Source organism: Oncorhynchus clarkii, chromosome 16, assembly GCF_045791955.1.
Source record: "Oncorhynchus clarkii lewisi isolate Uvic-CL-2024 chromosome 16, UVic_Ocla_1.0, whole genome shotgun sequence".
NCBI lineage: Eukaryota > Metazoa > Chordata > Actinopteri > Salmoniformes > Salmonidae > Oncorhynchus > Oncorhynchus clarkii.
This window is the reverse complement of record NC_092162.1, coordinates 16,549,505-16,621,593: the sequence shown is the minus strand read 5'-3', so window position 1 is coordinate 16,621,593 and position 72,089 is coordinate 16,549,505. Positions and strand designations below refer to the sequence as shown.

The following is a 72,089-nucleotide window of genomic DNA, read 5'->3' as shown; positions in this document are numbered from 1 at the left end:
TGCAAATCAAAAGTTCTGAAATATTTTGTAAAATAGGCTGCAAAATCTATAGTGCCTCTCTGGTGAGAAAGACTTGTGTCAAATCAGTCCAACAAACAGCTTTACAAATCCTTTTATTTGTTGAAAAGGCTCTTCTTCTCCCTCTTCCAGTGAAGGAGCCGTGTTGGGTGTGTGTAACATGTGCGTGTGTACTGCTTTGGTCTCTGTCCGTGTACGAAGGAAGGAAGAGCATCCTCAGTATGAATTGCTGACCAGTGTCGGTGTGTTGCTTTTGTTCCGACTCCCAGGCAGCCGGGTGCGTTTCTTGTCGCGTCTGGGATTGGCCTCTGAGGAGCTCTCCTTGGCCTCTGACTGGTTGTGGTGGCGGCTGTAGCGTTTGCACTTGCAGGAGGTGACCACACGGATTTTGTAAGCCCGGTAGTTGCCGTTGGGGCACTGCAGCTGCACCCGCTGTGTTCGGGAGTGGGCCGGGATGCAGCGGTAGTCAGAGGCGCTGCTCCGCCACCATTTGCCGCGCACGATGGAGTTGGGTAGGAGGTGGGCGGGCATGCATTGACCCGAGCACACCAGCTCCTTGACGGGCTTGGCACTGCGGCAGGAGCCGTCAGTGATGTAACGGGTGGAGCGCAGCTCCCTGCAGCTCAGCTCCGAGGCACCTGGGGTGAAGAGGAGGAAAGGAGGTTTACACACTCTGTGGCATCGCTCCAAATCAAACACTTTGAAGACGATACGACTCGAGGGAAATCTTCCATTTAACTATTCAAGAGCAGAGAGCTATACAGTTGTGTCTCCGTTTTCTGAATATGTCAAACATGTGCCTGTGTCAAAAACGCATGGTTCGATTGTTCATATACTGTTATTCGTTTATTCTAATAACTTGGTTAGTTTGCGTGCGTGGAGCTGGGCTGGGAAATGGAATATGAGGCAGATTTTAAATCTTCTAAAATGTTCATAAACTCTTCCTTCTGTTTTACCATTCAGCTATTTTTAATCTCAACAGTGCCCTTTTTTTTAAATTGAACATGTACAAATCCAATTCAAAATCAATACTGTCACATTTGTTTGGTGGAAGGGCTCAGTATGAGGTGGGAAATGAGTTAAACTCAACACTAACGTTGATGCATGATCTGATGATGACTGTTGCCTGAAAATAAGGTTGGATGTGGAATTACAGCTGGCAGCAATCAGCTGATAGCAAATCCAGAACAGAGTGCTATTAAACAGCTCAATCAAACATAATGGAGATTTAAGTCGGAACCAAAGCTGCCATACACAATGCAGGCCCTCCGTAAAGGATGTGAAGATTGGAAACAGTCTAAATGCTTGCTGTACAAGTATTTTAATTCCAAAACGAACAATTTGACAATTGGAAAAAAGCTAAACTAAGAGAGTATATTCAGTGCATGACTGGTAAATTCAATATTTTGGCCATGGCCTCTTCTCAACAGCCTTACACATTAGTTATTGTTCTCTTTCTTTACAAGTGGCGTGCAGAATAGCAGAGGACGTGTCGGTAAGGAAACTATACACTGAGAGGGATCTGTTTTTCTTTTGTAGTTTTTCTTTTGCGAAAAGGAGAACAAAGGATTTATGGAAGGATGACTTCCTTTTTTTCATTCAGAGAACCTGATCTGGTGTTTTTGTGTCTCGGCTGCTCGGGAGGCGACAGCACAAGGGCTCTGCTCTGGTCTCAGGTCTCTCTCAGAGTACCGACTGCTGAGCACGGGGACCAGGGAGTGACTGGAGGGGCAGCCAGACAGACCCTCTCTGCCTCCATGACCCCACTGGGACCATGGAAAGAGTCATGGGAAGATATGGTCCTCCCAGAGGGAGGCAGATATGAGGAAGACCCTTATCACATATGATATGACTCATTAGATCAGGGGTGCTCAAACTTTTGGGCTTAGTGGGCCAAAATATAATCTGAGTGGTGGGCAGCGGACTGAACAAATAGACATGATCTATTTAGAAATACAAAAGGTAAACAATAACTTTTTACTAAGCAATCATACAATCACACTTCAAACATTCATCAAGTTGTAGCCATTTAACAACACATTCTGATAACCAGTTTTAAATATGTGATTGTTTTTTTAGCATTGTGGCACAGAAATTGCAAACAAGTTTCCATCTTCATAAGGCGAATCACTTGAATATGTTTCAAATGACTACTGAATAGATGATTGTTTCACTCTCTCTCTCTCTCTCGATGGATATTGCTCAGTATAAGAAGAGATTTAGAAATGTGCATTTTCTTCCAAACCCACTCTGAAGCTGTCTGTTGTTTAAGAGGTTTTCAAGTATTATGTCAAATGTATCTCATTGTTCATTACAGCAATTTAGATCCCCGGGGGGGCAAGGTTTGTCGTTTATACTCTACGTACAGTCTCTATTAGATTTGAAATGATGAGACTGGGAGAAACTGGGAAAGAATAACATTGTGCATCTTGAATCCATGAGAGGCTATTCAGAGATATTTCCTCTGTACAAATCAGCATGACTACAGCATATCCTTTACTGGCTACAGGTGGGAGTCATTCTCCAGCACCGTGTTGAATTTAACCAGCAATTTCTAAATACCCTGAAGAAATCCCATAAGAACAGAAACCCTGGCGTTTTCTTTTTTAACACATGTTGTTGCGATTAAATAGCTATGGCATAGGCAGACCTTGACTAATTGTATGAAAGAGAGGAAAATAGCATGGAGGATAGAGTGAAAACCATGATCTTTTGTAATTCGACCTCTTCCGATTGTGTGAGGAGAAAACCACAGGCATATAAATGAACATGTTGCTCTCTCAGCCTTTGCGTAGCATTCATTTAACCGCAACCCTGCTTCCTCCATTCAACAGTACAGCTGTTCCAGTCTAAACACCATTGTCAAGCATCAACAGGGAAAGCTGCAATTAAAAATGGCCACTGGAGTTCCTTAAGCTTTATCCATGATTTGATATTGACTAATCTATATAGAAAAGTAGCACTTTTCGGCACTTTTAGGAATTAAATGAAAAATGATTGGATGTTCTGGGTGGTCTTTGGAGGGTTTCTTTGACATAATGATCCACATAAACCACACAGGTGAGGTATCATTCCCCGGGTTATAGAGTGACCATACATTGAGAATTTAATCGATACCTTGCATGTTTTAAGATTAAAAGGACGTGTGTGGTCTTACAAATGGACGGAAACGAATTAACTCGTGCGTAAAGGACGACAAGCTATGCTGGGAAATGACATGTGTGGTGAGTGTGCGTTTTTTGAACAGTTCAGACTGTACAAAAGCTATGTGCTTGAGAACATAACGTCAATCTAACATGACACATTAATAGATACTGTAAAAACGCCTCGGTTAACCTTAAATTGAAAGCGCTCTTTTTTCACCAAGTGATTGCTCATATTTCGCACGAGTACAGTACAGCTGTTCATAGATCTCCATGAGATATTAGCACCATCCCGAGCTGTTTATTTTAAACGTTTAGATTTTATACAAGTACCACTTATTCAAACAAAGTGTTACAGTAAAATTCAAATGAAATTTTATTAGATTGATTAAACAATACGAAATTATTCAATGAAATTGATTAAAGATTATCCATACAGTTTCATCCTTTCTGAAGACCAACCTCACATTGTACGGATGGTTTACATTTTTTTTTTTTTTTACAAGTAATGCGAGTTATGATTACAAGTAGGCCTAATCATAATGCGCCCCGAATATGGACATGTAATCCTCTAGTCCTAATAGCTATGCAGGCTACCAGATAACGTTCAAAAATAAATACTCACTATAAGAGGCTCTGTTTGCTGATGATCTTCTTCCCCCGTGTTTTGGTCGATTCATTGTATTACTGTTATTATTAGAAGCCTGTAGTATTGGTTGCTCGGGAGGCTGTGCGTTCTCAGTATATTCTGGTATTATTTCTGTAGCATCGTTTTTTAGTACCTTCCATCCCTGCACGACCGTACAACATCCCTGTAGCAGCAGCAGCCCCGTGCTGGAGACGAGGAGCGCGAGAGACACCTGCATGCTTATCGATCCGCGGTAGAGCAGGTGAAAAACGTCGGGTAAGATGCGCTCTGTAACAACTTCACCAATTCCACCCATACAAGAGACGTTGACGCTATTTAAATACCCAAGCTTTCGTCAAAACTGACAATTAAGAGCATACACAAAGTGGGAGGGGTCCAGCCCCAGCCAAATTCATTTATTTAAAAAATGGTGGGGAGGTGCATGGGCGCTCGCAAGGAGAGGTGCGCACGGGTTTGGGTACGTTGGTTTTAGGGAGATAGCGCATCCACCTCCGTCTCTGGTCTCTTTGAGTTCCTGTAACGCAGCTTTTTTCCTTCGTGATTAACGCACTATGTGTCTCAAAAGTATTTAAGTTGTTTTTAAGTGTTCTGTTTGGAAAGTGATCCAGGGCGCAGTCGGGAAGACGATGGAGTGACGTTTCATGGCTAGGCTGCTTCCCTCTCCATCATAGACAACTTTTGATAGCTCGCGCAATTTTGTTTAAACAATTATAAGTAAAACATAATAATTAAAAAAACATGAATAATAGGGTAAGAAATAATAGCAAAATTGTGAAATGCGTACATTTTGACAGGTCGCAGCAGTCTATTTGTAATATTACTCCTTTGTTTTATTACATGTATTTTGTTGTTTATTGTAGGCTCGTGTATCTGCTTTGGAATTAGTGTACACTATTGACCAAACATTTATTGCACAGTCATAGACCTCTTGAAAAAGGATCTAGAAATGTAACGCCATTCTTCTTCAGACAACTCATAACACATTATCACCATTTTCTTCCTGATTCTTTGATCCACTGAAAATGACAGGTCCCATCCTGTATCTAGTGTCTGGTGCTCTGGTTTTAATAAAATGATTTGGACGGAAAAGAGGGTTCCAGCAAACTCTTGGCATCCTTGAAATCACAGTCTTTCGATTGGAAGTGCTGAAAGATGGAGGCTCCATTGTACAAATGCTGCCCTCTTGAGGGATAATAAACAAATAAACGGTTCAGTGGAAATAGATAGGATTTTGACGGGGCTCTGATCAACATGACATGTTCTCCTATTGGAGTTATTTTGAGGAGGATGCAGCGGACGTGCCCAGTGCGCTGCATGAACACACTCACATTCTGGAAAAATAGTACTGTTCATGACACATTGTTACCTGTCATTCATTTTAGGAACTGAGCAGTGGTCGTAATGAGATGTTTGATGGTTTCCTTCTACCTTTAGGTGTATTCCCACTGGGCACAGACATCAATTCAATGTCTATTCCAAGTTAGTTAGTTCGACATGATTTAATTGAAGTGACTTGGAAACAACGTTGATTCAACCAGTGTGTGCCCAGTCAGTTGAAACCTAACATCAGAGTTGAAATTTATGGAGCAAGCCAACAGGCTTCAAAACCATGCCAATAATAATCAAGGATAAGGATGATTTAATTATGTTGCAATGTTCCTTTCTCTATTTCAGCCACCACAGGAGCCACAATAAACAACCAGCCTAGAACCTGTCACAAAGAGAGATCAACCTGCTTTGCTTGTGGGCTCCTGGCTTTGACACAGTGGGTTAGTGGACTGGACACAGCTCTCCCTATAAGACTCCGTCCGTGTTTCTCCATGTCTGTGCTCCTGTCATCCCCCTGGTAGAGAATGGTCCCGTGTCCACCACAGCGCCAGCTCTGATTACTACCTTCCCTCCCTGTCGCTCACAGTCCTCCTGTTTTTGGTTTTCTGAATAGAGCACCCGGGCTCCAGCACTTTTTTTACTGCTTCATCATAATAACAGTCAAGGCCCTGAATAACAATCAGATGCTCTCCAGATTGTGTAAGGGCCGCCAGCAGCGTAAAGGGATGGTTGGACATTTCATTTTATAGGAGATGAACAAACACAGCGTCTGAGCCACATAAACAAAGCATTTAGCTCCTCGGGATTGGACGACTGAGAGTTGGGAAACAGTGATTCATCTGACGAGGATGCTAACTACTTGAACACACAGGTTTGAAATAGATGTTGATTTCAGATGGGGTATACTGTTGGGTGAAAATGATGGTAAATAGTATGTGAAATGGTAAAATGGTCTGTTTTGCAATTATGCTTGCCCAAATTCTGAATTGTTGACACATTTCGTTATTGTTTAATAAGTCAGTCAAAAATGTGTTGTCTGTAGTTATGCAGAGTATCAACAGAATGCTTCAGATGTCTGGTATCTTCCCCTAAATACACAGTGTCAACACTCTGTATACCCCCTGCTTACATAGTATGAGTTTTATTTGTAGACAGGGTCATATAGAGTGTAACCTGGAAAAGATACAATTCATGCCTGGCTATGAAAGATTATAAACAGGGTGGTTTGAGCCCTGGATGCTGATTGGCTGACAGCCGTGGTATATCAAACCGTATACCACGGGTATGACAAAACATTTATTTTTACTGCTCTAATTACACTGATAACCAGTTTATACTAACAATAAGGCACCTCGGGGGTTTGTGGTATAGGGCTGTACCCAGGAATCCGCGTTGTCGTGCATAAGAACAGCCCTTAGCCGTGGTATATTGGCCATATACCACACCCCATCGTGCCTTATTGCTTAATTATATACTGTGTCACCATTTGTTCATGTCCCTCTCTTCACACATGACAACTGCACAGTACTGTGTTGAGTTTCCAAGCAACTCAAGAGACAAGAAGAATGCACTAAATCTAACATTAGCTCAATTAAATATAGGGATCCTGATAACCACAAATTATAAGAGATATCGTAGGAATCTGCCTACAGTTGCTATGGGATTTGGAGAGGAGGTATTGGATACATGGAAACATGGAACAATGTGCATGAGCGAAGCTACTTGGGAAAGATGACGTTATCAATCCATGGAAGTACACCCTGGACATGTTTAAAAGCACTGCATTATTGGCAGGGGTTCTGCATTGTATCAGTGTATATCTTGCAGGGCAGGAGTGCACTGCTTCGCTTTCCAACAATCCAGGCAAATGATTTATCATCCGTGCATATACACACAATTCATTCTAAACCGTATCTGCACATTGTCACACAATGAGAAGATTTATCAACATACGGTATAATGTTGCCTGGTCCGGGCCATAAAGTAACACTCTCCACAGAACAGAAGATGTTTCCATTTCAGGAAAGGCTTTCAGGTTATTGACTTTCACTGTGCCTCAACTCTATAGCTGAAGCCAAACTAACTGCGTGAAAATCCTCAGCAATATGAAAAGTGAAGCCTGAATTTCCAACATTTGTCTTTGACAGGACTGGAATTGTTGAGCTTTACACCACCCACCTCTCTGTATGGTTTGTGTGAACGAATCGGAAATATGAAGAAACACCTGAGGTTAGCATGCAGTTTATCTCCCAGCTCCATCCTCTGTTCTAAAACATAGGTCTCAAACCTAATGCTCTCAATAGAAAGGATGGCTAACAATGTCAGGGAAATGATGTGCACGCATCGATGTGGCCTCAAGCCGTGCTTTGTTATGATTATGAATGGTCAGATAGCTGGCATCAATGATAAGAATCTAACATGTGGGGAATCGTAAGTGGATCGTTTCAGTAAGTCTTGTCTTGTTCTTGATACCATGTCTTGTTTTGAGATGTTTTGACAGATTTCATGTCAATGCTAATTACGGCAAAAATTCACTAGCTAGCTAACCAACTGTAACGATTTTTGAGAGACAAATAGTGCTCATTGTACAACAACCAACCCGTCTATTCATGTAGGTAGACGCTAGTCTCATTTCAAGCCCTGGCGAACCAGGCTAAGTAGACACCAGCAGGAGAACATAGCTTCCTTCATCTGTTGTAACCAGTGCGTTCCAAACAGAGCCTTCATCATCTAAATCCGCTCCGTACACATGAGCCTTGTGGTGGGAACTGTGGGAACCTTGGCTGCACTTGACTGGGGAGCCTGGACAGGCCTCACAGGCCACCATAAGCCATGTGCTAACCAGCCGCGCTACCCAGCATGCTGCTCACCACGCCGCATGCCGCAGGTGCTATTCTTAGCTGCCCATGTTATTACCCTGGAAATGATCCCCTCCTAATCTGAAGGTTTTGCCGTCTCATTTTACGAGCTCTCACATAGCAGTAGATTGTCCTCTATGCAAAGGAACACACTGTAATTGTAGGTAGTTTTTTGCTCTCCTTGAATGACCTGTCACCAAATACACACAGCTCACTCCAGTAAGAGAGATCTCTGATGGGATATTTTGGAGGAGAGCTGGGGTTTATTTTTTTTAAATCGTCCAATATCAACTTCTACCCCCACCCCCTTTCTTTCTGTTCAGGCCGGTATGTTTCTCCTCATTGTCGTTGGTCGCTGCTCCGCTTTGTTATAATCCAGATTGCTACTTTTGAAACGCTTTTATCAAATGGAAGCCAGGATTGCCAACAGAGATTCAACAGACAAACAACTCTGTTGTTTCCCATGCCTTGAAATTCCCACTTAATTGGTTTGGCATTGTCAGTCTTCTCCGTGACCTATGTTTGCCATTTGATGTTCACTGTCGATGTTATTCATTAGATGAAAAACCTTGTAGGTTTACAAGACTGTATTATACATCGGCAATAAATTATGTGCACAATGTTTATTTAACCTCTTAGAATGGGAAGCTCCAACGGGGCTGACTGGATCGCTGCATGTGAAGCCCTGCTGGGCCAGGCGGAGAGGAGGTCTGCTTGTGGGATTGTGGCCATATGGTTTGTTAATGGAGCCCTCTCTCGCTGTGTGTGTGTGTGCCAACATAAAAAAAATACTATAGTATACTATGGTATATAGTGCATTCAGAAAGTATTCAGACCCCTTGACTTCTTCAACATTTTGTTACGTTACAGCCATATTGTAAAATTGATTAAAGATATATATTTTTCTCATCAATCTTCACCTAATACCCCATAACGACAAAGCAAAAACAGGATTTCAGAAATGTTCGCAAATGTATAAAACAATTAAAACTGAAATAATACATTAGCATAAGTATTTGTGACCCATTACTCAGTACTTTGTTGAAGCACCTTTGGCAGCGATTACAGCCTTGAGTCTTCTTGGGTATGATGCTACAAGCTTGGCACACCTGTATATGGGGGGCTTGTCGGGAAGTGGTACTGCACAGCTATATTCAGGTCTCTCCAGGGATGGCGCCAGTTTTCCTCCAGCCGTGACACTTTGCATTCAGGCCAGTTCAATCTTGGTTTCATCAGACCAGATAATCTTGTTTCTGTTGTATCACAACTGGCTGTGATTGGGAGTCCCATAGGGCGGAGCACAATTGGTCAGGCATCATCCGGGTTTGGCCATTGTAGGCCGTCATTGCAAATAAGAATTTGTTCTTAACTGCCTTGCCTAGTTAAAGGAAAACTCTAAGCGGGATGTCATGTGCCTTTTACTGAAGAGTGGATTCCGTCTGGCCACTCTACCATAAAGGCCTCATTGGTTGAGTGCTGCACAGATGGTTGTCCTTCTGGAAGGTTCTCCCATTTCCACAGAGGAACTCTGGAGCTCTCTCAGAGTGACCATTGGGTTCTGGGTCACCTCCCTGACCAAGGCCCTTCTCCCCCGATTGCTCAGTTTGGCCGGGCGGCCAGCTCTAGAAAGAGTCTTGGTGCTTCCAAACTTCTTCCATTTAAGAATTGTTATTTTTATTAGATTTTGTTGAACTTTTTTTTAACTAGGCAAGTCATTTAAGAACAAATTATTTTTTTTTACAATTGACGGCCTACCAAAAGGCAAGCATGGTACAAACATTATTGAGCACAGACAACAGCACAAAGGGCAAGAAGGTAGAGACAACAATATATGATGCAAAGCAGCCACAACTGTCAGTATGACTGTCCATAATTGAGTCTTTGAACGAAGAGATGGAGATAAAACTGTCTAGTTTGAGTGTGTTTCAGCTCGTTCCAGTCGTTAGCTGCAGCGAAATGTAAAAACGAGCGACCAAGGGATGTGTGTGCTTTGGGGACTTTAACAGAATGTGACTGGCAGAACGGGTGTTGTATGTGGAGGATGAGGGCTGCAGTAGATATCTCAGATAGGGGGGAGTGAGGCCTAAAAGGTTTTTATAAATAAGCATCAACCAGTGGGTCTTGCGACGGGTGTACAGTGATGACCAGTTTACAGAGTATAGAGTATAGAGTGCAGTGATGTGTCCTATAAGGTGGCAAATCTGATTGCCGAATGGTAAAGAACATTTAGCCGCTCGAGAGCACCCTTACCTGTCAATCTATAAATGATGTCTCCGTAATCTAGCATGGGTAGGATGGTCATCTGAATCAGGGTTAGTTTGGCAGCTGGGGTGAAAGAGGAGTGATTACAATAGAGGAAACCAAGTCTAGATTTAACCTTCTAGCCATACTCCCAAGTACTTGTACGAGGTGACTACCTCAAGCTCTAAACCCTCAGAGGTAGTAATAGCACCTGTGGGAGGAGGGGCATTCTTCTTACCAAAACACATTTTTTTGGAGGTGTTCAGAACAAGGTTAAGGATAGAGAAAGCTTCTTGGACACTAAAAATGCTTTGTGGTAGAGCATTTAAAACAAAATTCGGGGAGGGGCCAGCTGAGTATAAGACTGTATCATCTGCATATAAATGGATGAGAGAGCTTCCTACTGCCTGAGCTATGTGGTTGATGTAAATTGAGAAGAGCGTAGGGCCTAGAATTGAGCCTTTTGGTACTCCCTTGGTAACAGGCAGTGGCTGAGAAAGCAGATTTTCTGACTTTATACACTGCACTCTTTGAGAGAGGTAGTTCGCAAACCAGGCCAAAGACCCCTCAGAGATACCAATACTCCTTAGCCGGCCCACAAGAATGGAATGGTCTACCGTGTCAAAAGCTTAGGCCAAGTCAATAAAAATAGCAGCACAACGTTGCTTAGAATCAAGGGCAATGGTGACATCATTGAGGACCTTTAAGATTGCAGTGACACATCCATAAACTGAGCAGAAACCAGAGAGAATACTATAGACATCAAGAAAGCCAGTCAGTTGATTATTGACAAGTTTTAATTAATTAATTTTTTACCTTTATTTATACAGGTTTTTCTCATTGAGATAACATCTCTTTTCCAAGAGAGATCTGGTCCAATAGCAGCAGGGGGAACAACGTTTCAGACAAAACAACTTACACAACATTAAACAGTCCACTCACCTTCTCCCTGAGATTGGGTGACATTGTACCAAACAAGAGGGTCAGCTCCTCACAGAACCAACATTTTGTGAACATCTTAAAGACCGAATTACTTTTTTTTGATACCAACGACAACACAGAGACTTCCTCAGCATTATTGTGGGAAACACTGAAGGCTTATCTGAGAGGCTGTATCATCTCCTTTCACACTGCCAGGAGTAGGCAAAACAGAGGAAAACTGGAAGAACTGGAGGGACAAATTCACTTACTGGATAGGGAGAATGCTAGCTATCCATCTATGAAGAAACATTAAAAAAAATTACCTCTTTAAAATGTTAATATAATCAGTTTCTTTTAGCTAAAATTGCTCAATCTTTTCTCTATGCCAAGCAAAAATATTTTGAGTTTGGTGACAAACCACACAAATTACTCGCCAGACAACTTCGAAAAAATGACCGAATGATTCACAAAGTTAAATCTGCATCTGGGGAATTACTCTCTTCTCCCAAAGACATCAATGACAGATTCCGTCAGTTTTATGAGACTCTATATACATTTAAAGCGGATCCTAACCCCTTAATTATGCAAAACTTTTTGGAGGACTGTAATCTTCCTGCCCTGAACCAGGAAGATTCTAACTTCCTGAATAAGGAAATATCTCTTGAAGAAATTCGAGAAACAATTAAATCTCTACAGAGTGGCAATGAGTGGTAAAGAGTGGTAAAGAGTGGTACCCAGATGGATACCCTGGTGAATTCTATAAAATATTCAGCAACATGCTCTCTCCCTACCTGCACAAAATGTTGGTTCAGGCCAATGAGGATGGAGCTCTCCCATCTACTTTGGATGAAGCGTTCATTACAGTTATACATAAGAAGGGTAAAGATCCGGAAGAGGTAAGGTCATACAGACCAATATCTCTCCTTAATACAGACCAAAAGATTTGAGCAAAAACTCTGACTAACAGGCTTAGCACTTTAATTGGCAAATTGGTCCATTCGGACCAGACCGGCTTTATCCCTAACAGAAACTCATTCTTCAATCTCAGGCGCCTCTTCAACATTATGTATTCTCAGAGGTTACCCAACGTGGACCTTGCCGTTATATCTCTTGACGCCGAAAAGGCCTTTAACCAAGTTGAGTGGCCCTATCTATTCAAGGTCCTACAGAAATGTAATATTGGAGATGGGTTCATAAATTGGAACCAGCTTTTATATAGGAACCCCTGTGCGAGAATACTCACTAACCAATCATTGTCGCCCCGATTTAACCTTTACAGAGGGACAAGGCAATGGTTGTGCACTGTCGCCTATGCTCTTCGCCCTAATTATCGAACCTCTCGCTCAGGCGATTAGATCTCATGCAGCAATACACGGCTATAATACTAAAGATACTCTAAATAAGATTTCCCTATACGCAGATGACATCCTCCTCTATGTAACAGAAGCCCAGGCTAGTATTCCAGCTATTCTTGATGTGATCAATTTGTTTGGTACCTTCTCGGGATACAGAATAAATTGGAACAAGAGTGAATTAATGCCCATACGGTTGCAAAACACCTGCTGGCTATCTTCAGAAAAATGTACCTACCTAGGAATTGTAGTTACCAAACAATACTCCTTACTATTTAAAGAGAATTTACCCTCTCTGATGCAAAAACTCAAGGCAAACATACAATTTTGGAGAACTCTCCCAATTTCTCTGCTCGGAAGAATTAATGCCATTAAAATGGTCTTCCTCCCACAACTGCTCTACCTATACCAGAACATCCCAGTATTCATACCTAAATCCTTTCATAAACAACTGGACTCAATTATCAATCCTTTCATCTGGGATTATAAAACACACAGGATAGGTAAAAAGAACACCTCTGTAAATCCAAGATGGAAGGAGGACTGTCTCTCCCAAATTGTATATTTTATTACTGGGCCGCTAACCTCCGTGCTGTTACGTTTCTGCTGGATGACACACTTCCATCATGCAGCTGGCTTAGTATAGAGCGTGAGGAGTCTCACCCCTTCTCTATTGGGGCTGTCAATCTGGAGATGTCACTTTATTGTAACAATCCTATTATACATAGCACAGTCCTAATCTTGAAGCAAATTAAAGTCCACTTTGAGCTTAGACCAATGTCATTCATGTTCCCTGTCTCCAGGAATCCCTCCTTTGCCCCCTCTAACCTTGATAACACCTTTGAACGATGGGGAGAGTTGGGGATAAGTACCATAGGGGATTTATATATAGAAGGGACCTTTGCTTCCTTTGAGTTGCTGAGGGAAACTTATAATCTTCCCAGAAGTACTTTTTTCAGATACCTACAAATTAGAGACTATGTTAGAAAACACCTCCCAACATTTGGGAATGCTAAACCTTCCATGTCTGACGGACGCATAAAAATATGCCCCACCTCAGACAAACTGATATCGCTTCTATATGATGCTTTTCAATCTGTTAGCACACCTTCTACAGATGCCATTAAGGCAAAATGGGAGGAAGAACTAGGGACTGACATCTCGGTGGCAGACTGGGAAGAGAGCTTGGAGTATATCCACACATGCTCCATTAATTCCAGACATCGTCTCATACAATTCAAGGTATTACACAGATTACACTATTCCAAAACTAAACTGCATAGGATATTTCCTGACACATCCCCTATGTGTAATAAATGTCAGGCTGCGCAGGGTACACTACTCCACTGCTTTGCCCTATGCTCTAGCTTGCATGGTTATTGGTGTGGAATTTTTGGGATCCTCTCTGAAGTTTTGGAGACTTCAATAGATCCAGACGCGCTTCTGATAATCCTGGGAGTATCTGAGTCCCTAAACGGATTAACCAACCCCCAAAAACAACTCATCTCTTACAGTCTCATTTCGGAAAAAAAACGAATCTTGTTGTTTTGGAAAAGGAGGGAAGCGCCCTCTACCAAATTAAGTCTCAGTGAATTGGCAAACACTGTACACTTAGAAAGAATTAGATATATTCTGAACAATAAATTATCAACATTTGATCAAATCTGGCAGCCTCTCCTCTCCTACCTGGACGAGTCGGCGCTGTGAATTTGTACTTATTAACCCACTCTCAATTGTAATATTTGAATCCCTTAGGGCAGCGTGTGCTGGCCCTTCCACCTGAGCAGTTGGGGGGGGGGGGGGGGGGGGGGGGGGGGGTGACATCTACCCTCTTTCTTTCTACATGTTATTGGTCTGTATGTCTTGGTTTGTAATATTTGTTTTGTACCCAGAACTCTGGGTCTTGTTGTTCCTGTCTGCTCTTTTATGTTTAGATAAGAATTGTATACCTGCCTTTTATACATATACACCATTCTTGTGTGTGTTCAATAAAAATATTTGAAACAAAGACAGATACTCAAATTGCTTAGGTTTAGTAACAGGAGTCAGAGCGACCACCGATAACTTGTCTTTTACGTATACAGCAACACCTTCACCGTTAGATTTACGATCTGTAGGAAAAACATTGTAACCATTTAAGCCTATATTTTTGTCTGTAAAAGATGTTTTAAGCCAGGTTTCAGAAAGCATAAATACATCAGCGTTGGCAGTTTTTATCCATATATTCACACTTTCATATTTCAAACACTTTTGATAAACAGGGCAAAATAGAAAGGCCTATAACAGTTAGGATCAGCTTGATCTCTCCTTTAAATAAAGGTTGAACCATGGCTGCCTTCCAAGCAATGGGAACCTCCCCCTTAAGGAGAGACAGGTTAAAAAGGTAGGTGATAGGCTTGGCGATGATAGGGGCAGCATCCTTAAAGAAGAAAGGGTCTAAACCATCTGAGTATCAGGAGCTCCTTTAGCACCTCGGACTCAGTTACTGCCTGCAGGGAGAAACTTTGTAGAGGGGCAGGGGAAAAAGAGGGAGAAGCATCGGGGATAGTCGAATTAGAAGGGGTGGGAGATAAGGAAATGTTGGATGGGCAAAGAGGCATGGCTGAGTTAAATAGGAATCCTGACTTAATGAAGTGGTGATTAAAGAGCTCAGCCATGTGCTTCTTGTCAGTAACAACCACATCATCAACATTAAGGGACATGGGCAGCTGTGAAGAGGAGGGTTTATTCTCCAGGTCTTTAACCGTTTTCCAGAACTTCTTGGGGTTAGAGCCACAGAGAGAGTGGTCCTTGAAGTAACTAACTTTGGCCTTCCGGATAGCCTGAGTGCACTTATTTCTCATTTGCCTGAACGAGAGCCAGTCAGCCTGAGTATGCTTGTGCCGAGCCTTTCGCCAAATGCAATTCTTGAGTTGGAGTAACTCTGCAAGATCAAGGTCAAACCTGGGGATTAACCTGTTTTTAATTCTCATTTTCTATATGGGGGCGTGTTTGTTTACAATACCTTTGAAAATATCAAAAAAGAAGTTCTAACTGTCTTCGACAGAGGGATCATGCTGATTCCATACCATTTTACAGAATGATGGAGGTCACTGTGTTCTTGGGGACCTTCAATGTTGCAGAAGGTTTTTGGTAGCCTTCTCCAGATCTGTGCCATGACACAATCCTGTCTCGGAGCTCTACGGACAATTCTTTCGACCTCATGGCTTGGTTTTTTTATTTGACATGCACTGTCAACTGTGGGATGTTATATAGACAGGTGTGTGTCTTTCCAAATCATGTCCAATCAATTGAATTTACCACAGCTGAACTCCAATCAAGTTGTAGAAACATCTCAAGGGTGATCAATGGAAATAGGATGCACCTGAGCTCAATTTTTCATAGCAAAGAGTCTGAATACTTATGTAAATAAGATATTCATGTTTTTTATTTGTAATAAATTTGCTAACATTTCTAAATACTTGTTTTCGCTTTGTCATTATGGGCTATTGTGTGTAGATTAATGAGTAACAAAAACTATTCTATCAATTTTAGAATAAGGCTGTAACTTAACAAAATGTGGATAAATTCAAGAGGTCGGAATACTTTCCGAATGCACTATATGCACTGTGGCATTCACGTTAGTGTTTTTGCTCACTTTACTGAAGTATTTACAGTTAACTATAGTATAATACAGTAGTAAAATACAATTGTATTATATTCTATAATGGTTAATGTAGGGTTTTTGCAGATTGTAGTATATGATAATATTTACTGTAGTGTTTTTTGCAGAAATTACTGTAGTATTTACTAAATTGTTTTATTATTTTTGACATACAATAGAAAGTAGAGGCATTCTCCTTCAGAAATACTAAAAGATAACATTTTCCATTACCTGTAGGTAGGACTGGGGTATGAACGGACAGTTCAGAGCTTCTGCTCTTTTCTATAACCTGTAGGGAACACAATAATGCTGTATACTGGGCATGTAGGTTTCTCACTTATGGGTGGCACAAATTCCGATATGGGGGAGATGAATGGGCAGGGTATATGCTAATTAAATACTGTAGTTTTTACTATAGTCAAAGAAGTTTACTGTTTTTGCAAACTGTAGTGTTTTTGCGGACATTGCTGTAGTATGTGTTTTTTGGGTGGATAATACTGTAGCACACTCTATAGTAAGTACTACACATGATCGAGGGATACTACAGTGTGTAGTATAGTATTCTACAGTATGCTACAGTTTACTACAGAATTCTATAGTAAGTACTGTAGTATTCTATAGTAAACTGTATTATTTTTTCATGTGTGTGTGTCCATATAGTGGTATGCCTGTGGTATGCCAGAGAGATACTGAATTTGTCCTTTTTCACTAAGCTAACACGATCCAGGAAATGTTGTTATTGAACCCTCTGGTCCAATGTATGACGTGGTATTTCCAAAGTATTTCTTCTCCTGCCAAATATTCCCTGACTGTGTTTTTTCAAGCTTTCAATATTCCTTGCCCAAGCCAACCTGAGCAAATATAGGGAGCACAGTATACACCCAAAGCCAAATTGAGAAAGTATAAGGACTAGCAGCATGGCCCGCCTGAATCTTAACTATAGGAAGCATGGTACATATCAATGAATAAGAACCCAGAGAAATGTTAACACATTCCAATGGAGTGTCATAATCTCCCAGAATACATAGCTAGGTATTCTAATTAGCCATGAAAGTACAAACAGCATTCTTCTTAGAGCCGTTCTGAGAAACCGCCTCACTGTTTTGCCTTTTTACAGGATTAATAAAACGAGATAACAAGCATGTTAAAACACTCTCCAGCTCTGGTATCTAATGCCATAAAGCAGGGATCATCAACTAGATTCAGCCGCAGGCCGTCTTTTTTCTTGAGCGATTGGTCGGGGGGCCAGAACATAATTAAGCAATAAGGCCCGAGGGGGTGGAATATTTAGTCAATATTACACGACTAAGGGCTGTTCTCTGCACGACGCAATGCAGAGTGCCTGGATACAGCCCTTAGCCGTGGTATACTGGCCATATACCACAAAACCCCAAGGTGCCTTATCGCTATTATAAACTGGTTACCGACGTAATTACAGCAGTAAAAATAAATGTTTTGTCATACCCGTGATATACCACAGCGGTCAGCCAATCAGCATTCAGAGTTCAAACCACCCAGTTTATAATTACAAATCATTTGTAGACAGCATATTGACTGTAAGAAGCCCAAACAGATATACTGTAATGTTTGACTAAAACATAATAATTTCAAACCTTGCTTACATTTGTAATTGATCACGTCTCTCTATTATGTGTTGGAATACTTGGGAAGAGATTTACTAATCTAAAATCACTTGAAGCTCGTTTTGGTGTTTTTAGAGTCTTTTATGTCCCCCCAAAATATATATTATAATACTTTTAAAAACGTTTTATCATTTTATTTGCTCAGAAATCTTGGCGGGCCAAATAAAACCACTGCAGGCCAAATACGGCCCACAGGCCGCCAGTTGGGGAGCCCTGCAATAAAGGCTAAATATAAGCCAGAATAATAAAGGAGGTCATGCCACGGCTTGTCACGTAAAGGTAGCAGGTGAGTATAACAGAGAAGCAGGCATTCCCTTGGGCCACCCACTCTGCTTTTAAATGCAAGTAAAACTAAATGCATGCTCTTCAACCAATCACTGCCCGCACCTGCCTGCCCGTCCAGCATCACTACTCTGGACGGTTCGGACTTAGAATATGTGGACAACTACAAATACCTAGGTGTCTGGCTAGACTATAAACTCTCCTTCCAGACTCACATTAAGCATTTCCAATCCAAAAGCATCTCCAATCTAGAATAGGCTTCCAATTTCGCAACAAAGCATCCTTCACTCATGCTGCCAAACATACCCTCGTAAAACTGACCATCCTACCAATCCTCGACTTCGGCGATGTAATTTATAAAATAGCCTCCAACACTCTCCTCAACAAATTGGATGCAGTCTATCAGTGCCATGCGTTTTGTCACCATAGCCCCATATACTACCCACCACTGCAACCTGTATGCTCTCGTTGGCTGGCCCTCGCTTCATACTCGTCGCCAAACCCACTGGCTCCAGGTCATCTACGAGTCTCTGCTAGGTAAAGCCCCGCCATATCTAAGCTCACTGGTCACCATAGCAGCACCCACACGTAGCACGTGCTCTAGCAGGTATATCTCACAGGTCACTCCCAAAGCCAATTCCTCCTTTGGCCACCTTTCCTTCCAGTTCTCTGCTGCCAATGACTGGAATGAACTGCAAAAATCACTGAAGCTGGAGACTCATATCTCCCTCACTAGTTTTAAGCACCAGCTGTCAGAGCAGCTCACAGATCACTGCACCTGTACATAGCTCATCTGTAAGCAGCCCATCCAACTACCTCATCCCCATACTGTATTTATTTATTTATTTTGCTCCTTTGCACCCCAGTATCTCTACGTGCACATTCATCTTCTGCACATCTACCGTGTTTAATTGCTATATTGTAATTACTTCGCCACTGTATTCTATTGTTTTATTGACTGTATGTTTGTTTATTCCATGTGTAACTCTGTTGTCGTATGTGTCGAACTGCTGTGCTTTACCTTGGCCAGGTTGCAGTTGTAAATGAGAACTTGTTCTCAACTGGCCTACCTGGTTACATAAAGGTGAAATAAAATGTAAAAATCCTTCGACCTCATGGCTTGGTTTTTTTCTCTGACATGCTCTCTCAGCTCTGGGACCTTATATAGACAGGTGTGTGCCTTTCCAAATAATGTCCAATCAATGGAATTTCCCACAGGTGGACTCTAATCAAGTTGTAGAAACGGCTCAAGGATGATCAATGGAAAGAGGATGCACCTGAGCTCAATTTTGAGTCTCATAGCAAAGGGTCTGAATACTTACATAAATAAGGTATATATTTGTATGTTTATATGTACTGTATACATTAGCAAAAAATGTCTAAAAACCCTTTTTCGCTTTGTCATTATGGGGTATTGTGTGTAGATTGCCATTTTAGTTTACGGCTGTAACGTAACAAAATGTGGAAAAAGTCAAGGGGTCTGAATACTTCCCGAAGGCACTGTAGGTGACAATAAAGAAAAACAGTACATGTATAGCAAACATCTCTTTGGTCATGCTATGAATACATCTTGCAAGAATGTTGCCTGTTACCCTATAGACCAGAGAAGTCCTTTTCACAACCAGGGGCAATAATAGTGTGCAAACACAGGATATATATTTTTATATACCCTGAAGTATATTTTGTAACTTTCTTGTTCACTTTCAGATGTACTTTGTATTTTAGCCAACATCATCATCCTGTCAAGCCAACTTTGAATCTATTTTATGTTATTTGGGTGGTACACACACGCACACCAAGCCATCCAGAGTAATTTAATGTAAGTAGTACTCAATGTCACTTTACACAATTGGTCTCCAAACACACGCTATATAAGGCTTACCTAGTCCATGAGGTTATGTAAGCCATGTACGGAGCCAGTCTGACAAAATCACCCCAGTCTCCTCTATATGACATGTTATTACAGTACCCCAGAACAGCAAGCTTTTCATGTGGATGTTATGTATGTGGATCATTTGACTACATTATGTTTGCTCTCCCGCAATAATTCACTGGTTCCCTATGACGTTAATCGATCAATATTATTACTGCTGTCTGCCAGTATTATTACCATTACTCTGCATGTTTCCCAACACAAATCTAATGAAAACATTTGGAAAGAATAACAGACATCCCACCACAGCCAAGATGGAGATATACACTCCCCTGCGCTTTCCCTCATAGGGCAGAAAAAACATATTTTTTTCTCTCTTCCTTACTGTTTTGTGGGGGGGGCAATACAGATGTAGGATCTTAATTTGAACCAGTTTTTTACAGAAGGAAAATAATCCTGCAGCCACAGGAAGTGTGAAATATTATGTGGATTATAATTCATGGAAACTTTTTGTATGCGTGGATACTTTTTTCGTTAGGGCTAATCAAGTCCGACATTTGAAAGTGAAAATTACAAACTTTAGAAGCCTTTTTAAACCTTGAATACACCACAAGTTTCTATTTTCCAAAGTTATCAGCAACAAAAGTGATCAAATTAAGATCCTACATCTGTATTCTATGCTCTCACCCCAGTTCTAAAGGGGATGGGGCGTTCCAAAGAGCATGGCGGCCATCTTGTGTCAAGCCTGACATGACAGTTTCTTCTTTCGCCTTAATAAACATCAGACAGACGTGCTTGGCTCGGCCCCACAGGATCCACATAGCGCTGTAAAACAACAGAGCAGGAGGAGATGAAAAGAGCAACACCACCACGGGCACAGGCAGTTGGAAGAGGATCTGAGGGCCATCCATTACAAACCCCATTCTCTACGATATTTCCCAATAATTAGCGCTGCGCCACAGATGTGCATTTCCCCCCTCTTTCCTCCCTCTCTCCCCCTCATCCCTCTGTTTTTTTTGTGAAGTGAGCACCGTGGAGTATTAGGCCGAGGAGTAAAGGGGAGCATCATGTGCTTTTAATTGCATAAAGTCATTAAAAAGAGGACAAAGATAAAAGCGGAAAGGCCTACGTGAAAAATAAAAAATCTGTAAATAATTACACGAGAACCTACAGTATCGCTGCAAAGAAGGAATTCAGAACGGAGCGGTTGGATGTTGGGTGAACCCAAATGTGGATTTCACTGAGAACGCAGAGTTCCTTTTGAATTTGGAAATTGTCCCTCTGTTATTCTGACTCAATAAACCTGAGGGGAAAGGGATAAATGAGTCAACTAAAGATAAACATTTCAAAAGACACCTGACATCTTTACTTGATGGAATTATGGGAACGACCCATTGATAATTGTCTTAGGTTGAAACCCATGATATTTACATATATGACTAGTATACTGCACCACTGAAGCATCTCCTCCCTAAGCTAATAAATATTCACATAAAACTTGCACAAAAGATGAATCCTAGTCTGAACACACGCTGGGTTGATGGTGATGTAATGACAGCTCTATACGGGGGAATGTTTCTGTCACAGGAGGTTTGTGGCACCTTAATTGGGGAGGACGGGCTCGTGATAATGGCTAGTGTTTGATGCCATTCCATTTGCTCCGTTCCAGACGTTATGAGCCGTCCTCCTCTCAGCAGCCACCACTGGTTTCTGTTGACAAGTCTCTCTCTTCCAGCATTCCGATCCATCTTCAGAGTATCTGATTCCCTAATACAGCAAAAGGAATGAGTCCACTGGGCACACTGGTTGAAACAACGTTGTTTCCACGTCACTTCAATGTGAACCGACGTGGAATAAATATTGAATGGACATCCGTGGCAAGTCGGAGGCTTCACATTCATACATCCAGTGAAATATCGGTCTCATTGTTCTATCTGTGGTACCACTAGCAAATAGCTGAATGACACTCGATTATTGATGAGATTCCGGATACAGCCATCCTGGATTTACACTGAGCCGCAAAGATCCATAAACTGCTACATCCAACACATAATCCTTCCACTTTACTCCTGCTACTCACTGACCTCCGCTCTCCCTCCTGGACTCTTTCCCCGCCTGTTTCTTCGGCAGGGGCCCTGGATATGTGGCCCCCTGGGGACTGTTACAGCTGGGCTGCAGTAATTGCAGAGTGCAAGCAGCCGCAGTGAGAGCGGGGAGTCTCTGCAGAATCAAAATCGGTCCAATTGATTTGAGTCCTGGTGGACACATGCTGTTTGAGAGGCTCCATCACCGGGTGTGTGCTGCTTCAATGTTGTTAAACCTAAAAGAGCATTTAGATCAAATCAGGGCTGCTGTCTCGCTGTGTGAAAAGGCTTCACAACTTATTTTGAACCTTTATTTAACTAGGCAAGTCAGTTAAGAACAAATTATTATTTACAATGACAGCCTACCCCGGCCAAACCATCCCCTAACCCGGACGATGCTGGGACAATTGTGCGCCACCCTATAGGACTCCAGATCACAGCCAGTTGTGATACAGCCCGGAATCGACCCCGGGTCTGTAGTGACGCCTCTAGCACAGCGATGAAGTGCCTATAACCGCTGCGCCACTCAGGATCCCAGGGAGGGAGGGAGAGAGAGATGTGGAGGCTTTTTTTTGTTTCAACAAGGCTCCATCTAAGTTTGTCTCCATCTAATGGTCAGGTGATACAATGTCATTCAGGAAGTAGAATCCTGTAGTTAGGCTGTGTTTAGACTGGCAGCCCAATACTGATCTTTTTTTTCTTTTCACTAATTAGTCTTTGACCAATCAGATCAGCTCTGAATAGATCTGATGTGATTGGTCAAAAGACAAACACAGACCAATTAGTGAAAGAGAGATCAGAATTGAAGAGAGGAAGTCACATTGGGCCAGTGTCACCTCACCAACGTGGCAAGCTGTGCTGGTTCGTCATAGTGCCAACACTGGATTGACAGGTTTATCACAAAGAACTCCCCAGTAGAAATGTGTATCACAGCTGTTGCACTGGAGAAACACAGCAGTGTGTTCATTGTTGTCCAAAGTTCATTTAGCTGAAGCGTGGAACAGACTGAGCCAGTAAAATAATGCACTAGGGTAGTGTGCTATATTGCTCCTGTCTAACGTGTCAGCGATACAGGGCTGACAACTATGACTACTTTATTGCCAAGCTAGAAGGGTTTTAGAGTGAGGAATGTAGTCTATTTTCCAGGGCTAAAAACACCAAAGCCTGATCATAAAATATTCCAAAGTAGCTCTCAAGTAAGCACTTCTTAGGGCCTTTGAAAATGCGTATTCGGTTTGATCAGCATTTTCATTTGGCCATTTGTTTTTTGCTTGGTTTGATCCAGTCTCGGCCCAGGTCATATCACGTGGATGGTCGTGGTGTTGTCTCTGCTGCGTATACTCTAGTGCAGGGGTATTCAACTCTAACCCTACGAGGTCCGGAGTCTGCCGATTCTCTGTTCTACCTGATAATTAATTGCACCCACCTGGTGTCCCAGGTCTAAAAATCGATCCCTGGTTAGAGGGGAATAGTAAAAGCAGTGGAACTGGCTTCAAGGTCCAGAGTTGAATTTGAGGCCTCGAGTGATTTGGAGCTATTGTGTTCTCTGTTTTCCTAAATGCATTCTTCTCTGCTGTGGTAATCAAGGGGCCATGAAGGCAAAGGATGGGATAGCTTACAGCAGCATATGATGGAAAATGCTCCAGTAATAGGGTATTGTCATGCAAGCCACACCAAAATGAGTCGTTCTCATGCATGGATCTACTTGGATCCGCTCTACCAGGAAAACATGAAATTATGAGTTATTATAGTATTTTGCAATTGCGGCCATAAAATACAGTATATTTTATCATGTTTACAAGGTAATTGATTTGACCGAAATCACAGAGAAAAGAGCAAAGACACGAAATGGAGAATATCTAAAGATGAACTATATCAAGATAAACAACTGGGGTTTCTTTGTGGAGAAAAAAAAAATACTGTTTATCATTATACAGCAACCTATAAAAATCAGCCATGAACCAAAACAAGGTTAACATCTTAGCCATTTATTGTTTAACACAAGAAAGAGTCGACTTTTCAAGGTAAGAAAAAATAACATTACAATTTAAAACCAAGTGTACTTCAACAAACAGCGTCATCTCCGTCTGCAAGGGAGCCGTCCTTCCATACTGTGTGAAGTAAGTACACAGAACTAAAATATAGAATCAATCTCTATCTTCAGTGTAAGGCTTTTGGGTGGGATTCTGTGTCATTAATGTCATGATGCATTTCCTGTGATGCGTATCCTGTTCCATCTCCAGGCAGTGCCACCTACTGTTAGTATGAAAAGGGACAGATCGGAATGAACCCAACACAAAACAACCAAATATTGTTGATAGTGGAAATCCTCAGTGACATTAATAAAACATGAATGCAACATTGTGAGAACGTGCAAGGATAACTGGGCTGTGGAAGCCAGGCAGTGTGGGGTAATTTGTGCTAAATCTCCTGCTACTCTTTAACGCCTGTAGGGAACGTAATGGAGGGGGCCACAATGGCAACGGAGTAGGAAAAATATATCAGTGACCTTTAACCTTAAGATATCAATCACCTTTATGTCTATCTGAAGGTAAATCAGATGGGGTTGGAAAGATGGAAGACATTTCAGTGAAAGTGAAGGGAAACTTGGGGAAGGCGGCGTCGGCATATTAACTGTTGAGTGTTTATAATAAAAAGAGCAGCATTTATTAGTACAGCAAAATAATCAAAGTATGAGACAAGAAACTACCCACTGGGCAAAAACTGGTTGAATAAATTCTCCAAAAATCTGTGATGACGTGGAAAACTGATTTACTTTTATTTTTTCAAATCCAAAGGGAATTTCATTTGGTTTCCACTCGACTTTTAACCTAAATCCAATGACATGGTGACATTTGTTGTTGAATTCACGTTCGTTGACAACTCAACCAAATGCAAATCAAAACTAGACGTTGAACTGACGTCTGTGCCCAGTGGGTAACACCACACACACACACGGTGATCATTGAAATGCACATTAACAATAAAACCATACCCATTATTTCATTTTCTCTTTACAAACAGCATACTTGAACACACAAAGATACTACATTACTATAGGGCTGATTAAATACCTTTCGTTATGGTAAAATGCAGTGACTCACAATGGCCAGAGTGCAGTTACTGTAAAATACCTCCGAACTTATTAGCACCAGTGGTAAAGATGAGCAAAAAGAAAGATATCAAATTCTGATATGCTCAAAACATCAGGGAGATTATATTATACTAACAATTGGTCAGAGAAAGAGATTTTGTTTATTAACAAGTAATCTAAAATATATATGTCAAAATGATTGGCACCCCTGTTTTCAGTACTCCAGCACCCTCCCCTTGCGAGGATTACAACACAAAACATGTTAGAAAAAAGCTTCATGACATTGGAGAACACATGTTGGGAGGGATCTGAGACCATTCAGACATTCATACAGAGTTTTTCCAGATCCTTGATATCCTTCCCCTGCTCTTATTCAAACCACAGGTTTTCAATGGGGTTCAAGTCTGGAGACAGATGGCCATTGCAAAATGTTGATATTGTGGTCAATTAACTATTTTGATGTGTGCTTGGGGTTATTGTCTTGCTGGAAGATCCACAGCCTTCTGGTAGAAGCAACAATATTGTGGGCTAAAATGTCCTGGTAATGGGTAAGGTTCATGATGACCCAGGACCAGTGGAAGCAAAATAGCCCCATAACATCAACGACCCACCACCATATTTTACACTAGGTACAGTATGAGCTTGCTAAACGGAATTGTCAAGTAGATTAAAACCGGTGCTATGGTCAGATGCCTATTTTTTTTTTAAATACTTTTTTTGTATTATTTTTGTTAAAAATCTCTTACTCTTACTTACTCAGATCATACAATAATTTCAAAATGTTTGAGCATCTTTATCAAGGGTGCCAATAATTTGAGGTGACTGGAAATATCCCTCATATAGATGAGGAATATCACATTTCCCATTCCTGACATTACAACACATAGCAAAACCATAAGCACAGAGATGTTGTAACATTAACACATTGACAATTCAATAGTATATTATATTCAAGAGTGAATATCCAGTACATCAGGGTTAGGCAACCCTGTTCTTGGAGGGCCGCAGGTACTGCAGGATTTTGTTCCAACAAGGCAACAAGGCACCACACCTGGCCAACAGGCCTAACTGATCAGTTCAGTGATTACCTAAATTCAACACACCTGGTCTTCCAGGTTGGTAAATCAAAAACACAACGTGCCTGCAGCACTCGAGGACCAGGGTTGCCTCCCCCTGCAGTACATCAATGACATATCATTCAAAAATAGACAAGAAAAATGGTCCCACTTCAGTCCATGTTTTACAATAACCTCAACTGTATAATAGACACAGCAGAAACCAGGAGTAACGATAATTGGCAAATAAAGTGTCAGCTTAACAGCATTACCATTATTTAATAAATTGTGCAAAAACATTTGAAACAGCAGGGGACACTGTTTTCCCTATCCTTCAACACATTAACAGAAGGGTGTGTTTGATGCTGATCTATGGATCTGGTTCAATGTATTTTACAACCCCTTATGCATGTTATAATGTTAACCCTTTAACCTAATTTGTGGTAAAGCAAATACTAAAAAAAGGACTATCGCTAGGCTGTAGGCAGTTAAAATGCTGAAACAAATAAATAATAACCCTCATCTTAGAACAATACACCAAAATTCTCCAAATGGGTTAAATAGCTGAACCTTTCATTTGTAATCAATAAGGTTTGAATGACCCCCTCCCAATTTTTTTTTTTTTTAAATGTCTCCAACAGTGTCTTGTTGTCTATTGTTGGTCAGTAGGAAAACAGCCTCATGGTATATTGGCCTGATAGAACAACAGAGAAAACAAAGCCAGTCAAACAGCTACTATAGGCTGCTTGGCACAGGAAATCTATGAAATACGTTTGTGTTGACGGCATAAAAGGTTCTCAGTAACTACAGTGGGTTAGGTTGTTCTCCAGATCATACAGGAATGTTATAGAGATCCTTCCGGAATATCGTTTTGTTTTTAAAATGGATTAATTAGGGGGGGAAAAAAATGCAATTTTGTGCAGTTTTCATGATGGTGCTTATAAATAGTAGTGTGACAGAGGAGGCTGGTGCTATAAGAGGACGGGCTCATTGTATTGGCTGGAATGGAATCCATGGACCTCCATATGTTTGATACCATTCCATTCCAGCCATTACAATGAGCCCGTGCTCATAGTGCTCCTCCCACCAGCCTCCTCGTTGACTTGTCAATGATAAGTTAAGCTGGGGTCAGAGTATAGAGCATCCGAGTCAGAGAGAACATCCCATCAGTCATCAGCATGAGTCACAGAATCAATAGATTCAAATAAAAATAGATCTACAATCCCTCCATTGATCTCCATGTATATCCCCAACAGAACGCAGAGGGAAAAGCATGAAGGCATCTTTAAATACAGATATTGGAATATAGGAGGAATGTAGAAGAGTTAGTAGAGGACTGAGTGATCTAATGTTGACATAAGAACTACAGTAGAAGTGCTACAGTGATATACACATGTACTAACGATACTTACACATTATAGACACATTGCTCTACATTCATATATGTCAATGCTTAAATATGTATATACATGTATAATATTTCTATGTATATAGATGTATAAAATGAGGAATAGATGATGCCGTATGACATAACGTAACCTCGTTTTCAGAGTTCATTTTCTCAGACAGAGAGAACTATTTCCACTTCTATTCATTCCACCCATGGATGCACCAATAAGCCCGTAGGCCTCTATGATGAGCGACTGAGCTCTATCGGATTTGACACATGGGAAGAACCGGGTGAACTAACTGTGGCTATGCTAGACCCCTCTTTAGTACATCGTTTCCAAAATGGAGTGATGATGGTTCGTTAGGACTCGCTGTCCCTGTTAGTGGGGCTGGATCCAGTGACTGTCTCACACTTGACCATGAAGTTAAGTCAAAGACAACTCCGGATGCAACAGGGACATTTGAGGGGTAAACCGGGGTAAACCGGGGTAAACCCCCCCCCCTCCCCCTGAGCTTACCTGGAGCCTTTGGTCTTGCCATTGATTCTAATGTCATTTAAAGACAGAAATTGTTTCAGAAAGCTGTAGAGCCTTCCACAATTCATTTCAATTCATGTGCAACTGTATGTGCAACACCGGTTATAATCATTTCTGAGACGTTTCTCTCTTGGTTGTGATCATATATTATAAACTGGGTGGTTTGATCCCTGAATGCTGATTGGCTGAAATACGTGGTATATTAGACCATATACCACATTTATTTTGACTGATCTAATTACGTTTGTAACCAGTTTATAATAGCAATAAAGCACCTAGGGGGTTTGCGGTATATGGCCAATATACCACGGCTAAGGGCTTTATCCAGGCACTCTGGGTTGCGTTGTGCGAAAGAACATCCCGTAGCCGTGGTATATTGGCCATATACCACACCCCCTCGTGCCTTATTGCTTAAATATATACTTCAATAGGATGGCAGGGCATTGAGACATACAGTATACTGCAATGTACTAATAAAGACAAACAGAAAAGCCTTGGGAGTTCACCTCCAAATTGGCATAACATTAGTATGCACATATTGGTTCAAGGCAGTTGACATATAACGGCCAATTCTGGCATTGATTGACAGTGGAGCTGTATATCTATGGGATGGACACAACGACGGATGTGCACTTTGGAATTGGCAGTGGGTACCTGTCTGGCATGGTAAGTGCGTTTTCCTTTGTAAATTGGTTCCATCCCTGTAAATGCACACAAAGAAAGTGTGCTGCTGCTTGCTTCTACATAGACATGATGTGTGTGTGTGTTGCTGCTTGCTTCTACATAGACATGATGTGTGTGTGTGTTGCTGCTTGCTTCTACATAGACATGATGTGTGTGTGTGTTGCTGCTTGCTTCTACATAGACATGATGTGTGTGTGTGTTGCTGCTTGCTTCTACATAGACATGATGTGTGTGTGTGTTGCTGCTTGCTTCTACATAGACATGATGTGTGTGTGTGTTGCTGCTTGCTTCTACATAGACATGATGTGTGTGTGTGTTGCTGCTTGCTTCTACATAGACATGATGTGTGTGTGTGTTGCTGCTTGCTTCTACATAGACATGATGTGTGTGTGTGTTGCTGCTTGCTTCTACATAGACATGATGTGTGTGTGTGTTGCTGCTTGCTTCTACATAGACATGATGTGTGTGTGTGTTGCTGCTTGCTTCTACATAGACATGATGTGTGTGTGTGTTGCTGCTTGCTTCTACTTAGACATGATGTGTGTGTGTGTGTGTGTTGCTGCTTGCTTCTACTTAGACATGGTGTGTGTGTGTGTGTGTGTGTGTGTGTGTGTGTTGCTTCTACTTAGACATGATGAGTGTGTGTGTTTGTGACATCTTGGGGACATCTTGGGGAGCCAGTCTCTATGGAATGTTTGTTTTTTTATACACCAAATTAGCCCACCCAACACTACCCATGACACTTCCTTGTGTGATGTCAGGGTGCTTCATTGTCACACCCAATCAGGAATAGTCTAAATGTCCCAAAACATTCCAGACTGGTCAGAGATCATTTTGTTGGTGTCATGACATCATTGTAGTCCGACAGTCCCGGCAGTGGGATTCTGTTTAATGATTGTGCTATAATATATTATTTGTACTCTTCCGACTCTCTTCCGACTTCAGAGCTCCAAGTGGAACACAGAGAGCAATGTTCAGTGTTTTAAACATATGGTCTAAGGAATGCTTCATTGGTCAAGTCAAAACTTCACACACAAAACATTGGGGTTGTGTGTGCCAGCGGTGGGACGTATGCTTATGGAATCTACAGAGAGAAGATGGTTAGATGGATGCCTGCATGCCCCAGGTATCCTCTTTTCCACCCCTCCACCCCTCGGCCTAACATTCTTCCCCCACTATCGGAACAGGTTGGGGTTTAGACAAATGTACCCAAGGAGACCAGCAGAGCGAGAGACAGAGAGCGAGAGACAGAGTGAAGGTGAGAAAGAGGACGGAAGCATGACAGATAGGAGAGTTTGTGTGAGAGAGAGTTATTGTGTGACTGTCATCATGTATGTACAGTGCATGCATGTTACATGTATGTGCATGTGTGTGAGACGTTTGGCGGTCAGAGTGGATTGAGTCAGGTTGTCTCCTATGGAAGGCAGAATAGGAGGGTTTGGGTCTCTCTCCCTCTCTTACTTTGTCTTTAACCTGGCAGCCATGACTGGCATCACCCCATTCAACTTGCCCTCTTTTGCCAGCTTCTCGTTGAGTTGGCACAGCTGGCGCAGAAAGCCGTCATTGGGGCCGATCTCTCTCTTCAGCCTCACCGTGGCAACCGCCACCCGGGCGTCCAGGTTGTGGCGCAGCATGAGGTAAGCGATGACAATGGTGGGCGAGCGGCTGTAGCCCTCTCGGCAGTGGACGTACACCTTCCCTGATGGACACAGACAGACACTCAGGGCTACATCCCAATTCTCCTCAATGGCCCCCTTGACTCAACTCCTTAATGAACACTAATAGTTGAGAGGACTGGATAGTGTTCCACTATACTGCTTAAACCCATCAAATGCTTTCAGATCAGTGGTCTTGAAGGAATGGACACAATGGATATGTAAGCTACGCATGCATTTGTGTGTGCATAAATACACTCAACATCCCACTCCTCAACTCATGTATTTATTATCGACCTCCCTACTCCCCAGGAGGAATACGGTGCCAACTTCACTGAGAAGCCAATCTGCTCGTGCTCAATTCCGATATGCCGACTCTGCAGTGTTTGAAACCTGACACCGCGCCCAGCGTCTCGGGGCTCTTGCCATTTAAGTGACCTCTGTCCAATCCCCAATCACCCTGCCTCCCGCCAATCAATCCAGGGCTGACTGTAGACGCTCAGAACTAACACACGGAATCAGCTGTTCATCGCTTCACACACACACACACACACAAGCTCCGTCCCTGACCTTTCCACAGCTCAGCAGGGGGTCACAAAATGTCACTGATCAAGGTTACAGCAAGACACTATATCCACCCGAGTGAGCTGGTGTTCCGGCTTGTTGGAAAGATAAGTGTCCTCCTCCTCTTCTACTGTAGCCACTGTGATTGACTGGGGTGTAGACGCTGCTGCTGCCAAATTGCTCGGGAATTAAGACGCTTTATAATTGTTCCGCTGTGTCAAAGATTACATTAAATCAATGCCATAAAACACAGGGTTCAGGGCTCCAATTAAATAGGCCCCGAGGGTATGTCAACACCCCAGTAATGTTTTGGGAGAGAGTAGCCAGAGTTGTAGTCAGAGATGGATGGCTGTTCTTGTTCTTTCGGTCTACAGAGGCTGGTATGAGTTAGAGGGGTTTGGTTGAAGTGAATGGCACTCCCTTTATCTTTTGTTGTTCGGCTTCCCTGCTAGATTTCCCTTTGTTTTGTCTTGGTTGGTGCTCTGTTACAAATCTCCGACACATATTTTAAATAGTACTGTCAAACGCATTCAATGTGCTGTTCAATGCAAGGTTTCAAACAGTGTCATGGTAATTTATCACATCAAAATGGCCCTCTTGAAGTGACATCTTCTAAGCATATTTTACTGGAACACAGCGCAAAGGAAAAAGGATGTGTGCCAAACCGGTGTCTGTGCTTGCTCTCTCTGGAAAAATGTGGAGTGTCTGGTTTGGTCCAATAGATCCATCTATGATCACCACAAATTTTGCTAATCGAAACATCCGATGATATAGCAATGTGCAATAGGACTAGCCTGAGAAACCGTTTACAGCAATATCGCTTACCGGTGACAGAGAATGCATCATTAAACATGTTATACCCTGAAGGACCGTTTCTGTTACTCCTCTTCTCATAACAGACTTGGAGCAACAAGAGGTGGTCTACAGTTTTAACCAGGGGAACAAATATTTTGAAATGAGAAAAAATAAATAAACTGAGGGGAAACACCATACTGCTCTTTGACCAATAAGGGGCGATTGGCGCTCTATTTTACAGTACAGAAATAAAATCAGGTATTTGGCTTCTAAATTACATGGTGAAATGGTAAATACACAATAACGCATACAAAGTAAATACCTGTAGAAACAGTACCTTAAAATAAAGCTCCCCCAATTATTTACATCAGACAACCTACTGTAGAAGAGAGACAGAGACCGTATGGAGACCAATGCTAAAGGCATATCAATTCACCTCAGTCAACCATGTCCTGAAGTCAATTGAACTGGGCCTCTTCAATGTACATCACTATGGAATGCCAAACGGATTGTCACTTAGTCGAACAAACAGCTCAGTAACAACAGGCGGTAATGGCTGGAACGGAACATGGTTTCCATGTGTTTGATACCCTTCCATTCACTCCATTCCATCATTTACTATGAGCCGTCCTCCCCTCGCTAGCCTCCTGTGGTAAAAGAGAACCCAGAGTAATCAGTCTCACCTTTGCCATTGTTGTGTGCCAGAGCCTTCTCGATGAAGTCTGCCCCCTCCTCAAAAAATGTACTGAGGTTGAACTGAGGCTTGTCGTTGGCCTGGATGCCGTGGTAGGTGATGCCCGAGCCAGCATAGAACTCTGCGTTGGTGTTGACGTGCATGAAGGAGTTGCCCTCCGCCGCGTTCAGGATGTGGGTCACGCCCAGCTTCTGCAGACGCATCAGATTCTGGCCCACAAACCTGGGGAGGTAGACCATAGAAATAGATATTTCTATGAGGTAGACATCAGACATTGATTACGAATGGGCCACATCTGAGAACAGTGGCTTCCAGAGTCACTATTATCAGCTTTGTAGAGTAGCTACTCAAGGCAAGTTAGAGTAAATAAGCAATGGCTGTCAAACTAAACATCACAATGTACAAGGTTCCACAAAACCAAGTTTTAGCAGCTGACTGTTTTAAAACTACAGTCCAAAGTTGTCCCAAACCTGCTATTCAAGCCATTGTCCTAACACCATCTCAACGCCTCTCCAGCTTGTCACCCTAAATGTTCGGAGTTGCCACAGCACTCTTGTGTTGTGTTGAATGGGTTTTACTGCATGTTGATTTTCGCACCCAACACAGGCCACCCCATCTAGCCCGGTCTCAGACCTAGCTGTCGACGTGGCCTTGCTCTGCCATGGCTGGTTGGAGCTTGAACGGAATAAATGGTGGAGCCGCTTTTAGACAGTGGAGATGTCTGCCTATGTTAGTGCCCCCCCAGGGGACAGGGGAATGTCCGGAGCAATGGAGACATGCCAAGGAAAAGGAGATCTTGGGTGCTGCCCAGGGGAAGACAGAAAGCCATGGGCATCCTGAGCACTGACCGAAATAGGGCTACGAAACCCAGGGAGGTGGAAAGATAAGAAAGAGAAAGAAAAAATAAAATAAATGAAAAAAGGTCAAAGAAGAAGAGAGACAAAAGAAGATAAAAAAGAAAAAGAAAAAATTAAAAGGAAGAAAAGAAAAAATAAATAAAAGATGAAAAGATAAATAAAAAGAGAAAGAAAGAAAGGAAAGAAAATAAAAACTATATGGGGAGAGGAAAGAGTGCAGAGGGGGAGAGGAGAGAGAAAGAGAGATACAGATAGGGCCAGAGAGACAGAATGAAGGATAGAGGGGTCGTGTCCAAAATGCCAGGATGTCATACTCATTTCGGCTTTTCATCGAGTAGAATTCACAGCACACTACTAAGGAAGATAATCGTCTTTTTACACTCCAGTGTGTTTGACAACAGCTGATAATCAGAATAGGGGACGTGCTCTACAAAAATAAACTAAATTGTGGGGAATTGCGCATTAGATGACGTCTTCTCAGCATGTTTGAGTAGCATGTTTGTTGCTTACTGCATACGTTTTTACTAAACAGTACATTCTAAATAGAATGTGGTATGATTAGTACACAGCATGTCATTTTAGTAAGTAGTAGGAAAGACAGATTTCAGACAAGGCCATGAAGAGAAGAGAGGCTAGAGCGCTCCAGCTCCACTCCAGTGACTGCATCTCCATCTACTCAACTTCCAGACAACTATACATCTCTTTCTGCTCTCCTCCATCTCTGCTCCCTTCCTTCTCCAGTTGTATTCATGCGTTTCCCTATTGCACTATTGCAGTTTAGTTTCAACTCATGGCCACTATGGGGCACAGATTTATCACATGATCAAGGGTACAAATTCAACCCTGACAGAAAATACCCCCCCCCCCCCAAAAAAAAAATATATATATATATTGGGTAGGACAGGATGGTAGCTATGACCTGAAACCATTATCTCTCCAGTTGCCAGTTCAGACACCCTACCTGGTATTTAAACTAGCCACCTTCCAGATACTCCTATCACTGGGTATATACAGTGCCTTCAGAAAGTATTCTCACCTCTTTACTTTTTCCACACTTTGTTGTGTAAAAGCTGGAATTTAAAATGGAGTGTTTTTGGTCTCTGGTCTACACACACACACAATACTCCATAATGTCAAAGTGGAATTATGTTTTATTTAATTTTTTACAAATGAATAAAAATGAAAAGCTGAAATGTCTTGAGTCAATAAGTATTCTAAGCCCTTTGTTATGGCCTAAATAAGTTCAGGAGTAAAAATGTGCTTAACAAGTCACATAATAAGTTGCATGGACTCACTCTGTGTGCCATAATAGTTAACATTATTTGTGAATGATTACGTCATCTCTGTACCCAACACGTACAGATCACGTAAGGTCCCTTAGTCGAGCAATGAATTTCAAACTACAAAGACCAGAGAGTTTTTGCCAATGCCTTGCAAAGATGAGCACCTATTGGTAGATGGGTAAAAAAAAGCAGACATTGAATATCCCTTTAAGCATGGTGTAGTTATTAATGACACTTTGGATGGTGTATCAGTACACCCAGTCACCACTAAGATATCGCCGTCCTTCCTAACTCAGTTGCCGAAGAGGAAGGAAACCGCTCAGGGATTTCACCATGAGGTCAATGATTACTTCAAAACAGTTACAGAGCTTAATAGCTGCGATAGGACAAAACTGAGGATGGATCAACAACATTGTAGTTACTCGACAATACCAACCTAATTAACAGAGTGAAAATAAGGAAGCTTATACAGAAAATCATAGAGGAAAACCTGGTTCGTTCTGTTTTCCTCTAGACACTGGGAGATTAATTTACCTTCAGTAGGACAATAACCGGAGATAGTGAGAAGATAGTGAATGTTCCTAAGTGGCCGAGTGACAGTTTTTTGATACATATATATTTTTTTATATTGCAGATAGATTGTGGCTTCCCTCAATGTAATTGTCAGCATCATTTCCAATCCCCCATATATTTGTAGGTATATATTAGACACACACACACACACACACTACCAGTCAAACATTTGGACACAACTACTCATTCAACGGTTTTTCTTTATTTTTTTTACATTGTAGAATAATAGTGAAGATATAAAAACTATGAAATAACACATATGGAAGTAGTAACCAAAAAAGGGTTATAAAATATATTTGGATTTGTGTATTTGAGATTCTTCAAAGGAGTCCCCCTTTGCTTTGATGACAGCTTTGCACACTCTTGGCATTCTCTGAACCAGCTTCATGAGGTAGTCACCTGGAATGCATTTAAATTCAACAGATGTGCCTTTTTAAAAGTTAATTGGTGGAATGTATTTTCTTCTTAATGCATTTGAGCCAATCAGTTGTGTTGTGACAAAGTAGGGGTGTATTACAGAAGATAGCCCTATTTGGTAAAAGACCAAGTTCATATTAGGATAAGAACAGCTCAGACAATTCTTAAAGACATAAAGGTCAGTCAATCCGGAAAATGTCAAGAACTTTGAATGTTTCTTCAAGTGCAGTCGGAAAAACCATCAAGCGCTATGATGAAACTGGTTCTTATGAGGACCACCACATGAAAGGAAGACCCAGTTACTTCTGCTGCAGAGGATACGTTCATTAGTTACCAGCCTCAGAAATTGAAGCCCAAATAAATGCTTCAGAGTTAAAGTAACAGACATCTCAACATCAATTGTTCAGAGGAGACTGCGTGAATCAGGCCTTGCGTCGAATTGCTGAAAAGAAACCACTACTAAAGAACACCAATAATAAGAAGAGCCTTGCTTGGTCCAAGAAATACAAGCAATTGATATTAGACCGGTTGAAATCTGTCCTTATGTCTGATGAGTCCAAATTTGAGATTTTTGGTTCCAACCGGTGTCTTTGTGAGATGCAGAGTAGGTGAACGGAGGACCTCAGCATGTGTGGTTCCCACTGTGAAGCATGGAGGAGGTGTGATGGTGCTTTGCTGGTGACACAGTCTGTGATTTATTTAGAATTCAAGGCACACTTAATCAGCATGGCTACCACAGCATTCTGCAGCGATACACCATCCCACCTGAGTGGCACTTAGTGGGACTATAATTTGTTTTTCAACAGGACAATGACCCAACACACCTTCAGGCTGTGTAAGGACTATTTGACCAAGAAGGAGAGTTTTTTTTATTTTACCTTTATTTAACCAGGTAGGCTAGTTAAGAACAAGTTCTCATTTACAACTGCGACCTGGCCAAGATAAAGCAAAGCAGTGCGACACAAATGACAAACATACATACAGTCAATAATACAATAGAGAAAGTCTATATATACAGTGTGCGCAAATGAGGTAGGATAAGGGGGGTGAGGCAATAAATAGGCCATAGTGGCAAAATTATTACAGTATGGCAAATTAAACACGGGGGTGATAGATGTGCAGAAGATGAGTGTGCAAGTAGCAGTACTGGGGTGCAAAGGAGCAAAAATAAATAATATGTTGATGAGGTAGTTGGGTGGGCTATTTACAGATTGGCTACTTACAGGTGCAGTGATCTGTGAGCTGCTCTGAGAGCTGATGCTTAAAGAGTGATGGAGTGCTGCATCAGATGACCTGGCAATCCACAAATCACCCAACCTCAACCCAATTGAGATGGTTTGGGATGAGTTGGACTGCAGGAAAAGCAGCCAACAAGTGCCCAGCATATGTGGGAACTCCTTCAAGACTGTTGGAAAAGCATTCCAGGTGAAGCTGGTTGAGAGAATGCCAAGCGTGTGCAAAGCTGTCATCAAGGCAATGGGTGGCTATTTGAAGAATCTCAAATATATTTTGATTTGTTTAACACTTTTTTGGTTACTACATGATTCCATATGTGGTATTTCATAGTTTTGATGTCTTCACTATTATTCTACAATGTAGAACATTGTAAAAATAAAGAAAAACCCTTGAATGAGTAGGTGTCCAAACTTTTGACTGGTACTGTATATATATATTTTTACCAACGTTCACATTTTTCTTACACTTTCACAGAGTATTTTGTGTAGATAGCTGACAAAAAAAAAAGACAAATAAACTTTGTAACACAACAAAATGTAGAAAAAGTCAAGGGGTGTGATTACTCTCTGAAGGCACTGTACCTACCTACTTAATTGAATACAGTTTCTGTTAATTGTACTTACTCTGCTCTACATCATCTCGCCCCCAAGTGCTCTACAGTTGGATAAGCATATCATCCGGCTCCAGGCAGGGGTGTGGAGAGGCTGAGTGACCCTGGATGGGTCCCCCGAGACAGGGGGTCAACACACCCACGCTGCCTTACGCTGCCGGGCTGACTAATAAAGATCCAGTCTGCCACCATCTTTCTTTATGACTGGGGATGAGGCAGCCCATCTGTCTGCCTGCCTGTAGGCCAAGGCTCCTCCGAGGTGCTGGAGCGATGGCTTCTGTACATGGGGCTCAGCCGCTCAGATCTGCCCACAGAGACCCATAACTCACACACACACCCTCTCGCTCTCCCCCTTGCGCTCTCTCGCTTTTTCTCTCCCCACTGTGTCTATCCATCTCTCTCCCTACTGTGTCTACCCTTTTTTCTTCTCTCTCTCGCTCTTCCTGCTGTGAGGCTTTGTCTATCTTGGTGGAGCCATGGAAGATTGCGGTCATATTTCTCCTGTAATGACGATGACTGTGTGAGAGGAAGGTGTGTGTGTGTGTGTCACATTGAGCATGTGTACAGTGCATGTATGCGTTTCAGAGTATGTACATATAAGCTCCTGAGTCTACAGATATAGCCAATATTACTTGAGCATCTATGCGTACGTGCGTCTGAATGTGAGTGTGTACACCAGTGCCTGCCCGCATGTGTGCATACCTGCTTGTGTGTGTGTGTGTGTTTACATGTCCTCCACTCTTACTCCTCCTCTCTGCAGTCCCAGTCTATCCATTATTAATACAAGCCTTTACAAAGAGCCAAAGTGTGCCATCAACCAGGGGCTGCCCAGCGCTTTTATATTAAAGCCTGAGTGGGCGTCGACGAAAGCATTTTAGCACACCTTACATCATGGCTCCCATCGACATCCGGGTTCCATGGATGGTGCTTTTTTTCCAGAGAGCAACTCACTACTCAAGTTTGTGTTACGAGCCTACTAGACTTTTCAAGCAGGGAGTGTTTTAACATGATAGCTTTAGAAGCTAACAGAGATCTGTTGGCAAATATTAAGAGCATTTTGGTGTCAAGGTCCCACATGTACAATGAAACTTAACTCATAATTAAATAATGACAACTATATGTTAAAATAAACAATATCTTCTATAATATATATATATATATTATGTTTTTTGTGTGAAAATTGATCAATCTGCCCCCTCAGACTTAATGGGCATGACACTGTGTGTGTGTGTGTCCCTTGTTTTAAATTAACAGCAGCCAGCTACTTATCAGCTTGAGCTATGTGGCAACAGTGGTCTAATCATCACACAGATTCTGTTGCAAAATGTTTAGTCTGTTTCCATTGGACAAATTCAGTTTCGTTACATTACGTTTGCCCTGTTTGCTTCCGCTTGGTTCTTAGAAACGGTAAACGGTTTCTGTAATGAATACACCCCTTCTCTGGCTGACCTTCAACATAGAACATGTGAGAAGCCACTGGTTCCTGTGGAACAGACAGTGGTGTGAGTGATCAGTGTGTCGACCCTAATCAATAGGCAATCCATACATCTTCCTGGTACCTCTGACATAAACCCTTTACTCTACTTTGGACGATGATGCACTTCAAGATATGAAGTCTATTTTAAGCATCAGTTGTTCTCTCACAAATACAATGAATATGGCAGAGAAATATCTTGTCATGAAATTGACTGTAAGCAGAAAGGATATACACATTCTATTTACTGTGCTGTCTCCAATATCTAAGGGTCTTCTTTACGCGTTTCAAAATAAAGGTAAAAAACCCAGATGACATTTAACCACTTAGAACATGACCGTTGTGTAAACTTAGTCGAAGACAAGATGTCTTGTCAATGTGTCAGTTGTCTCTTGGCCCGAGAGAGTGGCACAATCAAATTGATTTTGTTGTAACACAGAGATAATGTGCTTGCTTTCTATCCAGCTCACCCTCTTAATGCTCTCTTGGCAATGACTGGAGCCAAGTGATGGATATCATTAGACAAAAGGGAGAGACTTAGGAGTTTCCTGTACACGGGTAAAGGAAAACTATACAATCTATTATTGATTGTCAAATTCTGTATATTAAAGTTGCACTATTCAGAAATTGTTCCTCCATGTCCTGGTTACTAAAACTCAAATAGTTCGCCTAATTTCAGTTTATGTGACAAAATAAGCTGGTATAGTGTAGAGAATCATTGTACCATCTGAACCGCTGTGAAATATATTTTACATAACCAAATATATTGTTGTTTCAGCTGTTTGAAGCTGGTGTACATTTTGGTCAGGTCACCCAAAAAGTGACATATTGCCACTAAGACCGAGCTATTTCACGTTACTGTGCATGTCCTCAATGTGGATTTCTTTCACCCAAGTACATGCAAAACACACGCCATGCATGGACTTCATTCATGACATCTTATTCATAGTGTCTCGACTAGGTGTGTGTAGTGTTTGTGTGTTGGACTTTACATATACATTGGGGCTGACACACCTCCTACATGCGCACAGCATAAGGGATTACTAGGAACTGACCTTACTGGAATGGTGGGCTGTAAATTGTGGGGAAGACACGGCACCCTCATTACATAGTACACAGTCAACCAACCACATCGCATTTATAGCTGGGTTGTTCCACGAAATGAGTGCATTTTGCCTGCCTTGGATATTGTAGCCCTTTACACTCGTACCTGTATACGGGTCGAAAATGGCAGCGTAGTGGATGTACAGTAACATGCTATTCATGATGTCAGAGCTCTGGCTCTGCGCTTCAAAGCGCTGTATGGGTTTTGACTGACAGCCATTCTGAATTTGAGCACCGCACGCAACAAGAAGTTACCCCATCCCCCTGAGGGAAATTCTGTACATTAAGAGGACTATGTATTTTTAAAGATGAAACGTTGGGGATTATAATATATACCGCTTTGACGTCATACAAGCAAGCCAAACACAGAGAGTCCAAAATGTGCACTTCACATTTCCAAATCATAAAACTCATGTCATAATGTGTCAACGTTTCTGATCACTATGCTTGATGTACAGTTACAAGATGACATGTCGTCACACCCTGGGTTGTTCGGAACAGAATGAGCCTGTTCGTTTATTGGGAAGAAAAGTCACCCCGGCATATGCACCTGAATGCACTCATGACTTTCTATGCGCACCAAAATTACGATCTGTTTCTCTGATTTGCGTTGTGAAAGCCTAACACTGTAAGATCGTATACAGTGCATTCGGAAAGTATTCAGACCCCTTGACTTTCTCCACATTTTGTTACATCCTCATTCTAAAATGGATTAACTTGTTTTTTTCCCTCATCAATCTACACACAATACCGCATAATGAGAAATAAACAGGTTCAGCATTGTATCATAAAGGCCTGATTGGTGGAGTGCTGCAGAGATGGTTGTCCTTCTGGAAGGTTATCCCATCTCCACAGAGGAACACCAGAGCTCTGTCAGAGTGACCATCAGGTTCTTGGTCACCTCCCTGACCAAGGCCCTTATCGCCCAATTGCTAAGTTTGGGCGGGTGGCCAGCTCTAGGAAGAGCCTTGGTTGTTCCAAACTTCTTCTATTTAAGGATGATGGAGGCCACTGTGTTCTTGGGGACCTTCAGTGCTGCAGAAATGTTTTGGTACCCTTTCCTAGATCTGTGCCTTGACACAATCCTGTCTCGGCGCTCCACAGACAACTCCTTCGACCTCATGGCTTGGTTTTTGCTCTGACATGCACATTCAATTGTGGGACCTTATATAGACAGGTGTATGCCTTTCCAAATCATGTCCAATCAATTGAATTTACAACAGGTGAACTCCAACCAAGACGTAGAAACATCTCAATAATGATCAATGGGAAACCGGATGCACCTGAGCTCAATTTCGAGTCTCATATCAAAGGGTCTGAATACTTATGTAAATGTCATTTTTCAGTTTTTCCATTTTAGAATAAGGCTGAAAAGAACAAGGGTTCTGAATACTTTATGCACTGTAGAACACGTTGAAAATTCTATATTTTCAATCAGATATTTATTTTAATAAAGACTTGGTAATGTGCCAAAATTCAGCATTTTGACATGTCCCTCTATGCACCCTCTGACTTCTAAGAAGATTTTAACCCACTTAACCCCAACATTTCTCCAAATGTTTAACATTATTTTAAATACCAAGTTATTTTGTTACTTTGACAAAGTTATTCCTGAAGGTTATTATTTATTTCATGTGATTAGCAATTCATTTTATGGTCAACCCTGTTACATGATGAAAATGTTTATTTTTAAATTTAAAAAAATTCTGTCAAATTAGTCAAATCATAATGTAAAAGCAGGGGGGGCTGGTTCTACACTTTTTGGCAATTTTCTGGGGTTTGTGGTGTAAATCTTAGCGGGTTGAGCTTAACACATCAACCCTGTTACCCATACTGTAGATAGACAGACTAGAATTGTTTTAACAAATGCAATTTTCTTGTTAAGCTTGCATTACATTGCCCCTCCCTGTTGCACACAAGCTTCCTGTCCCAAGAGAAGTGATGGCTGATTATGCATTATTCTGACACTACTCAAAAGACACCTAATGGGTGGTACTACCAGTTAAGGGAATAGCATGAGAGACTGGTCTAGCCCTCCACTCCCCTTTGAGAGAGAGTGTGTGTGTGTGTGTGTGTGTGTGTGTGTGTGTGTGTGTGTGTGTGTGTGTGTGTGTGTGTGTGTGTGTGTGTGTGTGTGTAAAGGTAAGTGAGAGACCGAAGGTGTGTGGAGGGGTGTTATCAATTAAAAGGTGTTTCAATATCGGAAACAATATTGAAATCCCAAGTAGAGCCTTGGGGACCCGTGTGCATACATCAGCATTATTTATACAGGTGGAACTAAACTGATTGAAGAGCGAGTGCATTCGTTAAATAATAATGAGAATGTTTTTGACTCGTCTGCTTCATTCATTTAGGCTGCACAATGTCTAGTTCCCTCATCAATATAGCCTACATTGACACTCACAATCCAACAGTTTGAGAAAATTGTGTGTATGAATTCCATATCCGATTCTTTGTTTCGTACGAACATTTAAACCCAGATTATTTCAGCCCTGCTGTATATGTAAATGTCTAATATAATGGGGGCGTTGAATGAAACCGCGGGAGATCATCCACAGACTAGATGGTACCGATAATATAATGGAGTCGTTTCAAATAAAATCGGGCGTTTTGTACCGTCCTTCAAATACGAACGTTCGAGAGGGAACATGTGCCTCTAGAATATTCACTTTTTCCTTCATATACTCAGAGCAATGTGCCTCTAGAATATGCACTATTTCCTTAATCTATTCTGAGCGAGAGAACAGCCTCCTTCCATGCTCGTGACAAATATTATGAATGAAGATATTGCATATCAACACCAATCCCCTTCATACTGTTAGTTGTCAAATCCATTTGAATCCCAAAACACTTTTTATTGATGGTAGGTTGCTATAGCATTTGTTTCTGGAATTTTGCAATTTGTTAAATTGGAAAATATTCGTTTACAATAGGGTTTTAATTCATGGGTGTCAACAATGACATTCTATAGCCTGCAAATATTGATATACATTATTCTGACATTTTCTGTGCTCAATATTGCCATGAACGTGTATGTCTGAACAGATAGGGATGCGTTGCTAGGGACGATGAAGCAATAGGCTACCTGTCGGTGTCATCTGATAAATATAGTAGGTTACTGTTTGTTTAAAGGGGAAAAAAATAAACTATCGTGCACAGATTCCTCAGAATTTTGGTCAAATAAAAATGACTTACGCGTTACCAACGTATATTCTAGGGAAGACCTCGTTGAAATGCTGTGTTGGTAAACTGTAAAATCCGCTGCTGTTTGACAACAGCTCGTTCAGTTGTTGCACAGTAACCTCGTTATCTGGCACTGTGACTTCAGCCGGAGGTGGTGGTGGTGGTGGTTGTTGCTTTGCCGGGCTCGATTTCTTCATGGTTCCAGGCAGTCTCTCCCCGAACTGGCGAAGAAAAAAGTGTCAGATTGCTGCTAGACTCTGAGTCGTGTCAATTTCAGATTTTGCAGCATTTTATTCTCACTCGAGTCGTGTTGTGTACAAGGAGTCTGAATCGCACGCTCTCTCCGCTTGCAGACACACCCCACTCGCCCACCGGCGGTCAGACACTCCAGACAGGAATTGGTTGACGACAGCGGCACGCGCGCGCAAGGGTGGTAAACGAAGACGCTATAAACAAGGCAGAGAGGGCGCCATTGGAGAGACCACTCAATTACGTTTGTTTTGCTTTTCGAATGGCATCTCTTGTGCTCTTGCTGAAGCTGGGAAGAGGTAACGCCCGAGAAACTACTGGAAAATACTGGTGACCATAATGAATGAAGATGATATTAAAGCATCCCACCACAGCATCACCGTCATTCAGTTACAGTAGACTCATCCACGATGCAGTTTTAAAAAATCATCTTGATTGAGTCAATTAGCTAATTAGGGCTGCTACTGATGTCTAAGGGATATTTCTGCCTGCATACATTTTGATAAGCCTAGTAACATTTGGTCAGTATTCAGCAGTTATATAGGCCTAATGCAAAAGCTATATAGATTATATTGGTTGTTAGTGGAGAGGTCCATTGTATTTCCATTGCTTATCCAACAAATAGCAATAACCAACAGGATAATGAACATAGCATGTTCTCTCTAAAACCATATTTGACATCTTTGGAATATAGCCCTTTGTCTACTTTTTTCAAATAATATAATTTTCTTATGATTCCACGGAAAGGTTGCGGTGGATCATTGACTTTGCAGAAGAAGTTTATTAAGACTTAAATAGCACCTTCATAAGCAATGAATAACCCAACAGTCTACACAGTAACACTGTTGCAAAATGTGCAGACCTGCTGCTGTTGTCCTTGTAACTTTTAATGAATCATTGCACCTATAGCCTGTAGTGCATTCACCTATTCAGTCATGATAACCCATATCCATGCAGCCATTTAAAAAATTATTTTTAACAACTAAATACCTTACTGTGATTGTTTTCAATTAAAATTGTCAAAAACAAACAAAAATAGCTTCTTAGCTGTTCAATTTCACAAGCAAGAATTTTGCTTGGACTGTCTGGGAGTGGTCTGAGTGGGGAGGGGAAAACTGGAAATGAGCTGTTATTGGCAGAGAGATTTGGAACTCTAATTCTTATTGGTCTATTAACTAATTTACCACCTGGTGATGTCACCATGGAATGCCAAATCTGTCCCACCAAAACAGGCAGTCTTTTCAAACAGCTCTTACACTAAAAGGGCATTATCATAATTTTCACAATTTCAGAGCATAATTCCAACCTCATAGTGAGCAAATATATATGTGGAAATATGTACCCCCCACAAAACACAGGCAAATCTAGTTTGACTGCACTGGGCCTTTAAGTTGGGACATTGGGTCTTATGGGTCTTTAAGTAAGACATTAGGTCTTATGACTACAGTATAATGTAATTGGTGCCCTAAAGATTTTGCCAAGTTACACAACCCTGTTGCATCACAGCCAGTCTTGCATGTCTAGGTCTTATAGGCTCGTCAGTCTCCACGAATAGTGACCGAAACTACATTGATCGCACCCGACAGTGAGGTCACACTAGAGCTATAGTTATATAGACATATAGGCCTTTCTTCACACAGCGTGGATAAGCACGCTGCCAATGGATGGGGAAAACGGAATGTGATTGATATTTCCAGATTATGTAAGTGCCAAGATAGATACAAGGAATTGCAAAAATAAAGGAAACACCAACATAAAGTGTCTTAATAGGATGTTGGGCCACCACGAGCCGCCTGAACAGCTTCAATGCGCCTTGTCATAGATTCTACAAGTGTCTGGCACACTATTAGAGGGATGGATGTGTTTTGTTGATGGTGGTGGAAAACGTTGTCTCAGGCGCCGCTACAGAGTCTCCCATAAGTGTTCAGTTGGGTTGAGAGCCCAGTTTTTCACAAGTTATCTGGATTTTGCCTGTCGGATAGGATTAAATGCATAAAAATAGAATGAATAGAACGGACAGGTCACTGACTTGAATGGGGAGTCATGTTCTATTCATTCAATTTCTATGCATTTAATCTTATCCGATAGCCGGAATCCAGATAACTTTTGAAAAGCTGGACTGAGACAGACACCCCCCCCCCCCCCCCCCACCCACTTTGAACCCGCTATGCTCCTTTGCTCCTTTCCCTCTTTCAAAGTCACTGAGACCTCTTCTAGCCATGGTAGCGAAAATAATGGGTAACTGGGTATTTTATACATAATGGGATGTTAATTGTTTAATTAACTCAGGAACCACACCTGTGTGGAAGCACCCGTTTTCAATATACTTTGTATCCCTCATTTACTCAAGTGTTTCCTTTATTTTGTCAGTTACCTGTATATTCTAACATAATCTACCAAAATGATGGACAACATGTTAATGTGTACATGTGCAGGTCAATATTCAACACAGTAGCCAGTTCTATGACAGGTGTATGCACCTGCTGTAGCCTACAGCGAAACGCTCAAATTTTTGAGTCCATATTCTTCCCCACAAGGGGTCAGTGTACCCCATCCTTTGCATACTGAAACCTCCAGAAATGTAATTTACCCCTACAACAAGATATTGCATCTAAAAATTGCGTCTATTACATCATAACTTTCTCTTTCCACTTTGGCCCATCAATTTGCTTTAGTGATATTTCAACTTAATTAACATAGTAGACTGTAACGAAGTACTTTCGCTAAATAAATTATTAGTGACGATATAGTATACAGTAGGTCAATATATATATATATATATATTTTTTTTTTTTGTGGTCGGTATCATGGCTTCCAGTCTCTTCTGGATCTAGCTGTTGCCATGGCTTTTGGCCAGTCTATGCATCTTCCCATATCACCACTAGATGGAGTTGCAACATCATTATTCTCTCTCTCTCTCACTCACTCACTCACTCACTCACTCACTCACTCACTCACTCACTCACTCACTCCCTCACTCCAACACTAACATACAGGGCTCATACTGATTAAGCTCTAGCTGTATCAGCTGTTTACCATACATCCGAAACGCCAGTAAGATAAGCTTTCAATATTATTGTATAATAATGGTCCATTTACACTGAGTGTACAAAACATTAGGAACTTCCTAATACTGAGTTGCACTCCCACCCAGAAAGCATTCCACAGGGCTGCTGGCCCACGTTGATTCCAATGCTTCCCACAGTTATGTCAAGTTGGCTGGATGTCCTTTGGGTGGTGGACCATTCTTGATACACATGGGGAAACTGTTGAGAGTGAAAAACCCAGCAGCATTGTAATCCTTGAAACAAACTGATGCACCTTGCACCTACTACCATACCCTGTTCAAAGACATTTAAGTAGTTTGGCTTGCCCATTCCCCTCTGAATGGCACATATACAGAATCCATGTCTCAATTGTCTCAAGGCTTAAAAATCCTTCTTTAACCTGTCTCCTCCCCTTCATCTACACTGATTGAAGTGGACTTAACAAGTGACATCAATAAGGGATCGTAGCTTTCACCTGGATTTACCTGGTCAGTTTATATCATGGAATGAGCCGGTGTTCCTAATGTTTTGTACACTCAGTGTATGCTATTGGGCATAAACTATCAGGTCAATTAATCTATGACTTCGTTCTTTAAGTGAGTCCATCTAAGATTATATTTCTAGATGAGTGATATTTCTAGCTGAGAGGGAAGGGCCCATAGAATAATGAATTAGAATACTCAATACTAATTTAATAGGATCTATGTGGAAGAGCCCATCTGGCTGATAGGATACTGGCAGGGCATTGATTTAATAGCATCTCTATTGGCAGTTTCCTCCGGGTCATTCCTCATACTGACCAGCTGATTGGAACGTTCACCACCTGGGTCCAAGCTGTAAATCTAAGAGTTCATCCAAATTCCATTCAGGGTAAATCATGTTAGCTGCTGCATGAGTTTGATAAGTTAACATGAAATGTGAATAGCACATTTACAGGTGCCATCCATTAGATTCCCCAATCATGTCACATAGGCCTTTGTCTCTCCACTTTGCCCTCTGATTGGCTGGATGGAATATGCGTATACCAGTCCAATCCTTTCAGAGCTGCAGTACACAGGTGCCTAGGGGATCGGTAGGGGCTAGGGATAGTTTCTGTTCCGGGGCATACTCTTGCCCTTCATTGTCCTTGACTTGGTCCAAGGCAGGGGCAGTACATGTCAGTTAACCATGAATAAAGACCTTTCCCACGGAGGGATATAATCTCAGCACACACCAGCAGGGTCTCTGTCTGACTTTGGAGGAGGGGGTGGGCTTGATTGATAGGAAACGTTTTAGTGACAGCAAAAGGAGTATCTCTTGTAATGTTCATACTGCTTTATTCAACAATACCATTCAAGGATATAGTAAATGTGGCATAGTTGTGTCTGTCTTATACTGTTTTTGCCTTTGAATGCATGTGCATTCCAGACTAAATTCTCAACACTTCAGCTCCTGACATTGACTAACCAGTAGGGGTCTCTCTTACTTATGAAGAAAAGGAAAAAAAACTCTACCTGATTCTAAAGACCTTAAATGCATTCATCAAGTTGGTCTCTGCATGTGCAGTACTCTATCGTATGCACCCCCTCTATGTGTTATTATTCCATTGTGAAGCAATTAGCATAGGATGCTTTTTAGCTTATTCTCCATTCATATCAGCGGAGGCTGCTGAGAGGAGGACGGCTCAGAATAATGGCTGGAACAGAGGGAATGTAATGGCATCTAACACATGGACACCATGTGTTTGATACCCTTTCACTGGTTCCACTCCAGCCATTACCACGAGCCCGTCCTCCCCAATTAAGGTGTCACCAACCTCCTGTGATTCATATTAAAATAAGTGCATCCCAACTGCCATGTGCACAGATTGGGCTCTACCTGTGCAGAGCACACGCCACTTTGCCCTTCTGGTCTCTAAATTGCCCTTTTATTTTGGGTTAAAACCATGTACAGTACCAGTCAAACGTTTGGACACACCTACTCATTCAAGGGTTTTTCTTTCTTTTTTATATTTTCTACATTGTAGTATACTAGCAAATACATGAAAACACTCATATGGAATCATGTAGTAACCAAAAAAGTGTTTTATATTTCAGAATCTTCAAAGTAGTCACCTATTGCCTTGATGACAGCTTTGCACACTCTTGGCATTCTCTCAACCAGCTTCATGAGGAATGCTTTTCCAACAGTCTTGAAAAAGTTCCCACATATGCTCAGCACTTGTTGGCTGTTTTTCCTTCACTCTCCGGTCCAACTCATCCCAAACCATCTCAATTGGGTTGAGGTTTTAAGTTCCTCGGCGTACACATCATGGACAAACTTAATTGGTCCACCCACACAGACAGCGTGGTGAAGAAGGCGCAGCAGCGCCTCTTCAACCTCAGGAGGCTGAAGAAATCTGTCTTGTCACCAAAAGCACTCACAAACTTTTACAGATGCACAATCGAGAGCATCCTGTCGGGCTGTATCACCGCCTGGTACGGCAACTGCTCCGCCCAGAACAGTAAGGCTCTCTAGAGGGTAGTGAAGTCTGCACAACGCATCACCGGGGGCAAACTACCTGCCCTCCAGGATACCTACACCCCCCGATGTAACAGGAAGGCCATAAAGATCATCAAGGACAACAACCACCCGAGCCACTGCCTGTTCCCCCCGCTATCATCCAGAAGGCGAGGTCAGTACAGGTGCATCAAAGCTGGGACCGAGAGACTGAAAAACAGCTTCTATCTCAAGGCCATCAGACTGTTAAACAGCCATCACTAACATTGAGTGGCTGCTTCCAACATACTGACAACTCCGGCTCACTTTAATAATGGAAATTGATGTCAAAAATGTATCACTAGCCACATTAAACAATGCTACTTAATATAATGTTTACATACCCTACATTACACATCTCATATGTACATGTATATACTGTACTCTATATCATCTACTGCATCTTGCCATCTTTATGTAATACATGTATCACTAGACACTTTAAACTATGCCACTTTTATGTTTAAATACCGTACATTACTCATCTCATATGTATATACAGTGGGGCAAAAAAGTATTTAGTCAGCCACCAATTGTGCAAGTTCTCCCACTTAAAAAGATGAGAGTCCTGTAATTTTCATCATAGGTACACTTCAACTATGACAGACAAAATGAGAAAAACAATTCCGGAAAATCACATTGTAGGATTTTTAATGAATATATTTGCAAATTATGGTGGAAAATAAGTATTTGGTCACCTACAAACAAGCAAGATTTCTGGCTCTCACAGACCTGTAACTTCTTCTTTAAGAGGCTCCTCTGTCCTGTATTAATGGCAACTGTTTGAACTTGTTATCAGTATAAAAGACACCTGTCCACAACCTCAAACAGTCACACTCCAAACTCCACTATGGCCAAGACCAAAGAGCTGTCAAAGGACACCAGAAACAAAATTGTAGACCTGCACCAGGCTGGGAAGACTGAAATAGGTAAGCAGCTTGGTTTGAAGAAATCAACTGTGGGAGCAATTATTAGGAAATGGAAGACATACAAGACCACTGATAATCTCCCTCCATCTGGGGCTCCAAGCAAGATCTCACCCCGTGGGGTCAAAATGATCACAAGAACGGTGAGCAAAAATCCCAGAACCACACGGGGGGACCTAGTGAATGACCTGCAGAGAGCTGGGACCAAAGTAACAAAGCCTACCATCAGTAACTACGCCGCCAGGGACTCAAATCCTGCAGTGCCAGACGTGTCCCCCTGCTTAAGCCAGTACATGTCCAGGCCCGTCTGAAGTTTGCTAGAGAGCATTTGGATGATCCAGAAGACGATTGGGAGAATGTCATATGGTCAGATGAAACCAAAATATAACTTTTTGGTAAAAACTCAACTCGTCGTGTTTGGAGGACAAAGAATGCTGAGTTGCATCCAAAGAACACCATACCTACTGTGAAGCATGGGGGTGGAAAGATCATGCTTTGGGGCTGTTTTTCTGCAGAGGGACCAGGACGACTGATCCGTGTAAAGGAAAGAATGAATGGGGCCATGTATTGTGAGATTTTGAGTGAAAACCTCCTTCCATCAACAAGGGCATTGAAGATGAAACGTGGCTGGGTTTTTCAGCATGACAATGATCCCAAACACACCGCCCGGGCAATGAAGGAGTGGCTTCGTAAGAAGCATTTCAAGGTCCTGGAGTGGCCTAGCCAGTCTCCAGATTTCAACCCCATAGAAAATCTTTGGAGGGAGTTGAAAGTCCATGTTGCCCAGCAACAGCCCCAAAACATCACTGCTCTAGAGGAGATCTGCATGGAGGAATGGGCCAAAATACCAGCAACAGTGTGTGAAAACCTTGTGAAAACGTTTGACCTCTGTCATTGCCAACAAAGGGTATATAACAAAGTATTGAGATAAACTTTTGTTATTGACCAAATACTTATTTTCCACCATAATTTGCAAATAAATTCATCAAAGATCCTACAATGTGATTTTCTGGATTTTTTTTTCTCATTTTGTCTGTCATAGTTGTGTACCTATGATGAAAATTACAGGCTTCTCATCTTTTTAAGTGGGTGAACTTGCACAATTGGTGGCTGACTAAATACTTTTTGCCCCACTGTATGTCTGTAATCTATCAGTTCATTTCTCTTTTTTTTATCTCTGAGAGAAAGGGTCCCCATATGGCCCAAAAAGCTATCGAATTTACCATTAATATTACAAGTCAATCTTTCATATGAAGCTGTTTCTGACAGGGCTATGTACCATTCCTTATATGAGGGAGGGTCCTTCTCCCTCCAGTGTCTCAATGTGAATAATTTGGCTGTAGTTAGAGCAACTTGGAGCCAGTTTAAACATGAGCTTCTCAGTCTATCACAATCCTTAGTGATATTCAGTAATAGACAAGCAGGATTTGGGGTATCCCCAATCTTTTCCATTACCCTCTGCCAAAAGGTACCCAAATTTGGACAGTTACCGAACATATGGATCATGTCACTTGTACTCTCCAGCATGGATTGGATTCTATCAAACCTATTATGTTCAGCCTCAGAGGAGTCCAATAAATCCTATTGAACACTTTAAATTGAATCAGCTTGGACCGGGCATCTCTCATAGAGGAGCATCTGTTGTGCTATTTTGTTCCATTCCTCCTCTCTCCTCAGTGTTGTCAATAGCAGTGAGGCATGTGTGCAGCCACTGGACCTGCTCGTACCTTGCTTTGCCCAGTGGCTCATACCAGTTCACCACAAGTGGCTGCTAGATACATAGGGGGTAATCAATGTTGTCTTGTACTACAGACGCAGGAAGGATTGGCCTCCAGTTAATGGCTTTTGATTCTATGAGAGAGGAATTATTCTGGCTGTATATAGCCACCCACACGACTTGGTTGACTGAGAATAATATTATTCCTTGCCTTATTAAATAAAGCTAAATGAATTAAAACCATTATTAGTCATACACAGCATATTCTTTTGTCTGCCTCTCTTTTTTATAGGCTAGATTTTTATAATTTTATAATACGGAACAAGGTTTTTGTGTCATATGAGCTAATATCTAGCTAGTGCCTAAAAGGATAAGATGACTCATTTTGGGCTTTTGACATTGACATTTGTGTGGAATTACAGCGTTCGCTAGGCAACCAAGCAAATAAATGGCATCAGCAAACGGGCTTGTTTGTGGAACGGATTTCTAGCACTTTATGCAATCTAATTTACAACCCCTGTGTCAACGTGGCTGAACAAAGGCCCTGTTTTCAACCCGATTCATTCTAATCCTATTTCAACTATCAAGTGATTATCAAAGCAACCCAGTGTTGAGCCAAGTCGTACCTGTGTTTGTGGGTAATCAAATATTGACCGCAGCAAAAGTGTTTGTGGGAGTGTGGGTAGTAACAAGGCAGGCCGTCATTGTAAATAAGAATTTGTTCTTAACTGACTTGCCTAGTTAAAAAGGTTCAATAAAACAATGGAATCTCTTTTTCTAGGCCGACAATGGGATGCTGTCAGATCATAGTGGAGTCAGTGCTCGACTTGGGCAGAAGTAAACCGCAGCTGAATACAGGCACCTCAAAATGTTCTACTGCTTGAGCTCCTGTTCCTCTTATAGAATATTAGCTCAAAACTATTGTGGAGCTCCAGCACCTAAATATAAACAGTACCCCCACCCAAAATGAGTCCCGGAACCTTTTTCAGTCCAAGTCAAGCACTGCATGGAGTAGACTTAACTAACATCATGCAGGCATGTATTTTTCCACATTATCAATCCACTGTACGGACTGGTCAATATGTACAATTCTGCCTCCTACACATGCTAATAGCCTCTTGTTGTTTTCCAGAATTGTATAATGTATGTAACTGGATTTTTACATAGAATGGATGAGTGCATTGTTTTCACTCAACATCTACTGGGTAATTTATTTTCTATGTTTAGACATCCAAATCTACAGCTGAGCATGAACATTTGTCATTGCTTTTATAAGAGCCTAATGCTGTATTTGCGTGTTGTTCTATTTGTTGCATGGCTTTAAAAAAAAAAGAAGGCATTGCATGGTGTCCCAATAGCTTTTCTAACTTCCATAGCATTTTATCTTGGACTGGCTGATTACGTCCCAGCCCAATATTTAATTGGATTTAGTTATATGTTTTCTCTTTCCGTACGGGTTTCCTCGTGATTGTCAGTCATTGTGAAAATGAGCCAGCCATGTTCCAATGTTCTGTGATCCACTCTACGTAAAGATAAATGTATTTATTTTTAACACTGGACCGACTTTGAGCAAATCACTGTGGAGCCATTTGCAAGGGTAGCTGGAATACATTGTGTTAGTTTATTTTTTCATTTGTGACCTCTATGCATCTATTTCACGGTACCTCTAGTCTATGCAATAGGATCCCATTTGTTTAAATATAGGCCATACCACCAGAGCCGGTCCTGACCTCCCTGGGGCCCTAAGCAAAATTCTGCTAAGGGGCCCTCCTACCTGACCCGTGAGCAATGTAAACCATTTGCAATTGCCACACACTCACACCTGACACCCCAGTGCTCCCACTACAATCCTCCCTCCTTTAAAACAGTTTGCTCCATCTGTCTGTCTAAGAATAAGTAGACCAGTATAGAACAGACTGAGGTATAAACAAACTATATTTATGTAATAGAATATTTTCTATAGAATCTTAAAATATGTGAATATTAAAATTAACATAAATAAGAAAATGTAGAAAATAATAAAATATAACACTGAGCTTTGGCTCTGCTGCCTGGTAATTAGTCCAGTCCTCACAATACTATACAATTAGCTTTGTCTATACAATGTAAACATAAGCCTATAGGCTATGGCTGTAGCTATATGTCTCAAAATAGTCAAATAAAACCTATACAGCTGTGTGTTTAACTTTGGATCCCTCTACAGCCTGGGCATTTTCAGCATCAGCATGGACACCAGTCTATCTGGACTGTCTGGAAGAAATTAAGAAAGTAGGTCACATAGTTAGTTAAGCAGTCATTTACACAAATGCACTTCTGCCATACAATCTTAAATGCTCTTAAATGTGTAAACATTTGATGGTTTGAATTAAAATCTTATCAAAATGTTCCTCTTCTGCACTTTCTTGAGGCAAAATCATCAATGATGTCATCATAGGACATGTGTTTCCCCACGGCATGATTTATGCTCATGATGGCCAGACCACTCAAACGCTCATGATTAATGCTCATGATGGCCAGACCACTCAAACATTCCTGTGACATGGAAGACCTCAGGCAGCTTTTGATGAACTTTCATTTTGAAAAGCTCCTCTCTGACGATGCTACTGTTACTGGTAGCGGGACTGCATTTCTTACGGCTATCCAAAAGGTTAGGAGAGAGTTCCTCCAGGTTGTTCTCACAGAGGTAGGAAAGCAGCTCAAAGGCAGTCAGTCATCTTATCTGATGGCAGATCAGGTCAATTCTGAATCTCGTGTGCCAGATCCATTCCACTGATGTCACGGTCATCTCTGAAGGTTAGAGTGTTTTCAACTTCCATGCAGTGAGTCTTTAAAGATTCACTGGACATCTGAGAGGCAGTGCTGAAGATCAGCAGCACTCCCTATTTGGTTTTCACCTGGTTGAGTGTTTCAAATCTCTCATCCATGGATGTCACAGCAGAGTCGACCACAATGTTGAAGTAGTTGACTTCATGGTTTTTCTGTGCATCAGTCACTGGTTCATCAGGAGATTCATAGCTGAAATGCCTTTTGCTGTTGCTCAGTCTCTTCTCTTTCAGAACAGCCTCCACATTAATTTCTTCACAAATGCTTTTGGCTGTTGTCTGGGCCTCAGAGAATCCACTTTCCCGGAATGTAGTGAGGGAGGCCTTTGCATTTGAGATTAAATTCACTGCATTGAGGCAGATTGGAGGAGCTTGTTCACCTTGTTTGTCATTGTCAGTGTCTCACACCATACGACACAGCAAATCAAGAAGCGGTAGGACCCAACTTCCTCTGCAAGTGCTTGTGCCTCCTCTTTGGCCACAGGATCGTTGATCATCTGTCTGGCTTCCAGTAATACCTCCCGAACCTCAGAAGCCTGATACCATGAACACTTTGGAACCTACTCTCCCATCTTGTGTCACTCCATGACTTCACAGTTATGTTCACGTGTTGAAAAGCTGAAAAGAAGGTGAAGAGCTTTTGCACATGCCCAAAAAACCCAACTGCATCTTTTGAAGATTTGGCAGCATGACAAGGTTTAGAGTATGTGCTCCACATGGGACGAACACGGCTCTGGGATTTTTTTTGGAGCAGTCTGCCTTGTACTCCTTGGTGCTTGCCCTTCATGTTGGCCCCATTATCATAAGCTTGCCCTCTGCAATATTCAAATGGAATCTTCAGCTCGTTCAGCTTATCTAAGATGACAGTGGACAGATTCAAGCCTGTTGTAACCTCAACATTCACAAAGCCAAGGAAGTGCTCCTTGATCTCTGGCTATCCCTTTAAAGCCACGCTTCTCAGAATAATGAACATTTGCTCCTGGCGACTAATGTCAGGTGTACAGTCCAAGTTAATGGAGAAGTACTTTGAGTCTCTTACTTGAGTCACTATTGCTTCCAGAATCTTGTCACTCACAATCCGTATCAGCTCATGCTGTGTGCGCCTCCCAAGGTAATGAGCAGGTGTCTCTCCATCTTTCATTTTGCTGAGATGATTTTCCATAACGGGGTCATATTTTGCCCTTAATTCAACCTCTTTTAGGAAGTTTACATTATCTGGTTGGAATAGTTTGTCTGCTGAACCCCTGAATGCTGCGTTTCTTTCAGCCAGGGACTGGGTGATACTTATTAAACGTGCAAGGACATCCCGCCGTCTCTTTCTTTCAGCCTCTAAAATTGTCATATGAAACCTGGTCAAGAGTCTGTCCCCGACTTTGGCGCAGATCGAGTTCTCTCCGCTTATTCATGTTGTTTGTGTGTTCAGGACGACCCTCATGGTGTTTCAGAATGGCATTGATATTTGACCAGTCATTCACACCTTTATTCTTTTGTAGTCTTTTGTAGAAAAGAGCTTACCACAAAAACAATGCACAGCGTTGTTTTTGATTGAGTATGAAAGCCAGCTCCTGGTAATCTTTTCCCCATTTGACAGCTGTCTCTGTAATAAGCCTGAATGGATACCTCTTCCAGTGTCACGGATCCCTCTGGAACTTTCATTGTGCACACCTGGCCACTATTCCCACTGATTGCATTTGTATATATGTGCCCTTTGTTCACCGTGGTGCTGTCGATTATTGTTACAATGTCCGTTGGTGCGTGTGAGTACCTGTGCTGTGTGTTTTGATTTCGTGCCCTTGTGGATTGCGCAGATGATTACAGGACTCGTCCCCTGTGATAATCATTGTACGCATGTGTTATTCATTTGAGGTACTCCTCACTCTTTTGTTTGGGTTTCTACCCTGTGTTTTGTTAAGTGTTTGTTTGGTCTTCGTTCCTGTGCCTTTACACGGCACGCCGTCATTTGGGTGAAATAAAAAAACTATTATGCATTCCTGCATCTGTCTCCCGATTTATTTATACCAACGTGACATCTAGACTTGTCTTTAGGGTAAGAAAAATCCAGTCCTGGTTTGAATTGACCTCTGCGCACTAACTCAGTCCTCATAAAGTCTGTTAAGACTGGGGGCCAATCTGCTGGGTCATTTGGTGGAGCAGCAACTGTTCTATTTGGGTCTGAGCTGCTTGTATCTGATGCTGGCTGTACACCTCTGGTTGTGCTAGTACTGGCTGAGGCTGCCTGTACTTTACCTGGGTCTGTGTACTTGCTGAAGATGGCTGTATTGTGTCTGTGTTAGTATTTGCTGAAGCCAGCTGGGTCTGTGTTAGTACTGGTTGATTATAGATAACAATACTATTATACATTTTATTAGCTGCATCAGGCAAATTCAATCTGGCTCCCTCAGATTTCCTTTTATACATGTTCAAATCTAAAATATTATTTATACTATGTTTTGGCTGAATACTTGATGGTTATTATGTACTGAGAGATGTGCATCCATATTGCCCAGTATGCCCAGCTAATCAATATTTGAAATTCAATATATAAATCAATAGTCAATGTCAATCCATTGCTTTCCATCTTGCATTAGTCCAGAGGTGTAATGTAACCTTGACTGAGAGACTAGATCATCATTGTGTTGTTTAAAAATTATGTGCGCCTATGAGGAGTGTCACCACGCCCATATATTGTCTGGACTGGTCCCCACAGAGGTTGCTGCTGGAAAGCGCGAGTTTCATTTCGTGCACGCGCTTATGAACGCATGTTCACGCGTGACGCGGTTATCATTTCCGAGCTGCAGTTTATAAACACCGTTGCCTGTTGATCAAACCTAATAAATAGTTGAATTTCACTCTCACTTTTGTCAGGCACAAAGTCACAGAACACAGCCCTGGAAGTGGCTGGCAAGCAAGGAAGACACAGACTGACCAAGAGATGCACTGCCCAGCTAGGTTAGCCAGACAGCACATCAACTTAACGTTACTGTTATTTGCTGACAACAAACTTGGAGAGGAGATAACACAAGTTTACCTGATTGCTGTTCCCGCAATTAACTATCATTGTGTTTTTTTCTTCTCTCTTTACGTGACCATAAGGATAGTTCCGCTTCTTCCTCTCATCGAAGTTGTAAACATTGGCACCCGCTTTGACACGAGGGGGAGGCGGGGCCTTTGCGTAATTTGTGGGGCCCTACGCAACTGGCGTAGTGAGCGTATTGGGCCGCCCGGCTCTGGCGGTAACTGATAATAAGCCTGGAGTGGGTAAAAGGTGAGGAGAGACTGCTAGACGGCTAGCTAAAACAAGGTGTCTGAGTGGTCCTAAATAAATATTAGACTACCTGGCCAACACATTACACCACCATGCACCTCAGAGGTACCCACATTATCAACAGCAGCCACAGGGCCAGACATGTGTCTCAGACCGATTATCAAAGGTTTACTACCATAGCTCTATTTTGGAGTTGTTTAGTGCCAGTTCAGTTCTATAGCTCCACAAGATAATCACAAACAGATTACGTAATATTCCTCACAGCCAGTATCAGTCAACCATGTATACAGTACATTCCTGAATTTTATACTGTAAGCCCACCATTAATTCTGTGAAGCCTACTCTCCGACCTGCAGTAGTTCTACATCAGCAATTCAATTCGTGTGTGTGCTGTAACCTTGAGAGAGCCTATGGTCAGAGTGACTGGGAGCGCATGTGCTATCTTTAGCTTTTGTAGATTGTTTTTCTACCGGCCTCTTCCTCCTCTACTCCTCCTCCTCCATCTCTTTCCACTTTAGCCTACATCACTCACTCGCTGCGAACAAGACTGAACTGTTATTAGCAGAAAGAAACACACTTATGTGGGAAACACGTGCCACATTATTATTATTTTCTTCAGAGTGAATGACTCAGCACTTGCACTCACTGGCCTTGATTCCTGCCAGCAGGCATCTGTCAGGCCTGGCCAGAAGATGCTCCTATATACAGTAGGGTCCAAAATTATTGACACCTTTGATAAAGATGAGCAAAACTGTTTTTCAAATACTGACATATATTGTATAAAAAAACAGAAATTAGATGATTTTATACTAATACAATTGTTCAGAGAAAGATAAGTTGTTTAACAAGTCATCTTTTTTTTCTTAAAAAGGTAGGGTTAAAAAATATTGACACCCCTGTTTTCAATACCTTTCAATACCTCACCTTGATCTTAGGCCATTCCTCCATACAGAATCCTTCCAGATCCTTGATATTCTTAGTCTGCATTTATGGACTGCCCTCTTCAATTCAAACCACAGGTTTTTAAAGGGTTTTAGATCCTGGAGACTGAGATGGCCATTGCAAAATGTTGATTTTGATGTGTGCTTGGGGTTATTGTCTTGCTGGAAGATCCACTTGCAGCCATGTGTCGGCCTCCTGGCAGAGGCAACCAGGTTTTGGCTAAAATGTCCTGGTTCTGGGTATAGTGAATGATGCCGTTGACCTTAGCAAGATCCCAGGACCAGTGGAAGCAAAATAGCCCCATAACATTAAAGATCATGAATTATTATGCATTTTCATTTCAATGCTAAACCCACCACTGGTGTGTGGCCACAGATCTATATTTTAATGTCATCTGACCAACGCACCGGTTCTAGTCCAAGTGCCAATGCCTTTTTACAAACTCAGGGGTTTGGATAACATGAAAATACAGCTCTTTGGCCACGTACACCGGTAGTGGGTTTGGCATCGAAATGAGAATGCATGAACAGAAAATAACCACATACCTACTGTAAAATATGGTGGTGTATTTTTAATGAATGAGAAAGGGAGACATGGGAAATGTCCAGCATCTCAAGGGGTACACATTTTTTTTTACACTAGCACAACACAGCTGTTCCAAATATTTAAAGCTTGATGAGTTGATCATTTAAATCAGCTGTCTAGTTCTTGGGCAAAATGTGTACCCCTTGGGGTCCACAGGACCGAGTTTAGAAAAAGCTGGGCTAGAGATTGATTCATTTCCCATGCCCCCTTTTCTCTTTTCAGACCTGCCTGTCTGATATAAGTACTGCATTTCAAATGGTTATCAGAATGTGTGTTACGAGAGCTTGACATTCCCCTGAGCTACATAACTTTTTTTCATGTAATGTCAATCTGACTTTGACATCCTTTCGGATATACAGTGCATTCAGAAAGTATTTAGACCCCTTTACTTTTTCCACATTTTGTTACGTTACAGCCATGTTTTTTTCCTCATCAATATACACACAATACCCCATAATGACAAAGCAAAAACAGGTTTTTAGAAATGTATTAAAAAAAAGAAATATGACATTTATATAAGTATTCAGACTCTTTACTCAGTACTTTATTGAAGCACCTATGGCAGCGATTACAGCCTTGAGTCTTCTTGGGTAGGACGCTACCCAAGGGGATTTGGGGAGATTCTCCCATTATTCTCTGCAGATCCTATCAAGCTCTCTCAGGTTGGATGGGGAGCATTGCTGCACAACTATTTTCAGGTCTCTCCAGAGATGTTTGACCGGGTTCAAGTCCGGGCTCTGGCTGAGTTACTCAAGGAAATTCAGAGACTTGTCTCTAAGCCACAACTGCGTTGTCTTGGTTGTGAGCTTAGGGTTGTTGTTCTGTTGGAAGGTGAACTTTCGCACCACTTGGAGGTCCTGAGCGCTCTGGAGCAGGTTTTCACCAAGGATCTCACTCTACTTTGCTCCGTTCATCTTTCCCTCGATCCTGACTAGGCTCCAAGTCCCTGTTGTTGAGAAACATCCACACAGCATGATGCTGCCACCACCATGCAGCACTATAGGGATGTTGCCAGATTTCCTCCAGAAGTGATTATTAGCATTCAGGCCAAAGACTTCAATCTTGGTTTCATCAGACCAGAGAATCGTGTTTCTCGTGGTCTGAGTTCTTTAGGTGCCTTTTGGCAAACTCCGAGCTGGCCGTCTTGCCTTTCACTGAGGAGTGGCTTCAGTCTGGCCCCTCTACCATACAGGCCTGATTGGTGGAGTGCTGCAGAGATGGTTGTCCTTCTGGAAGGTTCTCCCATCTCCACAAAGGAACTCTGGAGCTCTGTCGGAGTGACCATCGGGTTCTTGGTCAAGGCGCTTCTCCCCCGATTGCTCAGTTTGGCTGGTCGGCCAGCTCTAGAAAGAGTCTTGGTGGTTCCAAACTTCTTCCATTTAAGAATGATGAAGCCACTTTGTTTTTGGGGACCTTCAATGCTGCATAAATTTGCTGGTACCCTTCCCCAGATCTGTGGCACAGATTTGCACTGTCAACTGTGGGACCTTATATAAACAGGTGTGTGCCTTTCCAAATCATGTCCAATCAATGCAATTTACCACAGGTGGATTCCAATCAAGTTGTAGAAACATCTCAAGGATGATCAATGGAAACGGGATACACCTGAGCTCAATTTCGAGTCTCATAGTAAAAGGGCTGAATACTTATGCAAATAAGGTATTTCTGTTTTTATTTTTAATAAATTAGCAAAAATGTATGTTTTAACTTTGTCATTATGTGGTATTGTGTGAGGATTGATGAGGTTGAAAATTATTCAATCCATTTTAGAATAAGGCTGTAACGTATCCAAATGTGTAAAAAGTCAAGGGGTCTGAATACTTTCCGAATGCACTGTAACTAGTCACAAACAGCTGAGCACGATATCCATTCCTGACCTAAAAATGACCCAATATCTATTTCAAGTACCTTGGTTAAGTGTCAATCATGTCTGTGTAGAATTGCATATCAGAGTTCACAGAACAGAATAAGACCCTGTAGGTGTTCTGTATCAATTGGTAATACCTGTGATAATGTGTTCCACTTCCTGTCTCTCTTATCTCTCCTCTGCATTGCAGTAGAGTGTGGAGCTGTCAAGAGAGCATATGCGCCGGCCGTATCTGTGGCCTCTGCCTGTCATCTCTGCCCTAGCCACAGACAGCACATCAGTAATATGATACACAGACTCTTTCCTTTGTCCTTTCGCTTCACCTTTTGAGCAGTGCTCCCCTGGCACGTATCTGAACTGAATTGTGAGCAGTACTACTTGCCGCAGTCGAGAAGAGAAAAGAGAGAGAGTCTTGTTTTGTTGTTTAGCCAATCAAATCAAATCAAATGTTATTTGTCACGTGCACCGAATACAACAGGACTAGTAGACCTTACTGTGCAACAAATGCTTACAATCCCTTAACCAACAATGCAGAGTAAGAAAATATTTAATATTTAAATAAACAAACATTATATAAATATATTATATAAAGTAACACAATAAAATAACAGTATTGAGGCTATATACAGGGGGTACCGGTACCGAGTCAATGTGCAGGGGTACAGGTTTGTTGAGGTAATTGAGGTAATATGTACATGTAGGTAGGGGTAAAGTGACTCTGCATAGCTAATAAACAGGGAGAGGCAGCAGCATGCCACGGTGGCGAAGAGAAAATAGATATTTGTGTTTTGTTGTTTAGCCACCCAGCTACTGTGTGATTGTAGTATAGGTCTGTTCAGACTGACCATGTCACTAACGATTACAGCTCATTGGGCCTTACATGTGAGTGTGCAGGAGGACACGCTCAGGACATTCACTCAGAATAACTTTCTGTTCTGTTACAGTAATAGGGAAATGGCTGCAATAGACAACATGATGGTGCATTTTGTCTCAGGAAATGGCATATTGTAGTGATTAACCCAACACCTAGCAACACTATTGACAATCGCTGGTTTGGGCTTTGAGTCCCAGGAGGGGCTACCTCTTTTTTATATACAATATGATCAGTGTCTACAAATGGCTGTCCCAGCATCATTCCCTACCACTAACAAATACTGTGGATCCATGACATTTCTCACATTTTCCTTGTACTACGAAATCTTTCTGATGTTTGCCAGAGCTTTGGACTGCCTTGCATAGAGTCTCGGAGAGTTCACAATCCATTGGTTCCCCGGTCTGATTCATGGTCATTTTTTGACCCCTGGCCCCTGACTCCCTGCTCTGAAATCAGTGATGCCTGGCAACACTCATCTGTGTAATATAATAGGATTAAAGGAGGATGGGAGTGCTCTGTACATGTCACACATGGACACAGAGGTCAAATACCAGCCATACCCAGAATGCTAATGTATAGTATAACCGTGTAAAGACTAGACGGATGAGGCCATAGTACTAGCCTAATGAGTGCTTTTATAATATCTCTTAATGCTCTGATGAAGGCGTAACTGCCAAAACGCATCAGCCTGCCCAGCGGAAAATAAAAAGGTGAAATGAGGTGACGTCTTGTCTTTAAAAAAATAATAATCTTGGAGTTTCATTCAAAATCTTTTATAATACATTTAGCCCATTTTACCTTTACCTCGGCAATGTCTCCTTTGGCCTATTATAATACTGTACGTACTTATATGATACCTTTGGCCTGTGTTCTTATGGGCTAACAGTATATTATACGTTTAGCCCATGTACTTATGTGCTTACATGTAGAGGAATATGTTGTTAGCAAACCACAGTCAAAGCCCTTTTCTTTGTTAGAATAACTTCTCTCTGTTGTACCATAGGGCTGGGAATTGCCAGGGACCTCACGATACGATTTTATCACGATACTCATCATACGATATGTATTGCGATTCTCACGATTCTATATGTATTGTAATTCGATACCCGGGATTTGATTGTGTTTTGATGTTCCAAACACATTGCTCACTTCTGCAGAGAGCGAGAGAGAGCACGTGAAAACTAGTTTTAATCAGTCATGGAAATAAAAGAGCTGAAAACAAATTGGCTCCCTATTTAAAAGATGGAGAACAAGCTATGAAGGAGTTTTACAGCTAACTAGTGCAAAATAATATGGCGATATTGTCAAAACGATACGATTATCCTAAAAAATTATATCTCGATATGTACCAGCTCTGATATTATGTCGAATGGAGTCTAGTCCAAGGTTGTTATAGTGAACTAAAACTGAAACTAAAACCAACACTAATCATTAAAACATATATTTAATTTAGTAAACTGAAATAAAATAATGAACAAACCCTTACGAAAAACTAAAACTATGCTGAAACTATTATCTTTGACACCAAAACTAACTAAAATAAAACAAAAATCGTCATTAATTTATCAGTATTAGTTTTCTTGACCTTTCATCACATGACTTTTGTAAAGTTCATGCAGTTAACCTTTTATCCTCAGAATGCAACACACTTTGAAAGGCAGTGACCAATGATGGTCACCAACTTGACAAAGTCATCAGCTCTACCATGGCCATTGAGATGAGCCACATGCAAGACTTTGCTCTCACACAATCACACAGAGTATCTGTGCATGTGCACAGGTGCACTGAGACAATGTGGTAGCTACGAGACCAAAACAGCGGTGAAGTTTAGCCTCACGCTTCAACGCTCGTGGTTGTTGCGGAAATCGACCCACCACTACTGTTTACTTCGTGCATCTACGTCCTCTCGCTGAGTCTACCTTTAAACCTAACCAAACCTATAACCTGTCCCATCACCTCATGCATTACTGCCCCACAATGGCCCAAAAACACAAAAACAATACAACATATAAATGGCTCCTAGCCTCTCACTATCACGTCCTGACCATAGAGAGCCTTTATTTTCTATGGTGGAGTAGGTCAGGGCGTGACTGGGGGGTTAGTCTAGTTTATATTTTTCTATGTGGAGTTCTATGTTGTTTTTTCTATGTTGGGGTTTTGGTATGATTCCCAATTAGAGGCAGCTGGCTATCGTTGTCTCTAATTGGGGATCATACTTAAGTAGCATTTTTTCCACCTGTGGGTTATGGGATATTGTTTTGTTTTGAGTGAGTGTTGTAGTCACGGTTCGTTGTTTGTTAGTTTATTGTTTATTGTTTTGTCTTTGGCTAAAGTTTCACTTCTTTATTAAACATGTGGAACTCTACGCACGCTGAACCTTGGTACGTTAATTCTACAAACGATCATGACAGTACCGGCCCCACGCATCAGGCTCCTGCGACGATCTCCAGTCCAGAGCTTCCGGCGACAGTTCCCAGTCCGGAACTTCCTGAGACAGTCCACGGTCCGGAACCTCCTGAGACGGTCCACGGTCCGGAACCTCCTGAGACGGTCCACGGTCCAGGCACAGGGTTCAGCCTGGGTCTATGGCTGGATCTGCGGGATGATCGGGTTATTCGTCCCGCACCAGAGCTGCCACCGACACTAGACACCCCCATAACCCTCCCTTTTGGTTTCAGGTTTTGCGGCCGGAGTCCGCACCTTTGGGGGGGGTAAATGTTTTTGAGAACAGCGACGACGCAGCCACAGAATAAGCCCAAAAGACAGCCCAATTTTTGGGGGGTGGCACACGGGGTGGTCGGCAGAGCCGAGGTGCGATCCAGTGACAACATGGGAGGAGGTAGAAAGGTCTAGTTTATATTTTTTTTACTGTCCTGCCTTTATTTTCTGTGGTGGAGTAAGTCAGGGCGTGACTATATTTTCTATGTGGGGTTCTAGGTTGTTTTTTCTATGTTGGGGTTTTGGTATGATTCCCAATTAGAGGCAGCTGGCTATCATTGTCTCTAATTGGGGATCATAATTATTAATTAATTAAGTAGCAATTTTTCCACCTGTGGGTTATGGCATATTGTTTTGAATTAGTGTTGTAGTCACGGTTCGTTGTTTGTTAGTTTATTGTTTATTGTTTTGTCTTTGGATAAAGTTTCACTTTTTATTTATTTTTTATTTTACCCCTTTTTCTCCCCAATTTCGTGGTATCCAATTGTTAGTAATTACTATCTTGTCTCATCGCTACAACTCCTGTACGGGCTCAGGAGAGACGAAGGTCGAAAACCACGCGTCCTCCGAAACACAACCCAACCAAGCTGCACTGCTTCTTAACACAGTGTGCATCCAACCCCAATGTGGCGACCTTGTTAGTGCACACTGCGCCCGGCCCGCCACAGGAGTAGCTGGTGCGCGATGAGACAAGGATATCCCTACCGGCCAAAAACTCCCTAACCCGGACGACGCTAGGCCAATTGTGCGTCACCCCACGGAGTCTCTGGTGGCACAGCTAGAGCAGTGCCCTAGACCACTGCGCTATCCGGGAGGCCCTTAAAGTTTAACTTTTTTTTAAAGTGAAACTTTATGTGGAACTCTACGCACGCTGCGCCTTGGTCCGTTAATTCTCCAAACGATCGTGACACTCACGCGTTCTGTCACTAACACTAAAACTGAAACTAAATCATGTAAAAACCAAATAGAAATGTTTTGGCTATTAGACCGGTGGAAATCTGTCCTTTGGTCTGATGAGTGCAAATTTTCGATTTTTGATTCCAACCGCTGTGTCTTTGTAAGACGCAGAGTAGGTGAGCGGATGATCTCCGCATGTATGGTTACCAACCAGCGTGGCTACCACAGCATTCTGCAGCAATACGCCATCCCATCTGGTTTTCACTTAGTGGGACTATCATTTGTTTTTCAACAGGACAATGACCCAAAACACACATCCAGGCTGTCTAAGGGCTATTTCACTAAGGAGAGTGATGGAGTGCTGTATAATATGACCTGGCCTCCGCAATCACCTGATCTCAACCCAATTGAGATGGCTTGGGATGAGCTGGACCGCAGGAAAAGCAGCCAACAAGTGCTCAGCATATGTGGGAACTCCTTCAAGACTGTTGGAAAAGCATTCCAGGTGAAGCTGGTTGAGAGAATGCCAAGCGTGTGCAAAGCTATCATCAAGGCCAGGGGTGGCTATTTGAAGAATCTCAAATATAAAATATATTTTGATTTGTTTAACACTTTTTTGGTTGCTACATGATTCCATATGTGTTATTTCATAGTTTTGATGTCTTCACTATTTTTCTACAATGTAGAAAATAGTCAAAATAAAGAAAAACCCTTGAATGAGTAGGTGTGTCCAAACTTTTGACTGGTACTGTAGATCACAGTCAACAGGAGCCCAAAAAACAGTAGAGTGTGGTCCTTCTCCAGTCTAGGGTAAAACGTGATGTCCAGTCTCTGAACCGAACCAGCTGGCAGTCTGTTACAAAACCTTCCAACAGTAAAATCATTGACTGAACAATCAAAAAGGAGACCAAAACAGAGCTTAATGGCCTCTAAAAGACTGGAACGCAACTGTGATGAACAAAGGAAGCACTATTGATGTCTCCTTTGAGAGACAAGGGGAGACAAGGGCCCAAATACCAGATCTTCTCCGCATGGATTCCCCTTCACAGTCCGGGCCAGAAACCCTGGGTCTTACCACAAAGTCTAATCCAGTCCTGACACGCTACACTCACAGGATGTAGAGCTACTGTACCTGAACGGTTGGTTTGTCACCTGACTCAAACACTCAGTTACTCACGGATGTGAAGGAGCAGTACTATTGTCAAATTATGAAAAGCTCATTTCAAAGAGGATCAAACAGGACAGCATTATTCTTTGCTTATCAGCTTAAGTTAAAATGTGTTAAGAATTCTAACGTGATTTTACTAGAAGTTCTGCATTATCTCCTAGCGTGTTTGCACTTGGAGCTACAGTATTTGTTTAAATTGCAACAGATCAATAAGGCTGGTTTCCCCCATGTCAGGGCCCAAATATTACCAATAGTACATGTAAAAGCCGCTAGTTTACTCAACACCCCGATCGCTACTGCTACCATCCTCTGCATTTAGCTTTCATCTACAGAACACAGTGGGAGGAGAGTTAAGGTCAGAAATAGATCTAGTCCTAGGCAATGGGAGATGTTTAAGTAACAGCGAGGCGGTATTTTTAATCTAACCAGGAAAGGGTGAGAGGTTCCCTCCAAAGTTGCTGACAGCCAGAATTGTCCTGTGAGCTCCTCGGCTCACATGGGCACTCCTTCACACGTGCACTCCCTTTTTCAACAAGGTCTCGCTCACCCACCAGTATTCACGGCTGACGGAGCATGCAGAGGCGGAGTGTGCACTTTGTACTACAGTGTGCATGGCTAGCAAGGCTGTAGCACTAATTGAAGTGACAGGATCCTGGGGGAGATGAGAGAAGTCACATATTTCTTCAGTCGGGGACGTTCGACACAGTACTGGAGGGATGGAGGGATCACACACGGGATGCTGCGGTGAGCCTGATCTCTGTGAAAAGTGGAGAGGCACTGGATAGAGCCCAAGGCAGGTGCATTCATTTGGATTTCATTCATTTGTCTCTGTGCAAGTCATTATGTGACTTCATTCATCGTTGTTATGCACATACAGTGCTTACCAGTATATTATATGAGTAAAATATGTGTATGTATATTCTACATTCATTTCAGTACAAATCCATGAAGTGGATTAAAAGTGATTACAGTAATGCATACTTTCCCCACATATTCAGCAGATTTCCAAACCTGCCTGTTCCAATAACACAACAACAACAAGATAAAAATAGCAACAGATCACACCCAGTCCAGAGCAATCCTCTTGTGAATCAGCCCCTACAGTTCCTCCGGTCTGCATACAATTAATAGCAGCGATTAATAGTAGCCAGGCAGGGCGGCCATGCTCCAGATGGGTTGTCTGTAGCCCAGTCGTGGGGAGATGAGACCTCTGGGGGGCTGGCTGGGTCTCAGCTGAATTTGGAGGAATTAAAAAAACATAATTTCATAAACCTCCCCAAAACCATTATTCTAGGTAGCCTCAGCCAGACAAAGATGCATGTAAGTCCCAGGCTAACAGTGTCTGAGTAAGAAAGCCTCCCCTGAGCGATGAATCACACCCAGCCAACAGTACGCAGAGGTACAAGTTGTGTTTATGAATATGAATGTCTGTGCCTTGACTTCCCGTAGCAATATCAATTATTCATATGAAAATATTTTGTGTCAGTTACCTGTGGCCAAAGACATGGAGAAGGAGACAGCTGAATCCATGTGTTGTGGCTCTGGGTAACCTATTTTCTTCTGCCACAGGCAAAGGCGATGGGTTGACGCCAACATTCAATCTCTCGTGGAACATTGAAGTACCAACATTGTGTTAAAGCTCATTTTTCAAGACCAATAAATATGGGCTTGGGTGCTTTCTCTTGCCTTCCTCAATAGACACTGAGGCAAAACAAGTCATACGGAACCTATAGTGAATACGCTCATGGTGAATGTATGACCCAAGCTCCCAAGCACCTTTGGGACTCTTTTTTTCCCCCCATCACTCCTTCCCATACTGACTATAGTCCCTACACTCTTAGAAAAAAGTCCCCGTAGTAGAACCCTTTTTTGGTTCCAGGTAGAACTCTTTTGGGTTCCATGTACAGTAGAACCCTTGTGGAGAGGGTTCTACATGGAACCCAAAACGATTCTACCTGGAACCAGAAGGGTTCTACCTGAAACCAAAAGGGGTTCTTCAAAGGGTTATCCTATGGGGACAGCTTGAAGAACCCTTTTTGTATAATATGACCTGGCCTCCGCAATCACCTGATCTCAACCCAATTGAGATGGCTTGGGATGAGCTGGACCGCAGGAAAAGCAGCCAACAAGTGTTCAGCATATGTGGGAACTCCTTCAAGACTGTTGGAAAAGCATTCCAGGTGAAGCTGGTTGAGAGAATGCCAAGCGTGTGCAAAGCTATCATCAAGGCCAGGGGTGGCTATTTGAAGAATCTCAAATATAAAATATACTGAGACAAAACAAGTCATACGGAACCTATAGTGAATACGCTCATGGTGAATGTATGACCCAAGCTCCCATGCACCTTTGGGACTCTTTTTTTTCCCCCCATCACTCCTTCCCATACTGGCTATAGTCCCTACACTCTTAGAAAAAAGTCCCCGTAGTAGAACCCTTTTTTGGTTCCAGGTAGAACTCTTTTGGGTTCCATGTACAGTAGAACCCTTGTGGAGAGGGTTCTACATGGAACCCAAAACGATTCTACCTGGAACCAGAAGGGTTCTACCTGAAACCAAAAGGGGTTCTTCAAAGGGTTATCCTATGGGGACAGCTTGAAGAACCCTTTTTGGTTCTAGGTAGCACCTTTTTTTCTATGGGTGTACTCTCATTGAGCCCAGAGTGGCACTTTTATGGGCCTTTGGGGAAAGAAAATAGGATTAATCCAGCCTTCTAACGTCAGCCAATGAGTGATGTACCTCAGTGTCCCCCTCTCACCCTAAAAACCCTTCACTACACACAAGCTGTCATACAAGACCACTTTCACCACCAGCTCTATGTCAGCATGCTTTCTTCAATCCAAATATCAGTGAAATCCAAGATATTTTCGCATAGATTTAGACCAATATTACCACAAGATGGAGGAGTAGGGGTTTGCGTATTGATTGGAGCTCCTTTGATATTCTGGCGGCCCCTTGGTAACCCTGCTGAAATGGACAATTTTGAAATCCAACCACAAAATCAATTCAACTCTTGCCTCTGCCCACTCAGATCACCGATTGGTGAGTGCCTCACGGTTGCCGTGGTAAATTAGAATGATGTCTAGGCCAGTTGTAGTTTTTTTGCCGTTCCAAAGAGGGGCTCCTCTGAAACTTAGCAGTCTTTGTGTGATAAAACACTCTGGATAAAACACGGCATACCATTGAGGTGCTCAAGTTTACATGGTATTGTCTCCAAATGCACACTGTTGTCTGGAAACTTAGAAGCTGGACTTGCTGCACAGTGTAACTGCATATCCTTACAGAGCTTTTGTGCCAGAAAATGTATTTAATCTGAATTATTTTCTATTCGTTATTTACCCAGGTGAGTCCCATTTGAGATTCTGATACTGCATCTTGGACAGGCTTGTAGAAGACAGCATCACAACACAATGCAGTGAACTAAACCTGATGAGAGAATACAGTCAGACAGAGGTGGGCGATAGATGGGGAATACCAAGGTGAAACCTTTGGATGTTGGATAAGCCGGTCTTCAAAGAGTACAAAATTATTTTAGGGATCCACCTGTCAGCTCGTGATTCCTCTGCTTAATCTCCCATAATCCCGCAAACACTTGTGTTTGTCCTAGCAAATGAGCCAGCATTGGAAAATGAAGGAGGTTGAAGGAGAGAGAACATATTTACATCCGCCGCAGGATCCCTTTCTCATTAGAGGCATTAACTAAGCCAGCCATGCGTATAATATTGAAATGAAGCTACCTTTTTGAAGAGGCATTCACTTCTCCTGGTTTTATAATTAAACTAGTCATATCCATACATTCAAAATGCTAATATTTGCCATTTGGAGTCATTGAAGTTTCCATAGTCGAGAAATACTCTGTGTCAGTTTAGCAACTTCCTTTCTGAGGTTAGGCTAATGAATTCCAGTTACCAGCTGTTGTGTCAGGATGACTCCACAAATACCGCTCAGAAGTTTTAATGAACAGATTGTTGTGAATAACTTGGTGTGTAAGATCATGCAGGTCACAGTCATGGTTTGTGTCAATGTGCAGAGGCCCAGACTCTAGAGACTGTTGTTTGGCACCCAACAGACTTTTGCGTTGCAAATCAGCGTCAGCTAAGGTTGTTATACGGTTGTGGTACTGTTGAAAAAAGGTTGTGGTACAGTTGAAATAAGGTTGGGGTAAGGTTGCTGTAGCTTACTGTAAATCAACGGGTGGTACATACTCGAACTCCTTATCAGTCGTTATCAGAGACAAATGTATAGTGTTCTATAGAAGCTGGAACACTTAGTTGGCAGAATGCACATTATCATTGCATGGGAATGTAGATTGTAGATTGGTTCATTGTTCACTGCATAACTTCATATCTGGAAATTGGCCAATGGGCTTGCAGTACATTATGGAATCTGGGACAGACCCAAATGGATTAAAAAAAAGAACCCCTTTAGGAGAAAACAGTGATAGAAAAGTCCAAAAATAGCAAACATTTTCAATTGGGAGTATTGTTGAGTTGCTGGATGCTGGATTTCCCTCTAGAATCTCTATCTTCAGAAAACCTTATTTAATTTGATCAGGAAATCAACAGCTTCAACCAATGTTCCATCTGCCAAATATTTCTCTATAGTTGAGTGCACTCAAACAAAACAACATCTTCGCCAATAATTTGGACTGAATAATATGAAATATTATTGTTGTTTCTTCATTAAGGACTATTTCCAAAATTGTAGTTGGATTTAGAATAAAGCATATCTATTTGGCAGCCAGTATGTCTCTATATCTAGCACAGAAGGGGAGGGAGAGTGCATGTTTGTTTGCTCCAGGCCTTAGAGACAGTAGTGTCTCTTCTTAATTGGACTTTTGCCATTCTTGTGTCTTATCCGCTATAAGATAACATTCTATTAGCTGGTCAATTTAATTTTACCCCTAGTTTTAAAGGTAATTTTCTGCTATTCCACACATTCTGCCATGAGGCTGAGAGAACATTTAGCTGTTTTAAAGCTCATTTCCTGCAATTCTACACATTTTACCATGAGGCTGAGAGAACATTTAGCTGTTTTAAAGCTAATCTCCTACAATTATACACATTTTGCCAGGAGGCTGAGAGAACATTTAGCCTTTTCAAAGCAAAGTTCTTGCTATTCTACAATTTTTTTAATGTGGCTAAGAGAACATTTAGCCTTTTTAAAACTAATTTCTTGCAATTATACACATTTTGCCATGAGTCTGAGAGAATATTTAGCTGTTTTAAAGCTAATTTCCTGCAATTATACACACGTGCCC

General features: G+C 41.9%; 2 protein-coding genes across 2 annotated transcripts in view; both read right to left on the bottom strand.

The window, feature by feature from the left end:
- Positions 1–4,128, bottom strand: part of LOC139368052 (sclerostin-like) — a 6,968-nt gene extending 2,840 nt beyond the window's left edge. Inside the window, exons 1-2 of the mRNA XM_071106587.1 lie at positions 3,787–4,128; positions 1–656 (exon numbers count right to left, since the gene is read on the bottom strand). The exon at positions 1–656 is cut by the window's left edge and continues 2,840 nt beyond it. Coding sequence (XP_070962688.1) covers positions 235–656; positions 3,787–4,105 — 741 coding nt within the window. The 5' untranslated portion in view covers positions 4,106–4,128 and the 3' untranslated portion in view covers positions 1–234. The remainder of the gene's footprint in view (positions 657–3,786) is intronic.
- A 25,882-nt stretch (positions 4,129–30,010) lies between these two features.
- Positions 30,011–43,517, bottom strand: LOC139368053 (dual specificity phosphatase 3a). Its single transcript, XM_071106588.1, has 3 exons — positions 43,252–43,517; positions 32,492–32,724; positions 30,011–30,493 (listed from the first exon to the last, which is right to left on the bottom strand). The coding sequence occupies exons 1-3, from the start codon at positions 43,434–43,436 to the stop codon at positions 30,252–30,254; spliced, it is 660 nt and encodes a 219-aa protein (XP_070962689.1). The 5' UTR covers positions 43,437–43,517; the 3' UTR covers positions 30,011–30,251.
- Between the last annotated feature and the right edge of the window lie 28,572 nt (positions 43,518–72,089).

Excerpts from the sequence above, each read along its gene's own strand:
- LOC139368053 (XM_071106588.1), bottom strand. The coding sequence starts at position 43,436 with ATGAAGAAATCGAGCCCGGCAAAGCAACAACCACCACCACCACCACCT. Across the intron at positions 32,725-43,251 it reads AGAATATACGTTGGTAACGC|GTTTGTGGGCCAGAATCTGA; the intron begins GTAAGTCATTTT and ends CTACCTCCCCAG. Across the intron at positions 30,494-32,491 it reads GGCACACAACAATGGCAAAG|GGAAGGTGTACGTCCACTGC; the intron begins GTGAGACTGATT and ends TGTGTCCATCAG.